This window comes from Tyto alba, unplaced genomic scaffold (assembly GCF_018691265.1).
Source record: "Tyto alba isolate M040663 unplaced genomic scaffold, T.alba_DEE_v4.0 Super-Scaffold_29, whole genome shotgun sequence".
Taxonomy (NCBI): domain Eukaryota; kingdom Metazoa; phylum Chordata; class Aves; order Strigiformes; family Tytonidae; genus Tyto; species Tyto alba.
This window is the reverse complement of record NW_024881303.1, coordinates 9119123-9185755: the sequence shown is the minus strand read 5'-3', so window position 1 is coordinate 9185755 and position 66633 is coordinate 9119123. Positions and strand designations below refer to the sequence as shown.

Here is a 66633-nt window from a genome sequence, read left to right as displayed (position 1 = left end):
GCAAAATCGGGCGGCAGCAGCATGCAGGGGGTGCGGAAGGGCTGACAGCCCATCCGTGGGAGCGGTGCCCCTCACCAGAGGGGTTGGGGACATTTTTGCACACTGAGAAGGCTAAAAAGGGAAAAGAAATTTGTGGCCAGGGTGTAAACCTGAATCAGTGAGCGCTGCAGTTAAAAATAAAGCTATGAAATACCACCATCACGAGCTTTCTAGAAAGAGTGTAATGCTGATACTGAATAGTTTTCTACTATTTTGGAGGCAGAAGGTATAAATCCCATGTAAGCGAAGCCTTCAGAAGTGCAGTGAAAAGGGATCTCAGCAGATGCAATTCAGCATCATTTAATGGGCCCGTGAACTATCAGTGGCCAAGGTGGGAGGTTTCTTCTTGGCTTGTCAAAGCCCTCCCACAGCAATCTGCCCCAGCCTTTTCTTTCCCCCTTTTGCTGTGGTATGCCAAAAAAGACTGCAACTGAGTGGGCTTCCCAGCAGTCCAGCACTAGGAAAACATATTCTGAGCAATAAGATATTGAGAAGAAAAGGGTAATGTGGACGAATATGGCCCAAATTGTGTGCCAGTTAGATATTTACAACCTGAGCTGTGTGAGGACCGAATTCCCCAAGACGCAATCGCAGCATTTACATGATTTGCATGTTTCATTAAGAAAAAAGTAATGACACGACTTCAAAAGCAGCCTAAGAGAGGAAATGTTTCCACTAACTATGCTAAACCAGATGCTGCACCCTCAGAACAAAGGTGCAGCAAAGCTCAAAACCTGGTCTGCAGAATTAGGCTGGTTTTCACCGGAGCTGAGATGCTGCTGGGAAGCTTTGCAGGGCCCTGGGCAGCATGGCAGCCCGTGTGGGGCTTTACCCTCCCGAGAGGCACAGGGTGATGCTGCTAAAGGCTTCCAGCAGCAACGGGGCAAATTTTAGTCCATGTTCCCCCTCCTGCTGCTGGGAGAAACAACGTAAGAAAACGCTGTGTCAAGCCGTGTCCCTCCTGGCGCTGGATTTGCAACGTCCCGGTTGCGGGGCGTAAAGCATCGAGGGGGATGCAGGGGGAGGAACCTCGTGGGCGGCAGAAGCGCGATGTCAACTGCCGAGCCGGTCCCCCACGGGGCTGGTGCCAGTGCTGGGCTGGCAGCCCCACGGAGCTCCGGCCGAAAGCAGCACCGTGCCGCGGGTGGAGGCCGATGCTCAGCGTCACCCCCCCCACCCCCCCTTTCCCCGCAGCCATCCCGGGAGGGACCCGGTCGCCTCTGCCACCCCGCAGCACTGCCGGGCCCAGCAGAGCGGGCGCCGAAGCCTGTCATTAGAGGCCGAGCATCCCCTGCCAGCCCCTGTTTACCCCCGGCCGTGCGGTTACGAGCTGCTTGCTCATCGCTTTAATGAGCAGGGTGCAGGCGCGCGTTCCCGTCGTGCCTGTTGCACACGCCTGCCGGCCCTGCTGCGGCCGAGCCAGCCGGTCCCCCGGCCCCGCCGCGTCGCGCCCCAGGGCTCGCAGGTGCTCTACGAACTTCAGGGGGGGGGGGACGGGGGGGGACACACGAGAGGCTTTTTCCACGCTCCGGCCTCCCCTGCCTTGCTCCGGCTAGGAAACGAAACGCAAATGCAGCTGGGGGCTGTCGGGGCTGCGGGGCTGCGGCGTGCGGCAGCCGCCCGCGCCTCCGTGCCGCGGCAGCCCGGGGGGGTTGCGGCGGGTGGAAAGCGAAGCGGCGGAGGCTGCTGGCAGGAGCGGGGGGGGGTGCGCCGCTCCTCCTCCCCCGTGGGGACGCTCCGAAGCGCCGTAGGAGTCGGAGTACTTTGCGCTTCCCACCCAGCTGCCGCCTCAACCAGCCTCGCACCGCCCGGAGCTGTCACGGCACGGGGCCCTGACGCATCGGCAGCTCGGCCTCGTGTCTTCATTAAAACGGCAAACAGCGAGAGCAAGCGTGACACGAGCGACTGTTGTTAGGGGGCGAGAGGCGACATCCCTCTCAAGGTTGAAATCTGTTCCCTGGGACAACGGCAACGTGATGCTCGGGGTGTGCCCGTGCACCAGGAAGGACCTGGAGCTGGAAAGGCAGCACCTGCAGAAGGGACCCCGCCGGGGCACCCCCCTGGGCAGGGAGGTGCCTCCCCCTCCAGATTAAAGAGGTTTGAAAGGTTGATAACTGCTAGGTCTAGTTTAAGGATGGATAGTGTGACTGCCAGTCAGCTCTAGCTGCAGATGATACTTTCATCTGAGCAATCTGAATTGCAAAATGTGTTTTCCTAACGTCTCCCTCCCTTTTGTATCCAGCATGTTTGTCAGTTTTTATGTAACAAAACCTATTTTAAAATACTGGGATTGGGTATTTTAGCTGAAATCTACTTTCCAGCTAAATGGAGTTTCACCCAACTGCAGAAAAATCCCATTATTTAGCACAGAAGAACTGTGCTTTTCACAATTTTCTGCAAAATGACATAAATGTGAAAGCTGTGCCTCCTAAAAAAATGTTAACCTATATTGTTGCTTAAATAACTGTATAAGAAATAACATCCTCTGAATGTATATATATATATTTTTTAAAAAAATCACATCTAATGTAAAGATTTTATCTGGTTGCAAATGAAAGCACTTCATTATTTCAATGCCACCCAACAAGAGCTAACAAGAACCATTTCTCTGGTAAATAAAACTGCAGATGTAAAATAATATTAAAGCAAATTATTTAAATCAATCTGTCCTTGCGAGCATTTAATTGTTTTGAGTTACTCGTGTTGAAACCCTGTATCTGTAAAACAGGCAATATTAGGGCTTCACTGTACCTCATGCCTGGGTCTATCAGCAGAATCTGGCTTCCATCCATCCACCCACCATCGGCCCCTCCCAAGAACAGAATAGATTCCTGTGTATTTCATGAGTTTACTTAATTTCTTATACGCATTTGTGAAAAAAACGCTTGGATTTTTATTGTTATACATAAGCACACATATGAAAATGTCCATCATTTATGCAAGGACAGCATCTTAAATTCAAATGCTAGATTCCTGGCTGCTGTAGATTTGGTCCTTTGAAGTGTATGGAGCTGCAGTGACCTTCAGTAGCTGGAGATCTGGCCCTAAGCAGCCTGTGCATTTCTAATGTACTTTTAGTGTCCCACAGTAGGAAAGAATATGCAATATTTGTTTGTGCCATCATTGTCCACCAGCAACTTCCAGAGGAACTTTTCAGTGGATACACTGGTTTTCTGCTGGGTTTAGTGTTGACATAACAGAAAAGCATTTTTTATCCCCCTGGAAACCTTCCTGGGCACAAGTTATATTATTTAAACACTCTTTTCTTTGCTGCTAATATAAAAAAGCCGTGTGAAATGTCAATATTCAAAATGACACAGCAAAGCAGCGATAGGGGACTTGTTGAATATAAAGCCGAATTGTCCCCGCTGAGAGGAGCACTGGAACCATCTGGGAGAAAAGCAGCAGCACAGGCCATGGGGTGAGCAGAAGAACCGAATAATTCGTTAAGATGATGCTGCAAATCAACTACTTCCATAATTCAGAGGGGCAGCAAGCAACAAATTCCTGAAGAAGGATCCGGCTGGACCAAAAGCAATCTGAATGGGGTGATAAGAAGCCAAGGTTATGTATTATTCCAGTTTATTTCAGGTGTTGGTGAGGAGTGTGGTCCTCAAGTCAGGCCACCCTTTGGTGCTCTGGCACAGTCAGGCAGTCACGTCCTCACAGGTGGCCGGTACTCCTTCACAATAACAAGTTTATCATGCCTTCCCTGATAGAGTGAATGTTCTATTAATGTTCAACTCTCTAATCATAATGAAGGAGTAGAGAGTCTTAATTAGGTCATTAGCGGCTGTTACGAGTCTCTATTTTGTTCTGTAAACCTGAAAGAATAAATAGTATTAATACTATTAAAAATGTATAAATTTTTTTTTCCGTATTTTCTGTATGTTAGAAATTGCCTTGAGAAACTACATGAAAGAAGTTATGCAATTAAAAAAAATTAAATATTAGTCTGTGGGGCCCATCTGAGCCCTAAGAGGAATGGCGAAGCACTGACCTTGCTGCTCGCCCTCCCGAGGTGCCGGCCCCACCTCGGACCCCGTCAGCACCAAACCATGCACCTGGAAATAGCAGCCCGGAGCCTTGGGAGCAGAAAGCACGAACCAGAGGCTCGCAAAGAAAACCAAACCACCCATGTGGGATCGGCAAGAGTCGTGCCACTCCACGCACAGGCAGGTTTAGACCCTGGTCTGTTTGCAGAGCCTCAAACATTTTCCTCTGGCTGTGTGGGGGCATCCAATTGGGAATTTAATTCTTGGGCAGCAGGACAGCTTTTCACACCCCCTGGAGACTTGTGATCCTTCACAAGTACCTTATAGCAGTCCCTGGGCAGCTGGGACTCTGGTGGAAATGGCTGGCCAGCAACCAAAAGGAAACCTTATAAAAAGAGCTCAGGAGGAGCAAGCCTCCAAAGAATTCAGGTCTGCTACTAACTTTAAGTTTTTGTTCTGCTCATCTCTGCTGTACGGCTCCCTGGAAAAGCTGGACACACACAGCAGAGCACCACTGTGAGTTTATATGTTCATGTGTAAAATCTCTCCATAGCTGCCCACTCAATCACAAGGCGAGAAAACAACGGTTACATTCAACTTTAATGAAATAATTGTCAGTTATCTGTACAGCTACAACAGAGTGAAAAACCAGCTACAGAAAGGATGCAAACACAACCCTGGACGTGGAGCAACAGTCGCAGGGGACAGGCAGGCTGGACCAAAGCATTTCTGCCATTCTCCTCCTCTTTTGAAGATGTGATTCGCCTAAAAGGCCACACAGAAACACAGAAAATCCTCCTGAAACTGCTTAGTGGGCTGACAGAAGATGACAGCCTGGCCTTGTGGGGTCACTTTGTCTTTCTTTACTAAAGCCTGGACATCCTCCTCCGCAGCCGGCACCAGCGCAGCCCCACAAAGATGCTGCGTGGTGCAGCTGTAATCCCATAAACAACCGACCTGCCGTGGTGCCTGCTGTAATCCCATAGGCAACCTCCAGCATCGGTACGGCTCTTCTCGGGGTGCTGCAGCAGCTCCAAAGGTACATACAAAAGTCTTTAAAAAGTCCCTTTCAAAACTATGGCAAAATACCTAGCAGGACCAGTATGAAGTACAAAGCCATTAAAATTGTATACATTGAATTATCAATATCTGATAACTTATTAAATAAGTTCACAGAAAAAGAAGACACTTTTTTTAACATTCTCTGTTTTTTCTTAAGTTTCACTTGCACAGAAACAAGCTGTGGTGGCGTTCACTGTCCTCTTGTAACAACAGAGACGTTTAAACTGTTATCAGAGTTTAAAATGTGGTGGCGCACCAGGTACTAGGAAAGTTTACAGCCCTTGTATTTTAACAGGGATCCAAACCCTACACTGGGAAGGGAAATCCCAGTACACTGCCTATGGTCAGTGAGCAACTGCCAGGCGAGGCTGCTATTTCTGTAGCGGCTGAGAAACACGCAGGAGAATTTTCTCAGAAGAACAGGCTGACTTGCCCGCAGCTGTACGTAAATCCCAGCCACGCAGATGCAATCCCAGATGATTAAAAGGCCCCTTTCTCTTGGAGGGCTGGTAGTTAGAGGCGATGCTCGTACACACACGCTACGCTGGTGCAAACCCCCTTGGAGCAGGGCAGGCTGTAGGTTTTGACGGCGATTGGTCTGTCCGGGAGTTTTACAGCCACGTCCCTGGGTCCCTCCTGTCTCGATTTTTTCCCTGAGGATTTTGATCACCCCGGCATTTCCCTGCATGTTTCAGAGCAAGCTACGTGGCGTGCTGGAGCCAGGCAGAGCCTGGCAGCAGCGAGCCAGGCGTAATGCACATTTCCCCAGGGATGCGCGGGCTCGCTGAAGCCAGGCAGGCTTTGCAGCGAGGGGGGAGCTGAGCGGGACAGGCTGCCGCCAGCCCCCCCGGGTCGCCAGCAGCTCTCACACCAAATCCGAGCAATTCCAGCACCCGCAGCACATCGCAGCTCCCCAGACTATGTCAACACCGAGGCAATAGTTGACTGCTAACACGCATGCAGCTCACTGCTATTTATATCGCATGCCATATATAAAAAAATACGCTTGCATCCGAGGACGGCTTCACCACGACGTCGCGACTGGGACAGAGGAAGGCGAAGGAAGGAGAGGGGCTGCCCGCAGCAGGCACGCTCCTGCCCAGCCCGTGCCACCCATGCCACTGGGAATTTTGCCCGTTGAGCTCAATGGTGTGAGAAGGCCCCCCCTGCTCCTCCTTCCCCTCTCCGCAAATGAAGTGCTGTCGTTTTGTTGGCATTTGTGCAGCCCGGGGTCAGCAAGGCGAGCGGCTGATGCCGTGGCTGGAAGCGCACAGGCTGCCTGTGACAGCAGAAGAGGCTGAACAAAAAAAAAAAAAAAAAAACGGCTCGCTGCAACCGTCCGGCTTCACGCGACAGGACAGCAGGGGTGAACACGGTTCCTGGCACCTGCGCGCAGCAGGTACCTGTTTGCAATACTGAACACCAGCCGGAGCCTGCCTGGCACTGACACCTTCGTGTTAACACTGCAGTCACTTCACCCTCCCTCATCTCCGCCGAACCCCAGGGCAAACCTCCAGCCGCATCCCACGTGCCCCGAATCCAGCCCAGCAGCGGGTCGGCCGCTCGCCGCCTCTTGCGACCTTCCGCTAAACGCGCGGTACGTACAAGATCTGCAGCAGGAACGGGGGGCAAACCTGGCACGGATGACAGCAGGAACGTGGCCTTGACATAAAGATGCCAATAGATGAAAAAACAGTCGCTGCAACACCTTCATTTTTCCGCAGCTGCCGTCAGTGGCACTGTCCGAAGCCCCAGCCCCAGGGGACACGCTGTACGTAGCAGGGCCTGCCCCACGTCCCAGGATCTGTTTCACATAGACACACAACTGAACGGGCATGCAGAATTAACTACACCTCGGCCCCGGGAGCGTTTCGAGCTCTCCGCACAACCCCCCAGGCCAAATGGAGCTTAAAATCACTCCCTGTAATCTTTATTCTGGGGGCATCGCTGCCATCACAGAAAACTGTTGTGTTTATTCTGTTCCAGGGCCATTTCGTTGACCAGCTGCTCTATGGACGACTGAATGGCCGCCTTCACAAGGGAAGACGCGGTTTCTATGAGGAGCAACTCGTACTGCTCCCCAGTTCTGTGCCCCTGGTCGCCCGGACCTTTCTCCTCCGCCTGAGGACCACCACCAGCCTCAGGGCCCTCTTTTTTACCAAAATCGAAGCTCCCGCTTGATTTTTTATTCCCTTTTTGCTTATTTCGGTGCAAAACTGGGGACGGCTCGTAGGCCTGGTCGGAGTCGGTGTTGTCAGAGTCCTCAGCTTCGGTGACAGTGATGACGATGCCGACGCCGGCGCCTGTGTTTGCTTCTAACGTCACCTGATGGCCGGAGCAGCCCTGCACGCTCGCTGCATCCTCTTTAAATGCCGACTGACCGAAACCCGTTACAGTCTCTTCGACTGTGCACTCCTCTGGAAGATTCACGCTCTTTTCTGATTCATCCCCTTCAGGCAGCTCTTTGCAGACATTAGGGATTTCCTGCAGCTCGGTGGTTTCAGGGGCGCTGTCGGGTTGATCCTCAGAAACAGGCGCTTCGGGAGCAACTTCCCCTCCTTCCACGTGGGCAGGGGTTTGGGGCCGGCTCCCTTCCTGCAGTTTTTCCTGGGCTGTTTCGTTCACTGTCTCTGAATCAGTTATCTCCAACTGAGCGGTGCACTCCGTATGTTCCTCCGCGCCAGGTGTGGGCTCTGTCAAGGGCTCACTCTTCCCAACAGAAATGGCACTTTCCTTCGCCGTATCCTGGTCCTCACCCGCAGAGACCGGGCTGAAGGATTCAGACTTGTCTGTTGGGGCTAAATCCTCTGGCTCTTCACTAGCTTTATTCAAAACGCCCATCACTTCGTTTGCTTGAACACTCCCCACCGACTCCTCCACTGCTTCAGAGGGGCTGGGTTTTTTCTTGGCTCTGGAGAACCGTACACAGGGCATCTTCACCCCGGAGCTCGCCCGTTTCTTTGGGAAGCCTTGTGCACAGCCCTCCTCAGCATCCACCTCCAGCTGCACTTGGGAATCAGAGGGCACCTTCTTCCTTGAGGAGGATTTCTGCCTTCCCCGAGGTCTTGCGAGGCTTTTGATGGCTGCCCAGGCTCCTTTGGAAGATCGCGATTGATTAGAAACTTTTGCCTCCCCTTGGTCAGCACTGACACATTGGCTTTTCTCCTCGGAGGCTCCTTCGCATGCATCCTTCACGGTCAGACCCTTCTTACAGGACTTCTTCCGCTTCTTAAAACAGAGCATGGAGGGTTTTTCTGCCTGCTCCTCCAATGGGGAGCACGTCGCCCCCGCACTGTGAGTCTCTACCTCTCTTGGGTTCTCCATTTTAATTTCCTTAGCTGCCTTCACCACATTCACTCCTCTCCCTCGTTTGTGTTACATCATCGATTTTCTTGATTAATGCATCAGACACAAGGACTGCAGAGATGCTCAAAGTGCATTTTTTCCTCAAGTTGTTTTCAAAGTAATGTTAGTTGCTTTTTAATGAGCGGATGTGGCAGTGAAGAGAAGTTCTGCTGAAGCTATCGCATCTGCTTTGTAACTCCCACTTTGTCTGATTACTCACTTTACCACCTCTCCAAGGAATCCCGGGTAGATGTGAAGTTGCACAGGTTTCTCCTTGGCTTTGCTGGCCAGAGTCACTCTCACCTCTGGGACAACCCACTTCAAGTTGCGCTGGGTCTAAGAGCACGGCTATTTAATTGCCAGTCTGACATTACCTTTTTTTTTTTTTTTTTTTTTCCCCGAAAGGATGACAAATCAAGCCAAGAGTTAACAATTTTTATTCACCCCATGGACCTGGAAAGAACTTGCACTTTCTGAGCTATCTGCAATTCCACAGAGCACAGGGAGCTTGATTGAAGCACCAGTAAAACCAGCCGCAGCCAGTGGCTGTTCTCTGCCCCCCAGTGACAAGGTCAGACGCTGTTTTGTCTCAGCTTTGATTTCTGCTTGTTGCCCTCGGAGGTTATGTGAGGTTCGCTGCAAAGCATGGCTGAGGCTTCCATCTTTTATCTGTAACACAACAAAAAAAAATTATATGGCAATATTTTTCTTTTAAAGGATTAAAAAGTTTGGGTTTTTTAAAATTTCATTTTGGAAGGCAGACCAGGGCTGTAAAAGCTGTTCTACCTCTGGATGCACCATCACAGTTTTTTCCACTAATTATCATCAATATCCAAAAGCAAAATAAGCCCACCAAGATGTCAACTCAGTGATGTTCCACCACAGAAAATACCATTTTGCTATTTTATGTGGTAAAATGGGACTTTTTTTTTTAACTGCCCATATTATGGCAAATATATATTACGCATGCACACACATATTTTCTTCTCCTACAGTTAGCTAAATCTTTTTCCCACTGCTCCATATGCACTCATAGTTCCAGCTAGGGAAATTACACCCTGAGACAGCAGATATTTTTATCTTTAATGCACCATATGACAATATGCAAAAACACAGAATACAAAAAGGAGGCTTATGGAATACAAAAGCGAAATCACATGGCGAGAAGGGAGCTTATTTATACTACGTGCGTGCGTTCCATGGCAACCTCAATTAACACTGTACATTTTCATCAAATATACGATATCGTAAGATATATGTCATGCTTTCAAATAAGTAAAAAAATAAATAAAAATGCTGCTTCAAAACATCATCAGAACAGTTTTGGATATAAAGACACCAAACGCCGTTACTGCAAACAGCCCAACTTCTTTGGGACTGCCTCCGTGACTCCAGGCAATTCTTTACACGGCATTTCGTGCTCTGCTTTTAAGTAGTAAGATGATTAAAAGGGGGGTCTGGCGGGGCGCACTCCCCCGTGGCACAGATTTTTTTTTTTTTCTTTTTTAATCAATTACTTCTTCTCTCAATTTAATTTTTTAAAGGGAAGATGAGCTAAGCTGACAGAGGCGTGTGTGAGAGCGAGGAGCCCGCAGCAGTCAGTGCCCCGAGCGCATCCCGCACCCCACATCCCGCACCCCCCACCCCGCACCCCGCACCCCCCACCCCGCACCCCGCAACCCCCGCACCCCGGGAAGTTTCGGGGCGCCGGCGGGTGCCGCCCGTGGGAGCAGGAGGCGCCCGGCACCGCCGCTCCCCCACGAGTCCCGTCCCCCCGCCCCGGGCGACGGGGACCCCCCGAAAGCCGAACCCCCTCCGAGGGGATGGGGAGGGAGGTGAAAGGGGGGGGCGGGGGGAGCTCCTCAGGCAGCGACCGCGGCTGCAGAGGCCGACCCAGGAACCCCACGCGTGTCGCCTCCCCCCCCCGCGGACCCCTCACCTGCGGCCCGGCCCCGCTCCGCGCCGCTCCGCGCGGCTGCGCTGCCACCGCCCCCCGCCCCCCGCCCCCCGCCGCAGCCGCGCCCCCCGCCCCCCGCCCCGGGGCGGCTCTGCCGGCACCTGCGCGCAGCCTCCGCGGAGAGCGGAGCTGGGGGGGCGGCGGGGGGTCCGGGACCTCGGCCCAGCCCTGCGCGGGGGGGGCGGCGTCCCTCCTCCTGCAGGAAAACATCCCTCCCCGTCTGCGGATCAGCACCCCCTTTTCTTTCGGCAAGGCGGCGTCCCTCCCGCCGTGGGGTGGCACCCCCTCTTCTTGCGGGGCAGCGCCTCTCCCTGCTCCTGGGGTTGCACCCCTCCCCTCCCGCAGGGTAGCGGCTCTTCCTTCTGGAAGTGTCCTTGTGGGGCGGGATCCCTCCCTGTGGGGCCGGATCCCTCCTGGGGGGGGGGGATCCCTCCTTGTGGGGCCAGATCCCTCCTTGTGGGGCCGGATCCCTCCTTGTGGGGCGGGATCCCTCCTTGTGGGGCCAGATCCCTCCTTGTGGGGTGGGATCCCTCCTTGTGGGGGGGGAATCCCTCCCTGTGGGGCCAGATCCCTCCTTGTGGGGCCAGATCCCTCCTTGTGGGGTGGGATCCCTCCTTGTGGGGTGGGATCCCTCCTTGTGGGGCCAGATCCCTCCTTGTGGGGCGGGATCCCTCCTTGTGGGGCCAGATCCCTCCTTGTGGGGTGGGATCCCTCCTTGTGGGGCCGGATCCCTCCTTGTGGGGCCGGATCCCTCTTTGTGGGGCCGGATCCCTCCTTGTCGGGGGAGAATCCCTCCCTGTGGGGCAGGACCCCTCTCCCCCTTGCAGAGGGACCGTTGTTCCCCCCCCAGGTCGTGCGCCGCAGCAGCGGGCGCGCAGACCCCCCCTCCCTGGCCGCTCGAGGCGAAGCTGGTCCGAGGGACCGAGCTGCGCTTTTGCGTTTGGACCCCAAAGGGCAGCAGGGCGCACCCCGAGCGAGCAGCCGCGCACCCCAAGGCAGGGGCCCTGGCATTTGCGGACCCGGCCTTGGCCAGGCAGGGGGGGAGGAGGGGGGTCTCGCTCTTGGCAGCTGTGTTTTTCTGTCCCACCTGAAACCGTGGCAGCTTTAAGCACACGCTGCTTGGGGTGCTGGAGGAGCTACACCTTCAGAGGTGGGGGTAAGGACAGCCAGTTGCTGGGTTTAAACTAATCCTCGCCCAACGTGCCAGAGAAAGTGCCTCTTTCATACGAGCCTTTTTTCTCCAAAGCAGCTGAGATCTGACTTAAAAAAAAAAAAATCTCCAGCTGTTATGATTGATGGGAGGGCCTCCGGAAAAGGGACTACCCAGTGCAGCTGATGAACTACATGAAACCATAGTTTGAGATGCCTGAATGTCCCCATTCATCTCCACCCCGGGGAGCTGACTGACGCCCACAAACACTTTTAAGGACGTTAACTACTCCACAGCACATTTGCACGTAAGAAACCAGGGGAAGCAGCAGGCTTTGAACCTGCAAGTGGCATCCAGCATAGGCTAGCCTTAGAAAAAGTACACATGGTGCTCCCCCCCACCCCGCCCTTGCCTTCTTCATGGAAAAAAAAGGTACAAAATGGGTTCGCTGGGCTGAAATGTCAGCCAGTAGGGCAGAAAGGTGGATCAAGTAACAACAGGAATGGCCGTTCTAAAAGCTCCCCTCTGAGACGTGGTTGCTTGCGTCCGATCAGGATAACAATCTTCATTCAGAAGTGGCTTCTCTCCCTGGGCTGCGTGGTGGGTTCTAATAACCATCCGTTTCTGCACCGCCGCCCAGCAAGGCCCCTTGGCGCGAGGGGGTTCGCCCTCGTTGCAGGCGGAGGGCGGAGGGAGGGCAGGAGGCAGCAGGAATGAGGATGGCTGACGTGAGGATGAGGATGGCTGAGGCGTGTGCAGCCTCAGGGGAGGTGTGACATCAAACCCCTTCGGAAACACCTCGCACGGAATTCAATCGTTCCCGCTGCTCCGGAGAAAAATGGTACCACCAAAGGCTAGGGTGCAAGGGAAATAAATGACTGGGTCTGCAGCAGGCAGATGATCTGGCCAGGCGATGGATGGACAAGCTTGAAGGAAGATCCCAGCCCAGCTGTAGGCTCATGTTGTGATAAGTAATAGAAGAATTTTGCTTTCGCTGAAAGTAATTAAACAATTACTTCTTAGGCTAAAGCTATTATTAGTACAATGATCCAAATTTTAAGAAAAGACTTTACTACTGGGAAAAGGGGGGAATTGATCGGAGGAAACACCAACCCAACAGCCCCCCCCCCCCTTGGGATGCTCACCAGATGGTCCATATCACAGGGCAGTAACTCCTTTGCAATGGAATGAGAAAGAACAGAATGGGCCATCTCTGGTATCCCTTGTCCTTGAGATAAGAGGAACTGAAACCACTGAGCCGTAAAAGACGAAGGAGCTGCAAATTGGCCCAGACTTGAAGGACAAGGTGTACATGACCACAGGACTGAAGAAAGATGAAGATAAGATCGTAGAAGGAGCCAGGAGGCGTGCTGAAGGTGTTGAAACCGGCAGCTGGGTGGAGAAAAGGGGGTTTGAAACTTAAACAATTTGGTGAGCCTGGACGGAGCTGCGACTCCTCGGCCACCCCAGCGCTGCATTTGCTCTCTTACCTTAATAAAGATTCATTAATCCATATTTGGATGTGATTTGCCTTAATCTACCTATAACAGTGTTTTCCTTCTGGACCCACACTGAAGTGCTGGTGACGTGCTGCGAACCAGCCAAGCGACACTTTCCCCTTTTTTCTTTTGTCCCTATCGCTAGTCAGGAAAAGCAATCCGTGTTATTTCTTCCATGACGGGATGCAGGACTCTCATTACAGCACAGCTGGAGGAATGGATGGCCGTAACACCAGCTAAGGGCTCTGGGCCCACAGAGAACAAACTCGTACATAATTAGTTTTTTTCTCTAGGCAACAGGAAGAGAAGACAACCTTCCAATATTCAGTTATAAGAAATTAAGCGTCCTTTGTGTCCTATTTGATAGGGCAAGAACTAGCTGGCATATTTAGTTGCAAAGGAGAGAGTTAAGAAAAAACAACCTAGTTGTGTATCAGTCCCGCAAGACCTAGAGCAGGGACACTGGAGAGCTCGCATCCCAGTAGGTTGAAAGTGCAGGCCAGAAAAGCATTCCCCACTAACCTCCAGAGAGGCTGGGGGGCTGTTTTTTGGCCCATAGGAGTGGCTGCCACCAGTCCCGCCGTGCACAGCAAACCCGTCAACAGTTGCGTGCCAAGCCGCTGCCTCGCCTCGCTGCAGGTGGACTAGCAACCTCTTGAGCCAGCTCTCCCCAGCACATGTCTATGATCTCATACTAAACTAAAAGGAGGCTAATCCTAGCATAAATTTGCACTTATCCCATCTTTCATAAGCATCAAACGAAGGTGGAAGGCAGAGCACTTGCAGGAAAGCAGTGTAACGGGGAAGATTAAATGTAGGCACTGACAGCAGACTTGGCAGCATCAGCTCTGGCAACCTGCTCAAGGGAAGGCTTGGCCGGGGTGCCGCGGGCGAAGCGGCGCTTTCAGCAGGCAGGGGCCCTGGGAACAGCCCTCCTGACCCCCCGCAAGTGGCCGCCCCGTGCTCTGGCAGACCGGGCTGCCAGTAGCTCCTCCGCTGAATACCATCAAAAAGAAAATTTTAGGAGGCTGTGAATACATCTCAAATGCTCTTATGATGATTAAAGCTGTTCTGTCTGCGTCTGTGATAACCAGGTAATTTTTATATAATTATTCTCCCCTCTTGAATAACTTGAAGGATGTAGGTCTCTCTCTCTTTCCATATATACATAAACATATATATATATAAAAGCAGTATCTGTGTACTACATATGCACCCTTACGTTGCTGCACACCTACATCCTGATTCTCCCAGTTCTCACCAAAATCAGAATGTTTTTAGATTCAGTTCTGATGCAAGCAGATGGGCCTTGCAAGTCTTGATTCAGATCTTTCGCAGTCAACTGCAAGTATCTCAAATTCACGGAATAATTCAGGTAGTGTATTTCCTATAGATGACACACGTCATCTAGGAAAGGCAACAAGATCAAACGCACACACAGTGGTGCATTGCAGGCAACTTATTACTGCAATAATCACTCCTACTTGTCAATACAAGGATTGCTGCTGTGCACAGTTAATCACAGAAATAAGTTCTACTTCAGTAATCTCAATGCATACATTAAAACCCCAAAAGCACTTAAGAATTTACCAGTTTATTTGTATTAGTTAAAAAATTGGCAGCAATGATATTTTTATGTTAAAAAAATATTTTTGGCCTGCTGACAAAACCTGCTACAAGTGTACTTGATCACTACTCAGGATGTCTCTGTTCACCAAAAAGGTACCTTAGGAAACAAGGCTCATCAATGGTGTAACTGTACTTACTGTTGAGCATAAAATGGTTCAGAAGAGACATTTAGTAGAAGCTATAGACACTGCCCAGAGATCTAGTTCCTACAGATCTGATATCCAGAGGTTTGTTTTCCATTAACAGTAGAATATGGTAGTCACAAGGGAAACCTGATGTGGCTCAGGTGCCTGCAGGAATAATTCACAGCAGAAGCCAGGGTAAGCACTGCTGGAGAGAAATGAGAAGCAAAGGGGATTTCTCCTTGCTCCCTCTTTTAAATGACATTGGTGCAGTTTCAGAGCACAGCGGTTTCTCCCATAGTGTGAGAAGTGGAATATAGAATTCAGTATGGCGAATAGGAATATGCAGTGTACAAGACTTTCAAAGACAATATATGCTACAAAACCACTATGGTTAAGACAATTAAGTCCCAAGACTGTTACAAACAGCTCCAGCTTTAGGATTTTTAATTATTAAAATCATGTCACTGAATCAAAAGAGGTCACTAAATCCAAGCTTCTGTATACTGCTTCAGCTACAATTATGGAGCAGGAGGTTTGTATGGGCAGTATGCTTTATATGCTCAGTGTCAACTAGCTTGGAACACAGCAGTTTAAAAATTATTACAGATTAAAAGTGGTAGATTCTTCAACACTCTTCCGTCCAGTCACTTCTTGCACTATATTCTCAGTCATATCTTGTTTTGACTTTAAAAAAAAAAAAAAGTCAGGGCATAGATCCATTTACATGACTCATCAGGTGTTCTTCTGGGAGCTAAAAAGAAAAATAAATTTAATTACTATTATACAGTACTGCAGGCAACTTTCAGGCTGAATTATAATCAAATGTCATTTGGAAACATATGGCATAATACAAGATTGGCTTAACTCCATTATCGCAAGATGATAAATAAAGTCTAAATATTGAAAGCCTTCAAGAAGGCACCTACCTCTGGTTAATAATTCCTTTCAAAAGAGCCCATTTACTTCTCCTGACACTGGGTCCAAGTCTATATCATAGAAACAGGGTCTTGTAGGAAGTCCCGGCATAGTGCTCATCTGGACAACAAAAGATAAAATGTTAAAATGGAAGCAGCATAATTTTGTGCAGAAGATACAATACTAAATCACTGCTGAAGGCTACGATGGCAACAGCTGATGCAGCCCCCTGCACGTGCACATAGCAGCTGGACAATGGTCACGAACCATTTTGAAGCATATTGTGAGAATCAGGAACTCCTGGCTCGGAGAGATCTGGGGTTTTTGTTATTTATGATGAGGATTGCGTTTGGCTTCTGCCTCTGCCAGTGACTGAGCCCAAGATTTGGCAAAGTACTTAGATATCCAGCTGACCAGTTAACTGTTAGAGGAGCTGTTCGTGGACTCTGCTGTGGTGAGACAATAATTACTTGTGGTAGTTTCCTGTTTATTAAAATGAAGATACGTGTTTTAATACAACTTTGCCCACTGTAAAGTCTCAGTTGATTCTTTAAGAGTCTAGAACTAGAAGTGTTAAATAATTAGGAGTAATTATAGTTGAGAAGAAAGTTTAAATAGTTTGTTGTTTTTTTTTTTTTGTTTGTTTGTTTGTTGTGCTTTTTTTTAAAGTGGGATAAAGCTTAAATAGAGATAGAGGGGTCAGTTGTTCACCTGATGAGAACATTTCTGAGGCATTCATGTCAGAAGGGCTGTGCAGCAGCAGAACTGAAGCTAGCAAAACGGCTGCCAGCACTACGCCTGCCTCAGGCCAGTCCTCTCCAGTTGTCCCAGTGCCCAGTACCCAGTCTCAGAGCTCAGAACACAAGGCTGGTGGGGACTACACTTGGCCTGATTCACTAATGCAGCTGACAGGATTTCCCTTTCCCTGACTCCGTGTTTAGCCCAGCAGCACACGTAGGCTAAACGTGGATGTTCTACAAAGGTGGGCAACTTTTGACCATGCTTGGTAGTTTGTGCCAGTGGTCATTAAATCCTTCAATAAAAACTTCCAGGTCTCATTTTCTATCTGCATCATCCAGCCTCAGCTTTCACAATCAGTACTGTTATGCCTGTCTCCATTAGACTAAAGATCTCTCTGTCAACCTGGTACGTTCTCCCTGAGCAAGTATTTTGCACACTAATCAAATTACCTCCCAATCTTCCTTCTGATAATAAGCTAAGCAGCAAGGAGGCAAAACTCTATTGGTTAGATGTTTTATGCAGTTCTCAGAACTGTTCAGGGAGCTTTTGGAGTCCCACCCCATTTTCCTAAGCCATTCATAAGCGCCAACACCAGTCCCGTATGTACCATACCACTGCAGGTCTTGCATGACTTATGCAGAGGCAAAAATCCCTTCAAGTCTACTCTCTGTAATGAATTCTAGGACTGCACTAGCTTTTTGTCAGAGCTGCTGCTTTCCCACACACTGAGAGAGGGGTTACAGAGAAGACCCCCATTCCTTGTCTTTTGTGTTCAGTTGTATGAATATTTTGATATCAACCAAGGTATTGCAACATTCACAGTGCCTGGAGGGGTTTTTCTGTTTTCACCATAGTCACTGCCAGTCTCCAGTCATGCAAAGCAAGAAACTTCCTATTTATTTACGTGTAATTGAAAAACCATAGAGCTTTGCAGATCTCCACCTACAGATTCAGAGGGCCACAGCAGGAACTGAGACTCTGACATTCAATAGAGCAGGAGGTGCAATATCGCTGAAGATGGGCCTGACTTCACAATTTCTTGGGCAATTTTGAAAGGAAAGGTCAATTTTCCTCCTTTCCTATTCATAGAGCAGCCCACAGTGGCTATTCAGATATCTGCTACTTAAAGGCAGTCTGTTAAACCCTGAATTTCTATGCAATACTGGGTAATTTCCATCCAGGCTACTAATTTTCCGAACAAGTGCCTACAATGCTTAATGCACTCAGTTGTTTTCAGAGCTGAAGAAATTAACCTTTCCTTCATTATCCTCCTTGCCTTCAATACCACATGTGCTGAAAAAGAACGCAGGGCAATTCACACTATTTACTTACATGAAAAAAATAGACTACATGAATATCATCAATGCCCTTGCAAGATTTCAAATAAAATCAATACCAAGTAAGCATGTATTATTTCTTGCACTTGTGGAACTTCTAAAGAAAAAGCCATTCAGGAACTAAAAAAACTGAGCTGAATAAATAATTTGTTTTCAATTCATCAGCAGCACTAGAAAAGAAACCCAACTAATCTGAGTTCAATAATTTATTTCACTTTCATTATCTTCCATGCTCGAAGTTAAATCTAGATAATATTTGAAATTATACTTCCTTTAAAACCTCAAAGTATTTCATTAAAGTACAACAGCTTCAACTTTGAGCCTGAAAGGGAAAAACCCAAATCTCAGAAGCTGAGAAAAAAATAAAATGTGCCATACCTTTACGATTAACTTCAGATAACAAGAATACACACGCACCAGTGATTAATTTCACCTCAAATTTCTCATAAAAGCTTCTGCATAGAACTATATATTTGCTGCATTTTCAGCTCACAGTTCAATGGCTGCTGCCAAAAATTTATTCCGAGGCTAACACACCTCCTGCTGAATGGGTTTAAAATAGTGATCTGATTCAAAATGCCCTGGGTTGCTTCTCAAAAGGACATCCCTTCCCTGGTTTTGTGGACACCACAGAAGAGTGATCTTCATGTCCCTAACCAGAAGACTTACTATTAATTCTGGCAGAATTAACACCATGATTTACTACATGTCCAAGATAACATTAGAAATCTGGGAAGGGAGCAGAAAGGAAAGAGTCCAACTTCACAAAAACTGAAGACAAAGAGAGCCAAAATGTTAGTTTTAATGTCTGAAAACATATTTCTCTTGTGTAGCTCATTAATGCTGTGTACTCTTTCCTTCTCCAGTGATTAAAAAAAAAAAATGTTTGGATTAAATCTTTGCTTGCAAAAAATGTCATTAATAATAGGAATAAGCATGCTATCTTTCATTTTATCTCAAAACACACTTTATCCTTTAAAAAGATGGATGAGCCAGACTTTAATCAGGATGTGGTTATTTTATGTATGTTGGGTAATCTGGAAACCTTTACCTACCTTTTTTTTCAGAAGAAGAATTAAAAGAAAAAGATACCCAATATTTGGCTCTAGCTAGCATTTGAAGGAAGAAGGGATCCCACTCTTAAATCAGCAAATTTCATCATCTGAGCCACACACTACAAAGTGTTTGAAAGCTTAAAACAAACATGTTGCCATGAAGACTTCGGAAAAAGATACAGTCCCCAAAAATAAAAAAAAGACAGAGCTGTTTACTCCAACTGCTCCATCCCCTAAAATAATCTTAACAAGTTACTTAACATTTGCCCAGAAGAGATTCCACAGATAAGATTTCCAGTGGATCCTTTCGTCCTAACATTCCTTCTTCGGATGCAAAACTGAATGTTAGTTCATTTTGCAGGTAGCTCCCTCTTTCTGCCAGGCAATTCATATCAAAGCAATTCTGGGATCCTGTTTCCATTGTAGCTACTCTCTTTCCTCACAGCTGACATTATGTCAATCACATCAAAGAACAGGAACTAAAAACTCAAGGGCATAGTGAAATGAATTGCTGGAACTGATGCAGGCTGAACAGCAAACAGATGGTCAGCAAAACCACGAGAAGCAAATGGAAGAGGAGACTGATAAATGATTAATAGTACAGGTCAGCTTCACTTTGGAGGCTTGTCATCAAAAGCTGCTTTGTAAGCTTTGGAGCAGTTGTCTTCTACCCTGATCTGCAGGTGTACACAAGTGTCACCTGCAATACTGCAGAGCCTTCATCAGGATAGGAAAGTCTCAACAGCAATTAGGTGGGCCAAGGATTTCTCCCAGCCCCTCTACCAGACTGCAGTTCCCAGAATTCATTAGCTACAGAGCCCACCCTTTCCTCAAAATCCAGGCAAAGATAGATATGGGACCTGAAGAGTACACTGGGGGCTTGTTAAGTATTCCAATAGTCAGACAGTCTATTTTAGCTTCCCTCTTCCCTCTCCCAAAAAAACCTATTAAGGGCAACTAATGCACTGAACTGTTAAAACATCAACTTTAAATGACAAGGACTCTCCTAATTTAAGATACCTCTTGTAATTGCTTACTGGAATGGACATGAAGTTTTTTTCTTTCCTTGCCCCACAGTTGAGGGCTTCACTCAAGCACGTACCGTTCCTACTAGTGGATACAGGAATCCAGCACCAACACTGGCCCGAATGTCTCGGATGGGCAGAATAAAACCCGTAGGTGCTCCTTTTTGTTCAGGGTCATGAGACAATGATAAGTGAGTTTTAGCCATGCAGATTGGCAGGTTTCCAAATCCCTGGGAAAGGCAAGGAAAAGAGAGAGAAAGAGGAGAGAAATAAGTGAAAAAATAGTAACTTTTCCTGTACATTAATGTAATTGCTCTATTCTGCCATTCTCTTCAGACATTTTATTAGGATATTTTACTTCTCACCAACTGCTTTATCCACAGCCTGTCAGATCCGCTGACCATTGTGCATTCCCATTCCTTCTCCCTCATACTCCTCCTCTGCCCTCTGCTAAGTATCAAAGAACAAACCACCATGGCCCCCAGCACATCCAATGGAAGAAAAAATTATGGAAGTATGGAAGTGTAAGATATACAACCTTGATAGCTAATTCACTTTCTACTCTCTTCCCAAAACTTTAATTTAAACTGCTCAGAACTAAAGTTCTTGTTCAGCTGAGGTCAGTTAATTAGAAATGTTTGATCAATGTAATTGCAGGTCATGAGGAAGTGGCGATTATGTTTACAAGTCTATCAAAATACCGTAAAGGAATATACAAGAAACACAAAAGCAAGAAACTACATATGCCAGTAATAAATGGACTGCAAAAGCAAAATTATTCGAGCACATTGTAAACAAAGAACAGCTAGTTCTCACATTGCTCTTCTATTCAAAACCCTTTATGGACATTCATTAATGCAGAAGCAGGTAAATTCACAAGAACATCACGCTAGAGAAGAGTAAAAGCAACAGAACAACCAGAAAGCATCTAATTCAACAACCAGATGCCAGGCTCAAAACATATAAAAGCAGATGTTTTTTCCACAAGGAGTATTGTGTCACCTGTGGAACTCTTTCCCCAACATAATTGTGACTGCCAAAAATCCCTATGGGTTCAAAAACTGATTAGACAATGCAGCGGAACAAGATTTAAAAAAAAGAAAATTATCAGAGACTATTTAGCACCAGTGTGATCGCTTGTGGTTCCCTAATTCCCAATCTGCTGAAAGATCAGAGAGTACAGTAAAGAAAGATCACTGAATCCTCCTGCCCTTCTCTCCCCATACACTGTCACAGATGTGCTCCTGGCCAGAGGAGTTCTGTCTGCTCCAGGGCCAGTTTCTTCCTCCCCATAACACCTCCTCTGCCATAGCAGCATTGAATGAATCCTGGACAAGGACATGATTTGAGTGATGATTGCCTTCATACACAGTTTGAACACCACTGTTCAGTATAAACGTTTTAAATGAAAAGCACCACTGGTATCAGGTGATGCGGAAAACTCACTTGCTTAGTGTACAAGGTGACTTTTTCCTGCGCTTCTGGAAGCAGCTCAATGTCACTTGCCCCATAGATCTGCTGTGCAATAAGCCTTATCTTGTCTATAACAGGGAGCTAGGAAAAAAAAAAAGATAGGCAATTCAGTGTGGACAAACTACAAAGAGCAGTAACATCACAGCACCTTCACAATCCTTCATATGTGTTGTTCAATGCCCATCTGCAGATAGAAGAGCTATTCCCATTTGCTGTAGAACAAAGCTGTACATTAATTCCAGGGTTTTTAAAAAACACATTTATCTTGTTGCAGTTATTTCTCTTGGTAAGAGGGCAAAACTAGTTTACTACAGCCAGAAACAAAAAGACAGACAACAGTATGTCTTATAAGCTGTGCTTACATGTTAATTGTCCCCACTGCAAGAGGCATCTTTATTCTCTCTCAAGTCTAAGTCAAAGAGCAGACAAAAATAATTTGAGGGAATACAAGTTAATGGTTAAATAAAAGCAGAAATAAAACAGGTTAAAAAAGAAAAATTGAAAGCATTTGTTAAGGAGCTAAAATAGATATAATGACATAGCTCTGTACCTCATTAGGTTCCTGAATAGGTGCTTGCTATTAAAGGAGGACTCAGGCCATAACCTGGGAACTAACAGTGACTTAATTACCTCCAAGTCATCTGTCAAATTTGCTTAATGGACTAGGTCATTATACATACACACACCCAGTCTCTTCCACCCCCATCTGTAGTGTGACCCCATAAGCCTTACTTGCAGAGAAAAAAAAAGTTCACAATGGACAAATTCTGTTCCATAGCCTGTTGTATAGATTCCCATCCTGAGTAAGAAGTGTACCCAGAAGCTCTGCATTAAGGTAACAGGTTTGGTCTGCCTTGTTCCAGTCCACACTCTGACAGGAATGCACATCTCAAGTTCAAGAACTAAACTTCCCCCTACCCTGGAAGGTGGCTGCCATGTTTATCATCTCTATCAGAGTCACAGCAGCATCTTTCAGTGTCAGAAGTAAACAATATTTCACTGGGTAGTCAAAACATCAAGAACTGACTCAGTCTTTGAGATTGATGAAATAAATGTTAGGTTCTAAAACCAAATTTCTTCTCAGTATTTCAGAGCAGCCTTTCAGACAGCCTTCAGCAGCTTAAACTAGTGAAACCAACTGATCTCCACCTTATAAGCAAGGTACTTCTGTAATACTGCAAGTTCTTACCTCCACATTATAGAGGAACCTGAAGTTACTAGGTGCCTGTGATGCTCTCCGAACAGCTTGGGCCAGTGCAACCGCTCCTTTACCTCCCTCTGCCCAGTGAGTACACTCCACAGCATCAAATGCTCCCGCTTCCTTTGCCAGTTGTACTACAAGGGCCAGTTCAGCTTTTGTATCTGTTCTGTAAGGAGAAAAATTTGCGCATTGGTACTAAAATGCACACATAGTAAATTAACTATTTGTTCTAACCATTTGCTCTCTTGACAAGATCCAAAAGCTGTCTGAAGAAATCAGAAAATCCAGACATCAAGAAGCTGCTGAGGGGCTATCCACCACAGCCTTCTCCACCTTGGTGGAGGAAGCTACTCCGCAGGAAAACCAGCAACAGTAGCTCTAGAACTATACGCAGAAACCCATGACTACCGACAGAGCAGCATTCCAGACTTTGTTTTACCTGTCCTGTATCAGCAATGCAACTCCTGTTTTCAGAAGCAAACTCAAGAAGGCATTAGTATTGCTGACTTAGAAGTGCTGTATCATGTGTACACAAGCTAAAATCTGTAATTTTTCTAAATCAGTCAATATGAATTCACTTCAGATAAAGAATCCTTAGCTGGCTACTCTGCTTCAAGTGGCATTAGCTTTAACACACCAGTTCAAATCGAATAAAAAGGCCACACAGAGATTCTATTTCCTGTGCAGCACAATGTGTAGAGCCCAACATGCTTTTTAGCAGCACATAATTATTCCATACAGCAGAAACACTGAACACAGTGCGGCTGACAGCACAGGCACCTCACCATCTATTACAAGCATAGATTCCACATTTTGAACCACTCGGTGGATAGGGAATTGGCTGGATGGTCACACTCAGAGAGTTGTGGTCAATGGCTCGATGTCCAAGTGGAGATCAGTGAGGAGTGGCGTTCCTCAGGGGTCAGCACTCCTTAACATCTTTGTTGGAGACATGGGCGGTGGGACTGAGTGCACCCTCACAAGTTTGCCAATGACCCCGAGCTGTGTGGTGGGTGACACGCAGGAGGGCAGGGATCCCATCCAGAGGGACCTGGACAGGCTGGAGAGGGGGGCCTGGGCAAACCTCATGGAGTTCAGCAAGGCCAAGGGCAAGGTCCTGCCCGTGGGTCGGGGCAATCCCAAGCACAAATACAGGCTGGGTGAGGAGTGGACTGAGAGCAGCCCTGAGGAGAAGGACTTGGGGGTGTTGGTGGATGGAAAACTGAATATGAGCCAGTAATGTGAGCTCGCAGCCCAGAAAACCAACCGTGTCCTGGGCTGCATCAAGAGAAGTGTGACCAGTAGGTTGAAGGAAGTGATTATCCCCCTCTACTCCGCTCTCATGAGACCCCACCTGTAGTTCAGCTCTGGGGCTACAAGTCCAGAGGCCACGAAGCTGATCAGAGGGCTGGAGCACCTCCTTTATGAGCACAGGCTGGGAGAGTTGGGGGTGTTCAGCCTGGAGAAGAGAAGGCTCCAGGGAGACCTTATAGCAGCCTTCCAGTACTTAAAGGGGGCTACAGGAAAGATGGGGAGGGACTTTTTATCAGGGAATATAGTGATAGGATGGGGGTTAACGGTTTTAAATTGAAAGAGGGCAGATTTAGATTAGATATAAGGAAGAAACTCTTTACTGTGGGGGTGGTGAGGCGTTGGCCCAGGGTGCCCAGAGCAGCTGTGGCTGCCCCCTCCCTGGATCGGTTCAAGGCCAGGTTGGAGCAACCTGGTCTAGTGGAAGGTGTCCCTGCCCATGGCAGGGAGGTTGGAACTAGATGAGCTTTAAGGTCCCTTCCACCCAAACCATCCTATGGTTCTGTTTGTCATAGGCACTTTTTGTCCACAGTAATTTGGCTAGCCAGGGTGTAAGTAATGGCAGATAGTCACTGATCAGATAAACCTAACTAAGGATAAGAACATTTAAACTATGCAATGCACTTGAAATGACTAAGCAGAGCTCCCCCACTTATTCATCATCTTGCAACAATGTAAAATGCTGCAAAAAACACATCAACATTACTGAAAACAAGAGTTTGTGTTTAGCATAGCATACAAAGTGCCACAATTTTATTTCCACGCTTCACTTCGATGGCCCAGCTCACTTACTTGAAAGCATTGACAGCCACTATTACTGGGACACCAAACATCCGTGCATTTTGGATTTGCTTATTTAGGTTACTACAGCCCTTTGCCAACAGTTGAAGATTCTGTAAAGACAGCAAGCAGGAAGCACGTTTTATCAGGGGCAGCAAAACTTTTGTTCCAAGTCCACTGTGCCCACAGCTAATGATAAAAATGTCAAAATGGGAATGAAACCACAAAGGCAAATCCCCAGTGCTGCTTTCTGAACAGTCCAGACCAGTGCATGGTCTTGGGTGGAAGACAGGAAAAGGAATGAATACTACTGATGATCACTGCTTTCAGCTGCCAAGCCAAGCTTAGAGAAACACTTTTTACCTTTTTTTTTTCTTAGTAGTTAATACCTGTGCTCATTAACTCCCCCAAAGTAAAGCCTCATTTTCCTCTCTGACACATTCCATGTATTAAATATCATTAGCAGTGAATTTCGTGACACTTGTTTGAAGTCTGTGGCAACAGCTTTCAGTTTACACATATTTACATTTTGCAGCATCAGAAACTATTCATAGAAACCCAGACATTTCATCCCTTCTTATGCAAAGAATAATCCATACAGAAGCTCTACAAGTGAAAAAGTTGCAGTAATGTAAAGACCAATTATCTAAGCGTACACAACCATTCAAGGCACAAGGATATAAGCTGAGACTTTACTTCACTTTTCTCTCTGCTTGCAAAGGAGGGAGGAGGGGGGAAAAAAAAAAAACAAACCAGAAACTGCTGCTGCTAAGAAGAGAGTAATTAGACAGGCACTATGAATATTTTCAGAGACAATATTTCAGCCAAGCAATTACTCCATACTGAGAGGGTCAGGGGACACAGAGTAGACATTACTATGAAAAACTAAGCACACAGACAATTGCATGAGCTCAGGAGAAATTAGAAGGTTCTGAATACTGGCTAGGTCAAGTACAGTAAATGCTTGAAAGAGCAGAGCCAAAGTAATATCATTAAAAAAAATAAAGAAAAGAAAAAGAACATTACAGCTTGTACAAGGAAGCATTTCCTTGGCAGCTAAAGAAATGACACACTAGCTATCCAGGCTAGTGCATGACAATATCGTGTCATGACCACAGTTAGTTGGTCAATTGTCACAACAGCTAAGGAAGGTTACCTCTTCCATGTACTCCTTCGGTAAAGGTACCCCAGCTGTGACCTGGGAAAAAAAAAAAAAAAACACAAACAAAAAAGATGAAACCCCATAAAATTTTTATCCATGACAGCGATTCGTGCTTGATTCTTAATAAAGGGCATCAAGATACATTCTACTCCAGGCTTATCCTTTTTTCTAAGACAAAAAAATAAAAGGAAGAACAAAAGACTGAAAGATGCACTCATAATACAACAAATGACTGACTGTGGTAATATCACAAGTGCCCCAGCATACAAGCACTTCATTAGGACAATAAAACAAGCAGGTATGCCCCTGTAAACATACTACAATGAAGCACCTTACAAGCAACAGGGACGTACAGATTCCTTTTACAACTGCAAATCTCAAGATAATTACAAGCAGATTAAACCATACAAGGCTTTAAGTGGCTGGATCAGAACAAAGCTAACAGCCCCTCAAGCCTAAAGAAAACCTTGCCTAGTACTTACTGCAGGCCCTCCTCCGTGCATTTTCAGAGCTCGGACAGTAGCAACCAACACCACCACATGAGGCCGGAGACCAGAATAGCGGCATTTAATATTAAAGAATTTCTCCATGCCTATGTCTGCACCAAATCCTGCTTCTGTAACTAGAGTAGGAATTAAAAGAAAGGAAGCTTGTGAGACATTGCTGGATGAAGAAATCATGCTCTGATTATATAAACCTGGAGCTTCTTCCAAAACAAAAAACCCAAAGACAGTCATGATAAAAAAAGGCAGATCCCTCCCTACAAAACAAACAAACAAAAAACCACACCCCAACATACTTACCAACAAAACCCTCTTTACCCACAAGCTTCAGTGCTATTTTGTCTGCCAACACTGAAGAATTCCCATGTGCAATGTTGGCAAAAGGTCCAGCATGAACAAACACTGGTGTTCCCTAGAAAAGGCAGGGTGTGGGAGAGAAAGAGAAAATCAGAGGGTACAGTTTAGCAGATCTTCAGCATTTCAGGATCTAAGTACTATGGTACCTGAAGGTAAAGAAAAATGCTTTTAGAAAACAAATCTTACAGCCTTCCGATCAAGTATTTGTTATCAGTAATAAGGACTACAAGGCAAACAGGACTAATAATCTGCACAAGTGAAGATAATAATCCTTTTAGGAAAAGGATGGCTAAACCCCAGCAACTCTTCACCATTCTTCTACATCCACACCATTTAGATTCCCAAAACACTTCCTGGCATTAAAAGCAACAGAACAGAGACAAAACAAAGTTTCGTGTATTTCCTCGGGGTCATCCCACATGCCAATGGCAGACCTAGAAAAAAGGGAGCCTCCTCCCCTAGCCCTGAACCTTAGGTAGGAAACCACAGTAAACCTCCAACTCTAAGCCGAGTAAGCCCATGCTGATTGTGATGAATGAACTAAAGCGGTTGCTTCCTGGCTCTGAGAGTGCACATATAGCAAATCATCTGTGCTCACCTCTAGGGTCTGCATGAGGTTTGGTTTAACAGCATCTTTCATCAAGACAGCCAGAGCACCAGTCACGCCCTGAAACAAAAAAAGGGCAATCAGTTTCCAGGTGTACCGAGACCTTGAGACAGTTCCTATGCAGTGTTAAAGTTCTGCTTTTGTCCTGGTGAGATTTCAGGACCAGAACCATCAATTGTTCTAGATATCACAGAATCACAGAATGGTTTGGGTTGGAAGGGACCTTAAAGATCATCTAGTTCCAACCCCCTGCCAGAGGCAGGGACACCTTCCACTAGACCAGGTTGCTCAAAGCCCCGTCCAAGCTGGCCTTGAAACTAGCTCTATAACTAACTCTAGTCAGGGCAAGGCAGAATAATGATCTTTACATTCTTGTAAGAGGATCTGTGATTTCTGCTGGGGACAGCCTCTTGGTTGTGACCTTGCTTGGCCATCACTTTGTCATGAAGGCATAAAGAACAATTGCTGTTTCAATGCTATAGATAGGTTAGTTAACAACAGCAGCAAGACTGTTACTCCTAGGTACATGTGGTTTACTGCAGCTCAGTCAGTGGCACAGAGCAATGTTCTCAGGTTTCGCAGGTAGATTTGTCTTGGACTTTTTTCCTTCCTGGTTTCAGCAACTAGGCTCTACATACTGGACTTAAAATATCATAACAAGGTGCTACATCCTGCTCAAGTCTCTTGTGCAGAAATAACTTTTAAAGTGAACCTCTGTGCTCATGAGAAAGACTAGGCTTACATCATGAAAGGCAAACACTGGAGCCCACATTTACTCTGAGGTGCAGCAATATACACTGCTGCATTTCTGCTTCCTGCAAAGTGAAAGCTTATGATTTCATCCATATCTGCTTTGGGAAGAGAAAATGACGGTTTGGTCATCCTTGTGACTGACACAGTCCAGTGGAAACCAAACCAGCTGTTACCCAGCACTTGCAAAAGTAACCAGAATTGTTATCATGGGTACTGAGCCAAATGTTCACAGCAGTTATGAAAACCTTGAACCATTATTTCTTTTTCTTCCAATTTCAATTGGATTGCAGCACTCAATTATATGAAAGGTTCTTTTTAAAAAAAAAGACATTCACTGCTTTGTTTCATTAGTTTTACTCTTGCTACATGAAAGCTTATTTAACATTTAATGGATAAGCTTTAAACTTCAGTCATCTCCAGAATAATGAAAACTACAGAGCAAGATTTCCATGGTGACATTTCAGGCCTGTGTTGCTCAGCAGCACTCAATATATCCCATCTCTAAAAACCTGTAGTCGTTTTTTGATTCCACATTACTCCCAGCTTCTTTGCACTTCCTGGTAGCACACTCAAGACATTGGTCATATCACAGCAGAAGGACCCAGACATCTTACTGTGCCAGTCTGGTCTCTGCAATCACCACAGTTCTGCCTGCACGAGGAGCGTGTAGCACAGTCCCAGCAATGCAAGCCAATGGCTGCCATCAGTGCAAACATGTAACATGCAAGAGAACCTGTTGGACAGGTCTGATACCATACTCCATTCCGCAGTTGCAATGGACAAAAGGAAACAGAATTAGATTACAAAAAAAAAAAAAGGTAAAAAAAATATTGAGATGAAAGAGTTTTATCACCCGGACTCTATATAAAACTCTAAGTATCCCCTTACCCAAGTACCATCCACCTCCGCTACTGACGGGCAGCAGAAAAGACTCCTGTTTTCCAGAACAGGGTTTAACTTAGGTACTTAAGGTTAAACTGGCAGCATGCTAGCAGTAGGAACTAAAAATCTCACAGCTGCTTACAGAACTTGGCTATATGTTGTCATAAGGGCATTTACAGATAAATGGCTCCCAACCTAGCCCTTTTCCTGCAAGGCCAGAGTCAGGCCACATTGCTAATCTACTGTTTCTTAGGCTTATCCTAGAAGGAAGTAAATAAACAAACAAACCCCCCCCACCCAAACACAGAAGAAAACAAAAAACCCACAGCAAGATAGCAAGAACTGGGTAAGCCTTAGTGCCGTATCCCACCTTGCTGGAAACACAAGTCAGGATATCCACACTGTGGATTCTGCAATCCCACTGGAAATGTTCATTCAGAAAACACAGGACAAGCCTCATTACCACCACATCATGCAAATTTGTAATACTCTTGTCTTTTGCAAAGCAGGCTGTGAAATATCTACTATACAGGATGGCAGTAAGCACCAATATCATGTCTCTATTGACTAGTGAAACCATCTGAGCCTGTTCTCTGTCTTGAGGCCAAGTGGCAGGGCACAGTTCACATACTGGGCTCAATTCCCCTTCCCTTCTCCAGACAGGGTTGCCGTCTTCAAAACATGTGTTGGAAGAAGTGGTTGGGGCACAGGCTATTTCCCTGAAGCCACGCTGAAGAACCATCTGGGAGAGTGGTAGTTGACATGCTCCACAAACATGCCAAGAACTGTACTAATAATTATGGTATGGACAGCTGCTGCAGCTTGCAACTGCTGCTTAGGACTGCTTTACATACTGGTAATAGACATCACCAGTGCTACTACATTCACCATTTCATGCCGTGGAAATAAAGGATTTGTCTCCCTCAAAGGCTGCCTTATGGAGGCCTTGCATTTTTCGCTGAGGGTTTAGCTTTTATAGCATTCACAGTTTCCCAGAATAAGATATTTCATCATCTGTAATTAAATTTGCACAAAGCTTTGTTCCTGCTCCATGTTTTCCTCACTCCAGGAAGCCTGAGAAACAGGATGGCCAGCAGGATACATTTTGAGTTCTTCCAATTCATAAATATGCTTTTTATCTAGAAGCCACCATGTATTTCCCCATTAATTCCTATGATGCCAGCTTCAACGTCACACAGGATCCTTTGTCCCTACCCAGGTCATGCACACCCACTCTCTGGGTAAGGTGCTAGCCACACTGAACCAAAACACCTTTATCAATTCCAAGGGCTAAGATTTCATCTTTCATCTTCTATATGCTGGGGTCTTTTCTGTACAGAACTGACTCTATGCTTTTCAATCCAAGAACTTTCAGAAGTAATACAAAAAAGCATTTAAGAACTGAATAACTCTCTTACAAGGTCATCTGCTGTAACTGGTTCTCCTCTCTTGCTGGAGGCTACTACCATTCTGCCCAGTCGCTTTTTCATATCATCCAACCCATCAGAGAGTGCTAGAACTGCCATGATTTCACTGCTCACTGTGATGTCAAACTGAGCCTGCAAGAGATGAACAAAGTACGTGAACTCGTCAAGATTCACTGGCAGCAATCCTTACCTCTGTTAAATTCTTGAAACAAGGCCTATCACCCCCATCATAACAAGAAAAACCCAAACCAAAAAACCCCCCAGATATACAAGCACAGAAGAAATCCAAAGCATTACTCTGAGAACATACTTCATTTAAATATGGTCATTTTAAACTGGATTTTTTTCTGCAAAATTAAGTAAAAAATACTTATTCCATTGCTATTACATGACTCCCTCCTGACACATACATTAGTGATTCATGTAAGAACACTTAACACTAACAAATTATATTTTTGAAGACTGAGCTTGCTAACTCATCTGACTATCGCTAAACAGTACAGTAAATGACAAAAAAAAAAAAAAAAAAAAGAGATTCTATAGGAAATTAAGGGTAGAATTCATCTGACATAACACAGACACCTCCATTGAAGCTAAGCACCCTAGGGACATTTAAAGTCAATAGAGAAGCTTTTCTGAGCACAATTCATTTGAACTATTAGTTTGACAGTTACTTAACGGATGAGAGGAGTCACAGCCCAGATTAACTATTATACTCTATTGATTATATAATGAATCTAGACAACAAGCTCAGATACTGTGTCTACGCTTGGCCAGATACATCCCACCCAACGCATCTGCTGTGGTGAAGAGTAGCCATTGCCACACATCATATTTACAGAGGGCACTTGTGTATCACTGTTGTTATCCCACAGTCACCCCAGTTTGGAAAGCCAACATTCAGGAGACAACAGGGAAGGAGGGAACAGACAATAAAACTAAACACTGCACTGGTAGCAAATTTAACCTCTTGGTTGAAACTACTTTCTGCTTTCTTTTAACAAGGCACTGGTAAAAGATGGAAATATCTGGAGTTACAGAAGCTTGCTTTAGGATAATGTGTTTCAAAGTACTTTTTAAGACATGCAAGAAAAGGGAACTATTACCGTTCGTGAGAAGCCTTTTTCTGTTGGAGACTGTCCAATAGTGATTTTCCTAAGAAACCTGTCATTTGTATCCAGTACTGTGAGGAATGCAGAGAGATGAGAAGTCATGTTGCAAGTCATAAGTCACATCTGTGCCCTATTACACTCAGCTAGATCACCTATGAAAAGAGGATGGCAGTTTGAGATACCATCCTCCCCTAAGGAATGGCAAGTGCTGCTCAACGCGACTGTCCCGTGCAGACCCTGCACTGCATCTAGAGGGAGTTTACCTCCTTTTGTGTATATTAACCACAAGTCCAAAGCCTCTCTGAAAAGCAGAGCTGCTAGTATTATTCCAGTTGCTTTTTCATCATCACTAGTCAATATGAAATCAGGAAATTATTACAAGCAAAAAGAAATAAAATTATAAGTTAAGTGAAAAAATGGTCAGATTATACCTTTTAGTGAAAATCATTTCACACAGCTCCATTAACTCAAATTACCTTGGAAACACAAACTATCAAATACTGGCTGAAATTTGCTGTTTCTTACTATCTGCTTGAAAAATTCAAAGTATTTCATAAAATATTTCCCATGAGGCAGACCACTTTAGCCCCATTACAGGTTATGAAGCAAATTTTAGAGAATACGTTTCATGTATTTTAATAGAGAAGAAAAAGCAATACTCTTGGGGTATAGATCAGAAAAAATTATCTGTATTTGAAATTTCTTTTGCTAGTGAAATATTAAATCTGCCAGACCAAAGATTGATCTTACCTCCAGGTATCTTTAAAAACCTTTAAAAAAATCTGGCCTTCATTTGCTGTCAGTCCCCAACAGAGCAAGTGGGTAGATTAAAAATTAAGCTTAATTCCAGAGCAGAACCCTCTCCCTGCTCACAGTGCTTTCTCAGTCAGGTAAAAGGGCTGTTGGCTACAGTTGCCAAACTCAACTCTCCCGATGACTGACGAATCCAGAAACACAAACTTGTAGCAATTAGTGAAGTCTTAACCTTTGTGAATTCAAAGCATATTCAGGCCCCTGCATCAGACCCTTTAGAAATGGGATCCCAGCTGCAGGCATCTATCCCACCAAACACTCAGGAGAGGCCAGTTCTGCCCTCCTTCCCCTTTTCTCAGGAAACACAGTTCCTGCTGCACTTGCAAATCTCTCTTTTGACACTGGTTTTGTTTCTTAATAATTCTTTCATTTAATGGCTCATGTACCTCTTTGCCATGTTATGGTGCCTGGGTCAATGTCCAATCTCACAAATACGTTTATTTCTTCCTTTGTCAGAGCCGTAGGATCAGTTTTGTTAATGCCCAATTTCTATGGGAAGAAAGCAGAGATAAAAAAAAAAGGTTTAATGAAAAGATTCACAGAAATGAACCTTTCACTAGAGCACTGAGCCCTCGGCAACAGCATCTGCATATTCAAAAATAAGGAGGGGCTGCCTTTTTGGTGCCCCTTCTCCTAGACCCCACAACAACATAAGCTGATCCCTATCAGTGAGTATCTGGAAGCAGAGCTTGCTGCTGGCCAGCTCGTAAAGGGCAAGGCAGACAATAGAGCTCATTAGGGCAGGCTGTCACCGAGCTTTGTGCAAGGCATCTACAGGAAGAGTAAGAGAGCGAGCTCTGCAGTTGCTTGCATGCCTTGTTCTAATCATTAGTCTCACATGCTTACATCCCTTTCTCATTAGTTTGCCCAGGGTCACTGCACACAGCCATACGTATTTAAGAAACTGCTTTCAGCATGCTGGTTAAGCAGCACAAAGGAGGAATTAAACAATTCAGTCACAAGGCTGTCAGCATCCCAGAAAGCTGATCTTGAACATACTGAGAGGATGGGCAGTTTGCCAAGTTGCTTAATTGAGAGAAGAATTATCTCAAGAAGCCTGATACAAGCGCAAGTCTAGGAATGAGGAAAACGATTGAGTTGATTTATGAACGAGCAAGCTTTTTTTTAATTAACTACACAGCTAAGTCGTATTTTTCTCCTGAAGAACAGCAGGGAAGAAGAAAGCCTGTTCTCTTCCTCTTGAAGCACATCATTTAGAAAAAGAAATAAACAACAACAAAAAAAGATACCATCTTTCTGGAGTATTAGCATGCTATCCACATCTTGACATTTAATAACCAGAAGAGTAGTTAGGGCAAAGCTCCCTCAGCAGTCTGCCGGGGACACCATGCAATTACATAGCTTCTTTGCTCAGCAGTGGAAGCAAACCACACATTCTCTAATGGTTGAGACATTATAGCCAATTAATAAATCAGAGTTTTAGCTTCCTATGTAATCTGATTATTGCTCCTGACTTCCAAATGGGCAACTTATTCAGCCTGAATACTGTACAAACAGGTCTGTACTTTTAATGAGCTTAGCAGGCCCCAGGCTATCCTCCTAGCCAGAAGATCCAAACCCAGTGCAAAACTATTCCTCTGTTAATCCTAATTTTTCCAGAAGTCAGACACACATAAAAATTCACATTAATTAATTTCTGAGGATCAGAGGAGCTGTCGTCTGCTCAGAGACTGCCACTCAATGACTGAGCTACTCATCTAACTGGGAATTATTTTTTTGGGAGAGGGGGAGGGGGCAATGCAGGAGACAGGCTTTTTTTCCATTTTTCCCTGTTTTCTCAATCTGGATAAGACAAAAAATTCTCTATGTTCTCTTTCTGCTGAATTTTATAAATTGTCTTTTTTTTGTGCTGGATTATCTATATAGCTGTCATGTGGGAACTATTAATCTTTAGCTGTAACTATGTGTAAGGTGCAGAGACTGATTCTGGCCCTTTCTTAAACTGCACTAAGGACACTGAATTGACACTATTAATAAAGGGCACTAATCTTTTTGCCTCTTCCCACTGTGTTACTCATACAGATATGATAGTTACAACAATGATTCTTCCCCTTGGGGATGTGTCTCACTGTTTTCTGTGCTGTAAGAAGGGCTACCACACTTCTGCACACTTTATGTAAAACATATATTCCAACAGAATGACCTACAGGACAACATGAGGGTTTCTGTTGCCAAGCTCCACTTACGTAAAGGATGAGTAAATGGAACAGAACCAGAAACCAGTGTGAAACCAGTGAACTTACATGTAGTCTTCTGATCTGAATGTCTGAGAATTTCCTAACACCACTGACAGAAGGCACCAAACGGTTGTAGAGAGCCTAACAGAATGAAAGAGGTAGTTAATTAGCACTGCTGGCACACCCAAAACATCTTGGTCAAAGTGGGCTGTGCTCAAATACATCATAAGAAAGGATCATACCTGGTCAGTCTGAGTTAGCTCATGGAATATACGTGCGTCGACAGCAGCAGCAACCAGGTTGTTGGCTGCGGTGATAGCATGGATGTCACCAGTAAGGTGAAGGTTAAACTAGAGAAGATACATATCAGTTACTTCATCCTGCTGCAATTTTCATTTATTTCAATTCATTGTAGACAGATGGAAAGAGAAGTATTAATAACAATGTTAAAGTGGGTGAGGGTGGAGGGGGAGAGATTGCTCAGTGCAGTATGTGGAAGAGAGGAAAGAATTTCTCTAAAACAGAAAAATGCCTCCCCCACATTTATGTCATTTTACAAACTTCCAGAACGAAGCTTCCAAATGCAAAGGTGGTTCGTGTTTCTTTTTTTTTTTTTTTTTTTTCCCATGGGAACAGTTCTCACAGGCTCCCTGACACCTGAGAAGCCCGTGCTATGGCACATCTGCATTGCTCCTCCTTCACCTTCCTTCTGACCCACTCTCATTATTTGCACAACAGGTTTCACACATACATTAGCTGAAGCTGCTGCTGCTCCCACAAAGATATCTGAGCTAAATTGAAACTAGCAACCTCGTGTAGTGTGCTAGCAGTAGAGCTGTGGTTGCACAGAGCTCTGCATAAGCTAACCACTCAAACTCACAGTATCGTAGGCAGAACTTGTAGACCACGTACTACACAGTGACACTGCTAGTAGTTTTCTTGGTTCTATCTCATTAAAAGATAGTTTGAGTGGGTTTGTCTACATGAGTTATCTGGCTGCATGTAGCTATACTGACAAATGGCTTGGGATATATAGCTTAAGTGACAAACTGGCATTATGGCAGGGGAGTAAAAGGTGTGGTTAAAACAGTAATTTTTCCCTGTAGCAGAGTAGCAAAGGAAGATGATGAAAAGGGGACATTAAAAAAGGTGGTATGCCAGAAGACCTTACAATACCATTTTGTTGAAGCCTTGGTACTGTGGTCTTAAAAACCTGATAGCTAAAAGTAGAATTCAGCTAGTCATACACTGATTATAAATCCTAATTAGTAAACACTAATTGTTGTCTCATTCTACATACATGCAACAAGAAGCAATTTTTACTACCTTGGTTCTGCGGTATGAACTCAAAAGTTTTTCACTTGCTAATTTTTTCCTAGGATGAAAGCTGCATGCAGAAATATCAAATGATGTATCAAGGTCATTACTGTAACTCCATTATTGTGACTCCAGATACTTCAATTTTATGAGACATGCATCAATTAAAACACCCCCACAAAACTATGTGTATTTATACCACGTGGGTCATACTTAGAGAAAGTCCTTTCAGCCAGTTTGGTTCCAAGAGTGGGGCTGTTTCCCACTGCTACACAGTGAAGTATTTTGGCTTGTCTTATTAACATTCCCAAAGAGGAAGAGATTATTCTTCCTGTCACATCTATCATTCACATGTGTTCTTGGCACCTGACTAAATCAATATTCTGCTTCCTTAACATTTTTACCTTTTATGGACTTGCTGCATCAACGAGAACAAACAGCCCTTTTGATCATTTCTGCTTTTCTTCCTAAAATTGTCCTGTGTCAGTCTATAGTGCACAAGACAAAGGTAGAATTCTACAGGCAATTACTCTGAGAGAAGCACGAGAGCACGTGCTACACGTGCCTTTCAATTCCCTGCCCCCAGACACAGGATTTTACTTGTTGCCAAGTCACGTCAGAAATATGCTGCAGTGCCAGTCCCCCACAGGCTGAGGTCTTGGCACTACCGATTCTCAACTTCCCTTTTCCCATTTCATGTTAGTAATCTAAAACACAAATACACCAAAATAGCTCACAGAAAGAGTTAGTGACCACTGCTGCTGACAGAACTACTTAATATGCTTCCAAAATGCATTAAGTCACTATCATCTTCATTTCAGTGCTGGGAAAAAGAGGCACAGGATGTACCTTGCTCAAGGGTATACAGCAATTCAAGCAGAGAAAGGGTGGGAACAGAGGAACTGGGAATTCCCAGTTCCACAAATTTCCCTGTCCATACAGGCACCCTTCCGAAACAAGCAAGGATTTTTTTTTTTTTTTAAAAAAAAAACAAACAAACAAAAAACCAAAAACAAACCAAAGAGCTTTGCTGAAATTAAGAATCCAGTTCTTGGGAGTGCTACACTAAGCCATAAACAAAAAAGATTTTGTAAGTTATCTGATTGCAATATCTCTTCAAGGTCTGTGAGCTATATATGCAATGAGGCTTTGTATAAAGAATTACCTCTTCCATGGGGATAACTTGACAATAGCCACCACCTGCAGCTCCACCTACAGAGAGACAATAGTCAAATCATGCACATAAAGGTGTTTCTAGCCCAGAGTGGTATTACACGTGTTTGCTTAATGGCTTTAAGAAGGCAGCTACTGTCAAGCAGCTTAGTTTAAACTCCAGCACAGCACCTGAAGACAACACTGAAGAACTTACCCATGATTTTTCTTTCTTAAAAGAAACGTAATTGTAACTGGGAATTATGTAAAACTACAGTGCAGCAGAATAGTCTCTGAATGCCATCTTTCCCCATTTAGTCCAACTGCAAGCAACAGAACAGCTCATACCTTTTATACCAAAGGTTGGCCCCTGAGAAGGCTGCCGAACACAGGCAAAGACATTCTGGTGAAGGTGTGCACCTAAGGCTTGAACAAGACCAACAGTAGTGGTACTCTTCCCCTCTCCCAGGGGAGTAGGAGTTATCCTACAGTGAAAAAGCAGAATAGACACAATTAAAACCTTGTAGTGGGTGAGACTCAAAACACTTGCAGTGGTCAAAGTCACTCAGTGATTGCCAATTAATGCCAATTCAAATTCTCCATTGGCTAATTCAGCTAATCATCAATTCAAAACTGGAATGAGATTGGCAAATTATCACATAACTGCTGAAGATTTTCCTCTGAAACAACTTGCTAGTTATTTTTGAAGGCAGGCTACTAGACTAGGAAAACTTTGACTACAATCCAGTCTGCCCTTTATAACCCTGACCTTGCAGACCAAAACAATTAATCTTCTGGAGAAAAATGTGAAACTACATTTCCACTATTTGCCAGAGGTAAATCTATTTCCCAAACGACTAGATTTTCACAGTGTGATTTACTAAAACCCAGAGACCAAAAGACAATATAATGACAAGCCATGCTAATAAAATTTCTTTTCACTTTGATGCCATGTAAGTGATGCCTCAGTTAAGGAAGTACCTACCCAGTAACAACAATGTATTTGCCATCTGGCTGGTTCTTCAGCCGTTTCAGAGCTGACAGATGAACCTTGGCTTTAGTTTGGCCATAGAGCTCCACCTCATCAGGGAGAAGGCCAACTTCTTTTGCAACTTGATCAATGGGCTTGGGCATGTAAGACTGTGATATTTCAATATCACTGAAAGAAAGAGAGCAAGGTCAATTTATAAGTCCAAGACTTCTCACAAATTCCCTGCTTCTGGATGGCATAAACTACAAACACCTCATCTATATTTTCAATGGAAGCTTTAACCCCTCCTAAATGAATCAATCCCGCCTATATTGGCTACATTAGAATAGACACATCCTCAGAATTGCCTTTTTTTTTTTTTTTTTAATTAAAAAAACAAACACAAACCAAACAACAAAAAACCCTCACCGACCATCCCCCCACTCCTCCCACCCCAAGAATGCCTTTTTGTGGACAATGTGTTATGCTCCTTTATGGTATTTTGTACATTTTCAAATGCTCCTTGGGGATGTGACATGGACAACTCCTACCTCAAGATTTTTTTGCCATTTCAGTTAGACTGAAAATTTTCCAAAATATAAGTGTCTCGTTATTTGCTGAATCAGCAACTATCTAGCTGGCCTAAAGAGTGTGGAAATCCATGTTTATGCCTCCGTATTATCAGGAGGACCTGAGCCTACACTTCGAGACTTGTCACAGCACCACTGCAGGTTAGCTTTGCTCCCTTAGGACAGTCTCACAGCACTTTCTCTCTACTCCTCTCCAAACTTCAGTTCCAGCTACAGTCTACATCTATGTATGCCCCGTATTACACAAAGCTTTGGAACAGACATGAATACTATACTGCAGGAATACTGCCAGTGGCTTCATTTGAAAGCATTACCTTGGAACAGGCATCTTTAAGGTAAGCCGGTTATATTGGATGTTCCATTTTCCAGGCTGGAACTTCTCCAGAAAACGCTGCGCACTCTCCACCGTGCTCTAAAATGAGCATGAGAGAACTTTATAGCAACCACCACTGTATGAACCATGCTGGTTAACAAAGAGACTCAGAAAGGTTTTCCCCTCCCATTTGTCTCACTTTGGGATTAACACAAAGGGCTTTGATGATAGAATTTGCTAACAATCCAAAATGAGATTCTGCTTGTTATTTTCTTAAAAAGAAAAAAAACCCCACCGTATCTATCTATCTACCTACCTACCTATCTGTTTTCCAGTGTGCTGGATTTTTTCGGGTGTTCTGTGCCAGCAGCGTTTCTTAAGCAAATCAGGAAACAGAGGGAGCTGGCTTATACCGTGACTCTCCTCCTTTTTATCCAATTACCCTATGGGTAGTTTTAGAATTACAGCCAGAGCATTGTAAGACAAGCTTGTTTCTCACTGTTTTGAGAGACCACACTCAAGAAAATCAACCAACCAAAAAAAAGCCCCACCAAAAAAAAAAAACAACCAAAAAACCCTCTGTCCTAACATTTCCTTAAAGTTCATCTTCTGCCTCAGTTAACTGAATCCAAAGTGTTGGGACAAGTGTTGGAAATCTTAACTAGACCTCTGTAAGAGCAAGAAGGAAGCACCAGCTGCTTTGGTAGTGTGCTGATGGTCAGCAGCAACATACCCCAAAGGCAAATACAGAGCAGATGACCAGCAATCTCAGTCTGCCCACGTACCTGCATTAACATGGCCACAGTCATAGGCCCAACGCCACCAGGAACTGGGGTGATGTATGAAGCTCTTTCCTTTGCTGTACTGTATGCCACATCTCCTACAACTCTTTTTCCACTGGCCTTTGTGCTGTCTGGGGATTTAAGGAAAAAGTAAGTTACACACCGCATTTCACCAAAACAACAGGGGAAGCAGCACTGACTGAAGCTGCAGTCTTTTCCTCTGTTGGAATAAACAAAACAGAATCTGAGTACCCAGGAAGCTGTAAAGAAAGATAAAAAGTTAAGATGACATCACAAGATGAAGCTGTTATCATCATACTTCAGTCAGACTGTCAACAGCTCATGCAACATATCTTCCCACTAAGCACCATTTATCCTCAGACAGACAGATCTCCCTTTCCTTGAGGATGCAAGTATTTTCTCGGTGGCACGTGGCCCACAGGGCAGTCTGAAGATGACTCCAAAACAAATGCAGGGGGACCTAAGCACAGACCAAGCCTTACATCTGTGCAATAATAAAACACAAATGGGACATACAACAGAGATGTCACCTGAACCATCTTCTTGCAGCTCCTGCTGTATTGCTCTTAAGAATTAGTATGGCTTCCAATTTGAAGGAGATATAAACCAATGGTTTAGAAGAAGTGACAGAAGAAACATGGCCGGCTTGTTCCAAAAACCCAGATTTATATTTTTTCTGTTCCATTTTGGAGGATATCTAGGCCCTACTATTGAATAAAATCACCTGCCTTTATAGAAACTGAAGACAGAAAGTACTGAGCTTTTCAGTTACTCATTGCCATTCTAATGACGGACTGGTAAAAATTGCAGCTCACAGAGATCAGTCTTGTCAAAACAAACCTCACAGGTGGTTTCAGAGAGCTCCAATAGAATAAACTCCTTTCCCTCTGACAAAAAAAATTTGCTATGTCCTGCTGCACTACATGACTTGACAGTTCAGAAGCAGGTAAAGTACTTTTTTTTTCAGTGGTGATCTTTAAGAGCACTCATAAAAGAGAGAAAAGGACTAAATGCATTAGTAAACTAGCACAGCCATCTAAGGAACTCGGTGATTATAGACAGAGCGTATCAAAAAAAGAAAATTTAAGTTTTTCCTGAAGTGGCAGATCCTCATTTCAGATATGAGGACTCTAGGGAACCTTTAAGCAGTGTGAAAAATCTGAAGATAGATTTTAATGTTGTTACATTGGAATATTATATTGCATACAGTAAGTGTGTGTTTGAACAGAACATAATCAGTAACTTTAACATATATTTGGTGAGGGGGAGGACTGGAAGAGAAACCAAGCTCCTAAACAGCTGATTATGTTAAAACCAAAGAGGGAACAAAAGCAGCGACTGCCAACAGTAATTTTTAGCTGCATTGTTATTGACAATTAGCAGCTTGGATGTTTTGCTGTGTTTGTGTTTTAAGCAACACTCCTCCTCCCTAAAGTTCAAAGCTTGAACAACATCACAGATGTTAAACAGTGTTTCTACAGCCACTGTCTGCTTTGCTGCCTGAACTGCAGACCAATCTGGCCTTCCAGCATACAGACCAATTTAATTAAAGTTGCAAAAGGCAAGTAACAATCGTATTTTCTTCCAAGGATGCCAAGCAGGCTTACCAGCCACCCTGGTCAGGAAGACTCCTGGCCCAAGAATGAAGAAAACAAGCAATGAACTCCAAACACAAACAGCCTAATCTGCTGCACAGTGATGAGCACAAGCCAAATAAATCCCCAGTCCCTGCCTCTGCATCTGCACCTCACGTCAAGCACTGCTGAGCACATATTAGGAGCTATTCGATTACCTTTAAAATATTATTTTGAAGGAAAGCTCGCATACAACACTTTTGGTCTCTCCCCATAATTTCACCTTCACAATATTCATCATCCCACTCTTAAAAAAAAAAACCAAACAAACTAGTTACAGAGAGAATCAGTGACACTATAACTGTTCCCAGTGCCTGTGTCTTCTTTGGTGCATTAGGCTCTCTAGCCAGCTGGAACACATGAGAGAGTGCATCCAAGGACTCTGAGATCAAAGAAGTGAAGGATATGCCTACACACGTGCAATGAACAGGTATGATGATCTCCATCTACCTCCACAGACAGCTGCATGAGAGAGAGCCTGAGTGCACCTTCTGGACCGGAGCTAATCCACAGGCCTGCTTTCTTCTGACAAGGACTGGGAATATCCACATGACTTCCAAGCAAACTTCTGTTAACATACATGCAACTGTAACACATTTCTGGTGGATATATGACTGCAAACACACAAGACCATACATGTCCCTCATCTATAAAACATGAGATCACCTGCTTGCAGTCTGCTTCTTTTTCTGGACACCACTGGGAAAGGTGTTTCATGAGGGATCCAACACAATCTGATCTTATAGGCCTGTGATGCCAGCTTGATTCCCAGTACATGAAGATATAAACAGAGCATCAAGTCAAGGCTTTCTGTATCTTTCTGGCTTCTCTGGTATTTGAAGAGCACAGCACCGAGATCCACAGAGGCTGATCCTCCTTTGCTGCTCTCATATCCCACTGTTCAAGGCTCCCTGTTGGCTAGGGCTGCAAAATCCCATAGCAGAGGAAGACTTTGAACAGGGTTGCTTCCTCCATCAGGACTCAGACAGAGATGCTCAGGAGATTATGCCATCTCTGAAAATATTCTCTGGCTACACTGCTCTCCCCTCCTGTAGCAGAACAATTTCTACAAGCCTGGAATAAGGTATTCAGAATATTTGCTGGACTACCCCTCCAACTGCAACAATGGGGAGAGAAGACAAATACAATCCAGTTTGGAAAGGGAGTAAGACACACTTATTGCTCTTAATAGAGGCTTCAGGAGATCCTCTCTTCCTCTCTCTCTGCCTGGAGTCCTGGATGAAATTCTGTTCAGCTGTAGTGCACACGAACACAAAGCCAGATGTGCCTGAACTGCCTATTCTTGTCTCTAAACTGGAAGCCTTGGGAGTATACAGGGCATCTTCCATTCAAAAGCACAACAGCTACATTTGCGTGGTGCTACATGGCTGGAACTTTTTTTAACTCCATCTTGGCAAGCCCACATGCAGTTAATGTCCTGATATGTCAAATCATATTGGGATTTGCCTGTACAGGGCACCCCAACTTGCAAAGTATAGGCATATCCAGAGATTGCCATGTCCTCCAGCTGCAACTCACATCTTCTCCTATGAGGCACCCAGCTGGGTGCACTTACAGCTGTTGTAAGATGTATGGCAACTGTGCTATTTCTCCCCCCACCATCTTCAAAGAACCATCACAGCTAGCAGCAATATTCTATCTGTACGGTAATGTAGCTGGAGAAGCTGGCAAACTAGTTGCCATTCTTTCTGTAGCACTGCAATTCCTACAATTCTGGCACTGATTTCCAAAAAGATTAATCTGAAAACGTTTTTGTAACCGATCAGAAGGGGAGAAAGAGTCAGGAAAACTCATCAGCTTCAGAAAACCACAGGAAAAAAAAAAAAAGTCCATGGCACCCATCATTTTGAAATCTGACAATTTCCATGGTACTCTGTCAAGCCCCGATTACCGAGTCTCACACCGCCACTAAGTGTATTGCCATGCAACACTCTCTAGGCTGGCTGTACAAGCAGCTCAGACCTCCGTGCACTGCCCAAGTCAGACTAATTGTGAAGAAACAGGGACGTGTCCTCAAGATGCAGTTCACATGAAGCCTGGAAAAACGGTCACACCATCCCATGTCAGAAACACAATGTTAGTTTTAGTTGCAACGTTAGCAAAGCAGCAGTGACCCTGTGGGATTTGGCAATTTGCCTAAATTTGAGTAGTTTCGCACAAACACATCAAGCAACAAACACCAACAGCAGGTGACTTTTTAATTTTAATTAGACACAGGACTAATATTTTTAAATGCAACTCAATGTCATCTTTGAGGAACAAGACTGCTAAACAGAAGTTTCTTTACATTCCATTAAATAATGGCAACAAAATGACTGATTAATTATGAAAACTACCTTTTAAAAGCCTTGTGGGTGTAGCAGAGATAGCTGGATAGTGACTAATTTTCCATATCATTTAATATCTGTAATTTGGATTTAAAATGAGATGAAAACAGAAATTGCCAGACTGTCTGTTCCTCCTTTATAAGGAAGGAGTAGCTGAGTGAAACCCTACCCTAAAATCCATTATGTTAAAGCACTTTATTCTATGCCAAAGCCACTGTCACTGTCACCAATACTCCTGCAGAAGCTGCTTTGTTTCAAGACAACAGCCATTCAAGACTAAGAAGTTTATGTGGGATTCAACAAATCCACAGCTACTTTAAGGGACTGCCTGCCATTTATGTATTTCAAACAGAACAGCTTAACCAGGTCTAAATGCAAAGTAATGACACCAAAGCTGCGCACTCACAAGTGACAACAGCAGCAAGACTCCAATATCTAGTTGTGGCAAATTACATGGATATTCTGTTGTAATATTTCTCGGGCCTCCTCTTTGCTCTACCAATCATCAGCCTCATTGAAGGCAGACACAAAACTGCCTCTAATCTGCTTCAGGACAGTACTTCAGATCAGCCTTTTTTTATTCTGGCATCTTCAGAGGTTGGCATCATTACCTAAGACAGACTTAAAAGAGAAGGAAGTCCGCATTGACTAGAAACACCAAGGAAACAGTATCCATGTACTTACTTAGCAACTGCATTTATATACAAATAAACACATCCCCACTCTTTATACATTACCCACGCACCTGGCACGTGGTTAATTCCACAGTCTATGACAATTGCACCAGGTTTGATCCATTCACCTTTTATCATTTCAGCTTTACCAGCTGCAACCACCAGGATATCAGCTTTACCAACCTATTTAAAAAAAAAAAAAGTCAAATAAACAACTCTATCCCATTGGCAGTGGAGAAACGCAGAGCTGCTTCAGCAGCAACTTAGGTCAGCTTCAAATGCAGCAAAACTGTCTGCTCACCCATTGCCATCAGAGGGATGGAAGGGTATCGTCAGCAGTTAAAGGTAGCTAGCAGTTCCTCGGCAAGGACAAATTTCTGCAGCCAGAAATTATGGCCTATTTTCACTCTCCTACCCTGAACTATTGCTAGTCGACACTTCACAACCTCCTTTGAACTCCTCCATGATTCCCAAGTGGATCACACACACTACTTTTAGATATAATTTAAGCCTTCTGCATATTCTTATCTCCTCCCTTCAAATATCCCTGAATATTCAGCTGCTCTTTTCAATGCTAGAAATATACCCAGCACCCATCAGACAGCAGCCAAGAACAACCCCTGCACAGAACTCTAAGCAGCACTTCACTAGTGGCAGCACTGTCTTGTGGCTTTTACAGGACTGTGTAACGTGCAACTCCAGGAAAAGCTGATCGTAATTCAGCACTAATACTCGTTCAGACAGTACGTGGTGAATCTGACAGATCTGGTCACAAAGCTGGTACTAGAGATTGACTAAAGCTTGTCATCAGTTCTTGCACTGCTTCATTCACGTTTGTTTAGGAAGCTGCTATCCCTTGGAATTTTTTCTTTTAATCTTCAAGGGAGATAAACTTAAAAATTAAGATTTCATTACGAATTAGCACTTCAATTGTTAATCAACCTAATGGCAGTCTTACTGAACAGCAACTCAATGGCATGAAGCATTGCAGCGTTTCTGATCTTCTTTGTGAGTTATATTCAAATACACCTACCCCCTTTTCAGCTTTAATACTTGCCATACAGAGCCTGGCAGTGTTGATTGCTCTATGAAATCCAAGTAGGTGGCAGCACAGTAACACACTATTTCTGTCACTCTCACTGCTTAAGAGGAAAATGGTACCAACTCCCAGTCATAGAAAATAGACTGGAAAAAACACCCTGGAGAAAACATTTGGTCTAGCATTTCCTTGCCATTAAAGCAAAAGACCACCTGGCCTTTTCGGAAAAAAAACACAAACTTACGCTGTCTTGCAGGCCACTACATGGAGATTAGGAAGGGATGATTAAATTTTCAGCCTTTACCCAAAGAAAACAAACCCAATAATTTTATTGTCTTAATTAAAACCCTCTAATTAAGGGCAAAAATAATCATGATGTTATTCCAGCAGAAGCATACATAACCATGCAATGAATAGGACTGGGAAACCGTTTCAGATGAAAAACAACCCAGACCCACTGATTTAGGGTAGCAATACACCAGGTAGCAGCAGGCAGCGCTGGCTTGCAGCGGGTAACTACATCTTCATGCACCTATCCTGTCCTTACCTCCTCAGCCAGTGTGGAGGTCTTTGAATGACAAGTGGTTACCGTTGCGTGATTCCAGAGCAGCAGGTCATGCATGGGAGCACCAACGATCTTACTGCGACCGACCACTACTGCTCTTTTCCCTGCAACCTGGATGCCTGCACCGCAGAAAGTTGGGAGAAAGTAAAAATAGGTCATTGTGCATTCTAGTACAAACTAACTCCAAGAGGTCTGGAGTGTTTTGGTGAGTTTAAGTCTGGCTCTGGTACTTCAGGATACTATTCTTCTGGATTGTGTATGATAGGGAATTGGAGCTGGGAGGGAGAAAGAAAAGACCACTTTAAAACTAGTCCTTTTCCTATCTGAAAAGTCAGAGATGAAATGTGGCATCTCGACACAAGTTTCAATGCAAAGCACAGCCTTGCAAGGTGCATAATTTCTCCTCTTACTGAAGACTACTGCGCTCATGACTAATGGATGGAAACCTCCGTACCTGTCTGCCTGATAAGTTCCATGCATCCTTTTGGTGTACAGGGAATAAAGCAGTCTCCAAGGTCCCCTCTAGAGAGTTTCCCAGCATTGATGCTACTTAAGCTGTATTTTGAAAGAATAAAGGCCAAGTAAGACTCCCAGCCTCATGATCACTGTTCAAAAGAAAAAAAAAAAAAAAAAAAAAGAAGTTTCTTTCTGGAGTAGCTGTCATGCTCTCCAGGGGTGAAGTCAGTTTACCCATCTACATCCTTCTCAGGTGCAACAGCATTGGTTATTTTTTCTGTATTGATGGGTTTATCAGAGTCAAGTGGCAGCTGCACTATAAAGCCATGAACAGCAGGGTCTCCATTCAAAGATGCAATGCACTTGAGGACCTACAACAAGTAAAGACCAAAAACTTAATGGCTGATAAACTGAAATACAACTGATGCAAAGGAAAAAGCACAATTCTATCTAGATTAACAGACACACATGGTATGTTTAATTTTTCCACCCAAGAATGTAAATGACTCCTATTTTTTATTTTTAGAAAAATACCTGTTAAAGTCTCTAAATTTTATATTGTGGTGTTTTAATTTTCTTTTAAAAATAAAAAAAATTGCAGCGGTTCCAATTCTTTTATCATGAGTTAATAGCTATGGGCAAGTAGTCTTTTTTTATAAAATGAGAGGGAAAATACAAGTTTCTCTCTTGAGCTCAAAAACCAAAATTATGTATTTTTTCATTACTGACTGTATTACTTACATCAGCTTCTGTTGCTGTGTTTGGCAGTTTTATGTGATTGGCACCAATCCCAATCTGCAAATGAGAATATCAACAAATTATCTGATTTCCGAACTGACATCAGAGATTGATCTGGGTATTCTCTCAGTCCAGCCCAGTCACTGCTACATTCTGTCACATTTCCCAGGTCTATCTCCCGTTCCTGTGACTACAGTCCTATTATTTGGAAACACCATCAATGAAAGAGAAAATTAGTGCTTTGCCTACTTAGATTGGTCCATACTTCAACTGTCCACCTTTTGACATCATCACCTTGGCTTGACAGCACACTGCCTGAAACGCCATCAGCGAAGATGCCATGTATCCCCTAGGGAAACGGACTCATCCATGTTCCCAGCCCTGCTGCAGCATGTCACATGCCACTCGGTGACAGACGCGAGGCTACTGCAGGTACAAGACATTCAGGAAAGATAAGTGCATGGCCACAGGTCAGGAAAGACCGAGCATCAGCACTTCAGAAACATGTAATCTAGGAGATGATCACACAAAAAGCGGCACCAACCCACATTGTTACCAGAGTAGCCCGCTTGGCTAACTGTCAGGTTACACACCTATACTAATTCCTTATAATGAGGAATTCAGGCCAACATTGGTTTCTTCAATATGGGCAAAGCTTAGACAAAACTATCTGATTTGCATCTGTTTTTTCATATTCAGATTTGACCTACTGTAGGAGGCTATAAAGAAATATCAAAGAGTTTGGGCATTACCTCAGCAGCAGCCTTCAGCTTCATATTAATGTAGAGGTTCGAATCATCCCGATTTCCAACCTAAGGTTGAAAAGACAGTTGAGTCACACTGCAGAGTAGAGATCAAGTCAAAGGCTGAGATGGGCTTAACCCTTAGCTTCCTTGGCTTCCTTTGAGCTACACCAAGGAGACAGAGGTACTGGTGAATAACTCTTAAACACACTGATAGAGGCTGTAAGTAGCTGGAGCTAACAGGAAAAGTGTTCTTTCAAGTAAGAGGCAGCTAAAGACAAGTTGTCTGATCTGCACAAACACTACACCTGTTGAAAAACCTTAGAAACACAGTGCTCTCCAAAGCAAAAAATACTGTCATCTCATCCGAGAAAGTTAAATCTCTAGCTAATTAACATGATCAGTAGGTGCTGATAACATCCAATTATCTGATTAAGGCTTTCAGAAAAGTTGGGCCTCTGATACCCAGGCATCTTAATTTTATGCATATATGTGCACGTTGATGGAGAGATTTCTTCCACTGCTGTTTTGTACCTTAAGAATATTCCTGCCAAAGAAAACCCAACAAAACAAGAACAAAGTGATGCATAAAGAGAAAGCATCAAGTGGAACACATGCCTGTAGTTTCTGGCAGTATTGGCTGACTGCAGTACAACTGCATTTCAGAAGACTAATTGCAACTTCCAGTATATTTTGTTAAAGGTAATACTCCTTGTAACCATAAGAAAATGAGGAACAAATAAGGAAAAGCTGATAAATAAGCTCTTGAAACCTCATTCCCTGGTAATGGAGAGCTATTCCTGGTTCTCACAGAGATTACAAGCTGCAGGGGTGAGTGCACTACCTAGTCAACCAGTGTACATTAGTTCTTCTTCCCTAATATTAGACACAGGGGCTGTCTCCTCTTTAAAGTCTGCTGGGTTTAGGAAAAGGTATGCCTCATACAGGGCAGAAAAGAAGAAAGAGAGCAGGCATCAGATGTCAGCAGACAGACCACATATATTGTGCAAAAGAGGACATTCCTCACTACAAGACAAAAAATAAAGATTAACTGACGTATTCTTTGAGCTCAGAGGACACCAGATACCTCTCAAGAAAAGAGCACATATTGTGTGGGGTGCTACATATGAGAAACAGCTAATTGTCCTTATTTATCTGAAAAATAGACAGCTGAGAATATCAGTATTAAGAGATGAACTCCAAGCCGAGACTGTTTGCTGGCTTACAAAAGTGTCAGAAAGCCAGAGCAAACAGGTTATGAAGGACTGAGAAAACCCAGGTTTGAAAAGAACACAAGCCAACCAAGAAAAAACTCCAGTAACACTACAAACCAGCAGTTTTTTAAGACAGTTTACAAGGTCATCAGTTTGGTAGCTTCCATCAAAGCATCCCTTACTAAATTTTAAATAAAAGGCCTTCCTCCATCCTTCTAAACACCTGAAAACAAGTCTTCTGTAAAGATGATCTTCTTAAAGCTAATGGAAAAGAAAAACAGAAAAAAACCAACCCCACAAACAAATTTGTTCCTAGCATTGAAGAGGAGCATGATCTTTGTGTACTATAGTGGTCTTAGCACAGGAATCCAGAGAGGCAGCAAGAGCTCTTCAGGAGTCCAAAATATGGAATATGAACAGAAGCCACTTCTCTAAGCAGCCACTTTTAGTCCTGTCCATCAATCCTTTATGGCCATCCAGTTCCTTCCTGTCATATGACACTTGCTACTGCTAGTCACCTGATCTAAGCATAATGAGTTTCCATTTTTTATAGCTGCAAGGGAAAAAAAAGAACCACCTTAATTCTGCCAAACACAGGACAAATTCCTGTACTTAGGAGTGCTTTTTTCCTTCGCAAGTGTTTCTGTGTAGACTCTAGCACTCACACTTCTGACAGACATCAAAATCAGCAATGGGATTTCGTTCCATCCCCTGTACTCAAAGTCTTCTTGGTCAAGGGTGTTTTCTGTTGTTTTTCCCTATCCCCCTTGTCTCCCCACATTCTGACATAACAGCAGACTAAATCCCTTAATAAACACTCCATTTCAAAGATTTCTGGTACAAACACGTCCCTGAAATCTGATAGGCTTTGGGGTTCACACAAATGCTGAGACTTGAAATAGAGTCTATAAGCACTGCTTCCTTGTAATAGGCAAGAAGCCTACTTTCACCATTTCACAAACGTAAAGACCAAGAACTACAAGGGTCTGAAGGAAGGATAAAAAAAACCCAAAACAACCCAAAACGCCAAAAATGTTTCTGGGCCCCAGTACTTGGGGAAAAAAAGTCACAGAACCATGTTACCATCCCACAGGGAACTCTGCTGGTATGTTTCTTACAAAATATTACCATTTGCAAGGCAGCTTTGATGAAGCTCATCAGCTGTGCACTTCCCATTGCAAAGCAACAGATTTTCTGTAGTTGTCATTAAAGAAAACAATACCTGCAAAATTGCGAGTCCTGGTCTGAAGCCCGGAAATTTCTCTTTCATCTCAACAACTTGCTGCTTTAGTCTCTCTCTCACTTGTCTGAGAAGGGAAAAAAACAACCAAGGTAGAAGTTAGCCAAGGGGCTGAATTCTCATAGCAACAAGTCAGGAGTTGAAAAGATGACAGATAGGCAGATTGGCAAACATGTATTATACCACAAGTACAGAAGCCACAGCAATCTCCAAAGAAGATTAATGTCCATAAATCACTAAGACATTTTGGAAGTGTCATTCAAACTTTTTTTTTTTTTCTTTTAAAGTCTACATTATGCTTCTTCACTCTCCTCTTCATGGTCTCATAGGCTACAAGGGTAAAAAAACCACAAAATTTGGCATGGAAATTCCTGGGATTTCAAAATCCCTACTCAAAAGCAACTCCTCTTTCCACATACGCTGTACCAAATCTACCTGTCTTCCACAAGCACCAGTCAACACTGTCACATGTGCTGTCCTGGTAAAGGTTAATGAATCTACAATGGTAGAACCCTGGAAAACAGATAAACAAACGAGAGGTACCGAAAGATACATCTCTTCTACAGCTGGACAATACTATGTGTTTCTATTTTCTGCCTGCTTGGCCTAACACAGGCTGGGTAGGCTGCAGTCCTACACTAACGCTCCTGCCTCCAGTTTGCTTTCTGTGCTTGCCAACACACATTCAAGAAAATGCCCCCAGTCCAAGAGCTTCTAAACAGGCAAAGATTTTATCATGGGGGCAGGAAGGGGAATGGGAGGTGGACAGAGGTGAAGCAGTGAGAAAAATTAGCTAAACCCTGGTACGCAGCTCAGGTCAACTCTTTAGAGAAGGCAAGTTTAAGGATACAATTACTACAACAAAACTTTGAAATGGAAGCTTGAGAGGATTCACTGATTAGTTAATCTAGCTCAGATGTCAACTCACACCCAGTTTACTACCTAATGTTTTAAGAGATAACAAGTACCCATTGCTGATAAATTAGCCGCAGACAGCTCAAAAGTCACTGTCACCAACCTCCCTGGTCTTGCACTCTCTAGTTTCTCAGTTGTTGTCTGGCCCCATGTGCATGATCCTTCACCAAGGGAAGGTGGTGGGGAAGAGGTCCTGGTGTCAGGCCCAGCATGCTCTTTCAAATTTGAAATTCTGCCAAAAGCCTGGGTGCAGCCCCAGAACCACAGCTCTGTCTCCTCACCAGAAGCAGTCAGGATTCAGAGAACTGACCAGTTGGGCCCATCTGACGGGCTCACAGTGCTGGAAGGAGGCTGTGGCACTTCACTGCAAATGTAGGAGCTACTCTGAGGCCGAGGCCAAGGCCAGGTAAGCAAACCTCACAGGGCACTAGAGGCTTGACAGGTCTGTCCTCCTCCATGAGATCTCCAGCCTGTGTCCCACCCACTGTTCTCAAAGAGATAAGAAGGTGCTATCATCACCATACTTAGCAAATCTGCCTTGCTCCAAACAGCCTACTGTTTCAAACACAGATGGTTTCCCTGTGCTCATCTACCCTCAAATCAGTATCACAAGGTCTGCTACTACCTAAGTGGAACCAGACTTCCCAGACTGGAGAAGGTGCTGTTGGTGCCAGTTCATTAAAAATGCAAACAGCAAGTGTACGGGGACAAAGTAGCTGATGCCAGCTGGGAGGCTGTGATTCCTGCCATATAGGGAAATTCCAGGATGACAGATAGCCAGTGAAGCCAATTCTACTCTGCAACTATGAGCTCCGAATCAGAAATGCCAGAGGCAAGGAGAAAGGAAAATGGGAGCAGCACAGGGCTCTGCTGTAACCCAGCAGCACTGATCCCAGAGGAAGGCTGCAGCTGGCCCAGCCAGAAGCAGCCCTGAGGCTGTTCCAAGTACCATCTTGGGGGAATCGCACAGGCTCCTGCTCTGTCCCAAATCATGTGTCTCTCCTTCTGCATCCCCAATCACATGGTCAGAGCTCTGCTGCACTGAGGAGTTCAGAGTATTTGTAGGTGTTTGAGTCTGTTAACAAGCTTCAGTAAAAGAGCTTGTTTTCAATTTTATTTGAAAAATAGCAGTTCCTAGGCTTCCTTTATCTATCACCTCTGTAAAAGACTTGACAGAAAGACTGGCTTTTTATGACACTGTTTTCTGAACTCATCACCCTTGTCCTAGCAGTTCTTCATGCTGAAGTGACAGAAGTTCATCTGCTGGGTGGCAAAATAACCAACTGCTTCTCCTTACACTCCAGCTGTAAGCCCCTAGAGAAAGCACCAAATCTACTGCTGCAGACACAACGGGGCCTGAGCTCACCAGCAGCCCATAGGAGCAACACAACGATCTCAAGGAGCATCAGAAAGCCACTGAGTGTAGCGGGTGCTGCAGGGTGCCTCTTTGAGCTATTTCTAACAGCCTCCAGTGTTCCAGTAAGGAAAGCACAGCACTGGTTTGTGGCCTGTGAACAAAAAGAAATGCAAACAAACGTATCATAATTTATGATGCAGTAAAGCCCTCCTAAGGGTCAACTGGGAAGGGTCTCAGGTCTGGGTTTTACTTTTAATACAGTCTTCTCAGTGGAGGAGAAATAAGCCCACCCATGGGTCTAGTTTTCCTGTGTCCTCTGTGAGGCAGGTCTATGGCGTGCTTTCACCCCCAGCAGCCATGACTCTTCACATATATGTCTTGCTGACATTTTCTGTAATTAGGCACTAGCTCATTTCCCCTTCAGCTACAGAAGAAGGGTAACATGCACAAACACACAAAGTGGTGCTGCCAGTGCTGATTTGCTTTAGGAGCCCTGAACCAAGAAATCACTTGTTAGACAGCCACCTAGTGTTAAGTACCACTGCTCCCCAGTTACCACAAAAGCCACAGGTACCAACATCTGAGAGAAAATTAAGGAAAAATATAATCCTTGTTTTATCTCTGCAGACTTACAAAATAATCTTTGAAGCTAGCAGCTATTAGTGATACAGTTTACAAAATTCTATTATGGACTTCAGGTCTTGACAAAGATAAAAGTTTATATTGATAAATTAACAACATTTTTATTAGCTGTATGGAAACACTTTTAAGTCTTCAAACATAAATTTGCAATTTTATGTGGCTGTTGCTCCAAAAGCCTTCCCTCTGACACTAAGACCCTCCTGTGCCCACATGCTCTTCCACAAACAAACTCCCACTGCAAACAAGGGTCCAGGGTCCACACAGGTTAAGGACAGCACATGGCTTTAAGCACACAGTGCAAAAAACAGCTCCAATGATTAAAAACAACCTGATAGCCCTTCTTTCTCTTGACTGCAACAGTGAGCAGAATTTGAACTTATGAAGTGAATTTTCCAGAACAGCAAAGGACAAACCACTTTCCTACGACTCTGCTGTTGATGGCGAGAGACACACAGCTCCCATGCCAGTGCCTCCTCAGGCAGACCCCACCACTACACCTATGGGATTATGTACATTATGTACATGCAATGGTTCAAGTGGCTGTGCTGGGAGAATACACATCTCCATCCTGAAGATGACCCTAGGCTGCCTTTCTGTCCCTTCGCTGGCTAACAGGGCCCTGAGTCTACATGAATACTGCCAAACGTATGACCTGGCAAACACTTCCTTCAGAGGTAACAATGCTCTAGAAGAGGCTTGTCCCTAAAGAGCAGGGTTTGGCACCACTGCCTGGATCACAGATTTCCTAAAAGTTTCAGAAACGTGCATCAGAAGTGCTCTTGCTGCAGCCCTCCAGGAATGGCTGTTTAAGGCTCATGGTCCTCCCCAGGTCCTGCACTTATCCTGGTCAGGGCTGTCGTCCCTGTAGCCATTCCTCCTTTGAGCCTGATGCATGGCCACTGCTCACTTTCTGTTGCCCCCACAAGAAGAAAAGAAACAAAACTGGAGAAGGGGAAGCTTGTCTCTCCACACTGCAAACCTCCATGGCACCACATCCTAGCTAGCAGGACAACTGCTTTATCTTCAAATACTGTGAAGAGGCAGCAAGGAAGCGTCCCACAGAACACTCTACTGGCACCCCAAAGAAGAGACAGAAAGGAGTCTCTCCTGGTGGGAGTCACAGGTTGGCTATCCCAATGGAGCAGCACTGGAATCTGTTCACAAGTCTCCTGCCATACCACTGCATGATCCTGGCACATTGTCATCATCTCACAGGGGAACTACTGGCTTCTTTGTACCACTTTCATACTCCCAGAGTTTTTAACCACTCTTTTGGTTTGGTCAGCTCAAATACTTGTCTGAGCAGTCTTCAGACCAGATAAATACATGATGATGCTTTTGCTTTTTTATAGGCTTTTTCATCCTGTCCAATGATGGCCACAAAATGGCTGAGCTGAAGATGCAATCATCCATATGGGATGGGATAGGTAGCATTTGAGGAACTTCTCAAACATGGCTGCTGCAACAGAACAACAGAGTTTATATTTCACATAAAGCTGAGTCTTAAAAACATAACACAGAAGAGTTTGCCCCAAACTTGAGTTACAATACCATGAACTGGCACAACCAGCTTCCCATGCTGCAACATCAATCACACTGACCAGGCGTCTATCCCAAAACAGCTACCCCATACAACACCCAACTATCAGGTGATTTAATCAGAGGACATAATGACAGAAATAGATAAAGACTCAAATCACGTTTATGGAGCTGCAAGCATTTGAGACAATACTCTAGGCCGTATCTACAAACTCCACTCTTCACAAAGAGTAACATTAAGATTTCCTTAATTCTACAAAGGGGACATGGCAGTCCCCTACATGTTTTTTCCCTTAGGACTTCCCCCTTCCATGTAACCTGGTAGTGATGTGCATAGATGACAGCACTGTGCCCTGCTGCCCACCAGACAATGTTTTCTCCTAGCTTGTAACCTCTTTGGAGCAGAGTCCCATTCTTTTAATTCTGTGTCTGTAGAGCATCTAACACAAGGGGTTCTTGCTCGTATTTGGGTCTGCTCAGTGGCATTGAGCGGTACTGGACCACAGAGTTCACTTTCTAAGTCTGAATAAGCTTTATCTTCTCATCAAGTTTTCCTTATTTATAGAGACAAGGAATCGTGCTATCAAAGTATTTATTCTCTTTACATGTTTCACAAAAATAAGAATGCCACTATCTACCTGATTTTTGTTTAAATAACTGACACATCTGAGTTAAGTATTTTTTTCAGCTTCATTTGGAGAAGCTGAAAGTATCTTTTCAACTTCCTGCTTAGTGGCAGGAGAAGAGTTTACAATACATAAGAGTTTTGATTTAGAATACACACAGAAACTTAGAATTATGTAGCTGTAACACTACTTGATTGATTCACCTCATCTGTTAATATTTGACTGACTTACAAACACTTTTCTCGGTTAAAGGATAAAGTAACAAAAAACACCTCCTAAAAGATAGTAACTGAAAAGACTTTGCAGTTGAGTCAAGTCAGAAACACTCCCTTTCTGCAACAGGCAATTCAGTTGAAAATTCCTAGAAAAACCACACGCCTATCACAGCTTCTGCTGCCAGACACTTGGCCTGGGGGTAGACACGGACAAGGAGAATCCTCTGGATCAGTCAGCACTTCTCTAGAGGGTCTGGAAGAAAGGGACAGGTATCTGTAGGGCAGATAGCCCATTTCTTTATGCCTCCTTCAAGTACTCCACCTAGGAAAACCCAAACTATGTAAGGCCCATTCTTGTATAGCACATGGTAGTTTTGCTATACTGGACATAAATACAGCAGAAATACATGAACTGAAGGAGGACAGCTATACAGCTGCAATTATTTTTCCATTTCATGTTGTCTTCACATCACGATTTGATGCCTTTGGAAGACAGGCTTCAGCCAAACACCTTAGAAATGTGCTGGAAACTAAGCAATCCTTTCTCCTCTGTGTGTCTATTGAAATCTTATGCCTCTTCTTGGTTATTTGCACAACATCACAAAGGTCCTCATCTCTGAAAACAGCTGCTGATGTAACACAGAAAACAAACAGAAATAAAAAAATGCCACCACTGTATCTATAAATTAAAAGAAACATAATATATAGCGCAAAGGAAGCTAAAAGTTTTTAAGCTGAATGCTCAGAATACCTCCAAAGCATATTCACTGTACTCATGCTAACATCTTTACAGATTTCTAGTCACTCTTAAAATTTCAATAAACGTATTGCTTGAAAGGATCTACTACACCTTAGGGGTTCTTTCTATGCCTGAAAAAAGAAACCTGCAGTAGGCAGATGACTAAGTACCACAAGCACCACATACACGGCATGAAGAGTGTGCTGGCTTCAAGACTAACAAAAGCATAAGGTCTAAGGAAGCACACAAGACTGAGAGGCTGCAATACCCAAGTGGTACTGGTCCAAAAATTACAGGGTAAAAAAATGTGCAAGCAGCCTTTCATCATGGATATTGAGATTCAAGACACATCAGGCCTACTTTTCAGAAGTGGTCCACTCTCAGTTGGATGCAGATGTCAGATGCAGCCATATCTAACATCAGGTCTAACAGCTTTTCAGAGATTACTTTAGACCATTTAAATTTACACTTTCTGTCCAAATTCCCTGGTTACGGGGAGGAGGTACTGAATGAACCTACCTAACCAAACCCCATTTGCACAGAGTATCACAACATTTTCCTAGGGTTCATGAAATTTGTTTCACTTTTGTACCAGATGTGTATGTATAATAGCAGTAGGAGAAATAAGCAAACTAAAAGATACAACACAGGGTCACCTATAGTCAGGGCTTGCCAGCTGAGTAAAAGCTGAAAAGCAGAAGGAACCCTTCTGCTTTAGTATCAGACAAATCTTTCAAATAGCTGGACACCTGTGAACATTCATCGTGACGTTATCCGATACATGGATTAATTTTGCCTTAAAAAGGAGTGACCAATGCCTGTACAGTACGAACACAAGAGACCATACCTAAGGCACAGGTTCCCAACTCTTGCTCATAAAGCATCTCGAGAGCACCCCATAAACACACAAAAGCTCTAAGCGAGCTAGCCATTTCACATCTGCCTGGGCAGCGATCTCAGCGCAAACACGCTGAGACCACAGGCCGTTCTGCAGGACCGGTGCTGGACGCTGCCACCGAGAACCAGGCAGATGCACCCAGCTGGGTCCCTGGGTGGGGGGCAATGCAGTCCTGACAGCACTTTAGGTTCTCCTGAAGATCTTTAGTACCGCCTTCATCTAGTAACTCCCACCGCTTCCAGCCGGGGAGAAGCGGGTTCTGAATGCGGCACAGTGACAAAGCTGCAGGGTGCCTGCTGCGCCCCGGCAGAGCCGAAGCAAGGGGCCACCACAGCCCCGCTCCCCCGCCCGGCAGGGCAGGGTCCCCGGGGTACCCCCCGGCCCGCCCGCCGCACCGGTTTCCTCCCCGATCGCGGCCACCCCGAAGAGGAACAAACCCCCGCGGCTCCCCACAGCCTGTCCCCGCGTGAGGGAACCCCCCGCGCTCACAGCGCAGCGCCGGGCGCATGGCGGGAAGGGCGGCCGGCCCCGCGGGTACGTACGCGGAGACTATCTTGCCGCTGAGGATCTCGGCGGGGGCCATGGCGAGGGCTGCGAGGCAGCGGCCGAGCGCGTCGCGACTCCCCGGGCTTCTGCGGCCCCGGCCGCCCCCGCCGCTGCCTTACCCCGCGACCCCACGTGCCCCCAAAACTTTCGGCCGTCGCCCGCCCCACCGCGCAAGCGCTGCCCCCGCCCCGGAGAGGGGAGGAGAGGGGCGGCCATGCGCTCCCCTCACAGTGGCCGCCGTTGCCTGTCTCCTCCCCTGACTTTCCCGCCGCTGCGAGGCGTCCAGAGCCCGCCCAGCGCGGAGGGGAGCGGGGCGGCGAAATGGCCGCCCAGGTGGTGGTGCTGGGCTCTGCGCAGCGAGGGCCTTGGCCGCGTCCTTAAGAGAATCACAAATCCGTGTGAGAATAACCTCAGTGTTTCACGCCCTGGGGTGGTGCTGTGGTACTTCTCAGAGGTTATGCTGAGAATAATGCTTACTCTTCAGGATTTCAACGCGTTCGCCCAACAGTGGTTAGCCAGGGTAGAAAGAGCAATGAAGAAGAGGGCAGGGTTGCGGCCTAAAGTTTATAGGAGATGCCAGGAGTGAGAAACTGGTTCCTAACGGTCACTTCCAAGGGATGTATGTGGAGTAGGTAATCCAGTTAGGACTGATGAAGGTGTAGTTGCTGTCAGGCTGCTGCTCGGATCTGTGCAGTCCTCCATGTGCACTGTTATTTACTTGACCATGCCATTTCCAAACTGCAGATCAGCACTGACATTTTAGGACCTTACAGAGAGTCAGCTTTCAGTGTTTTTTTTTCACGCATACGGCTAATAAATGATTAGGACGTAGCCAGTGTTGGAGATAGGAAAAGTAGTTTAATATTGCTGAGGCAGACTTGCTGGGAACGGACAACACTGACCCAAAGGAGTTAAGGGACTCGTTAGTTTTTCATGCTAATATCTAGCACATGGTTGGAGAGCAGGTCAACAACTCAATAAACCAATGATAAAAAGGTCAGGGACAGAGAACTGGCAAAGTGGAATAGATGATGGGGTGGACCCACAGAGTTAAGCTGCTGTTGGGGAGTAGTGGCACATTCCTGTGCCTGCAGTAAAGCTGTACTCCTGCTGTTCTGGGACCTAGCCACATCTGCCAAGTGAGGTGGCAGTACAGCAAAGAAACAGGGTAACGCCACTGCAAATTAACCAGCTATGGAGGATAGGGCGTGGATGCTACAACAGCAGTGTTCCTGCTGAGAATTTGAGACATAAAAGGCCCGTGTAAAGTGCTTTCACATAGATTTTTGCTTTACATAGAGTGCAGAGGTCTGAAAAAAGAAAGTGTCTGTTCCAAAGAGTTTGCTAAGAAAGCATTCACTCCTGCTACTCCGTAATGTAATCAGTTCACAAACGGATTTGGGGAACTCAGGCTTTGAGAATGGAGAAGTGTAGGCCTCACAGCTTCTGCCTAGGGCACAAAACTGTGAGGACAGAAATACGTGGGTCTTTCTATTTCAGAAGCTCAGAAGCCTTAGGTTTGCTTCTCCGGTGTCCTAGGAGGATAGTCTAAATGATACATAGTTCAAAACTTCTCTGAGAATAAGTTTTATTTGTGTTTCCTTTCATAGCCTAACAAGAGAAGTCTTTTCTGCTTTCTTTCCTATTCAGAGGAGAGCTTCTTACCTGGAGCAGTTAAACCACCTTAAGTTGACAACATGTAATGGTAGGATTAAAGGTCAGAAATTTATCTTTAAAAATGACTTGGAAAAGAGGGAAAACTTCACATTTTGGGGCTTTTATATGCTAAATAAAAAGGCTAGAAAGAACTTCTTTTTATCTTCTTTCATTATGTATTCCTCGTATTTCCTGGAATGTTCCAACAGGCAGTTGCAGTATTATACAATCAAAACTGAGATTATTCAATTAACTGAGAGAAGGGATTTTTCTAGGCTGCTTAAAATTCTGTGACTTGTTTGTTTCTTCTGTTGCCTTTATCTGAGGCCTGAATGAACTACTGGGGGGACAAAAAACCAAACTGTGTTTTAAAAAAAATGCAAAAGGCAGACTCCTTCAGTTGAGGACAGGATAAACTCTCAGAAACAGCTTTTACCAAAAAAAGATTTGACACTTGGGATGATAGTGTAGGAATACCAGTCAGAAAAAGAAAAGAAGAAAGCCACCTTCTTTAAAAATATTCAGATGACCTTATTTGCCAAGTGAGCAGAAGAAGCTGGTGCTATCAGGAGCTGTAGATTCCTACCCAGAGTTGCTAACTTGCATGATTTGCATGTGTGAGCATTAACATCACTTGCTGCTTTTCATAATGCCCCAACTTCTGAAAAAAAAATCTCATGATGACAGATAAAACTTTGAAAATGTCCTGAATTTATTGTAGAGTCTAAAAAATAGGAAAGGAAATAAAAGTAATTCCAAACAACTTATTCTATGATTTCATTATTTTTGATCCAGATTCACATTTTTGGGAACGGACAGACTCATGAATTTTAATTGCTTATGCCAGAAAATCAGACTAGCTAACCTCCTTTTACCATAGCAGGAAGTTCCTTTGTATTTCTAACTTGTCTCATGTGGCAGTCAAGTACTGAAGCTGAAATTGTTGCTCAGAAGTTGTGTGTGTCATGCCTTTGTGTAAGAGCGTGTTCTTTAACACTTATATCGTCACCCTGAGGTTGAAATACTGGAAATGTGGTTAGAAAGGAACAGAAAAGGGATTGTGTGATGAGAAATGTCTGAACAGACCCTTCTGCTCAGTTCATATGAGAGCCAAATCCAGCCCTGAAATGCAGTGAAAAAGTTAAAGCTTCTATTCATGTATAGGAAATCTCAGAGAAACACGGTGGCAAAGGAGACAAACATGGTGAAAATGTTTACAAAGTTGACAGCAATGATCAATGTTTTATGCTTTCAGTACAATTCTTTTGACCATATTAATGGAAAAGAAAGAGAGAAAAATTAATGCCTTGAGAACAGACAGCTTTGAACATAGCCTGTTTTTGTACCAAAACAGGCTTTTTTCTAGTGACTGTTAGGATGAACAAGGATAAAAACAGTTACTTCAGGATAGGCTGAAAAACCTCAGAGTAAGAAAGACCTCTCTGCTCTTGAGTGTTGCCCCAGAACAGTTGTTCTGCCTCAGTCACCTCCCTGTCAGGCATCCCTGGGTTTGATTTGGCAACTCCCACAATTTGATTGTTTACTTTTGCATCCACCCCCTCTTACCCAACATGTCAGAAGTCATAGAGGTTGCTCTTTAAAAAAAGCCATGAAGGCTGCAAAATGCATGCCAGAAAGACTTTCAGTGTTACTGGTGAGCTAACATCCATGCCTGTGATGGTACAGGGCCACAGAAGCTGCGATTTGGTATGAGAAACTGACCCCAAATCATCAAACAGAAGAACATGAGGTTTTGCTTCACCTGATAAGTGGGACAGTTAGGATAGGGCATTGTCTCCAGTGGAGGAGGAACAGAAAAGGTAGATTAGCTTCATAAACCTTGATTGGAAAAGAGATTTTGAAAAAGCCTGTTTGCAGGAGCACACCAGAAAAACAGTATTAGACTTTGATTCTTCAAACTCTTACAGGGAACCTTTTTTGCTTAGAGATACCCTGCTGAACAAAGCCGGATTGGTTAACTGAATGATGTTACTCTAGAATGTACCTTATCTACCATGATGGAGGACACAACTTTTTAATGGGATAACAATGATACATTAAATACATGCTATTGGTCAGCTCTCCCTCTGATCAGATGACTGAACTTTGATGTAAGGCTCGAGATTGGCCTCAATGTACATGCTTTGAAATAGCCCTTATAGCTAAGCTGTGTTAACGTAGTATTAGGTAGCATGAGCTAGCGTTTGTTTCATCATAAAGTGTTTCCTGAGTGTAGTTACCCCCTAATCTGTTTAACTCATGTGCCCCATCCATTTTAGAAATGTCACAGAAATAACAAGTTGGTGATGCATCCAGCTGTTGGACAATCACTGCAAAAGTAGCTGTCATAGGTTAAGATGGTATTTGCTCTATGGCTTCTCCTCAGGGTTCCTGGTCTGATGCCTGAACTAGCAGAACAGAGACTTGGAGTGCTCCTCATCCACTTCAGTGCAAAGGCGGACAGATTAATCAAATAAATTCCAAGAGCAGTTTTAAGTACTATGAACTGATTTTCTATAAAGCAAGTGAAAGGTACTTTCATCGTAGGTGTTTCTGTCAGGGAGATAAAGCTGCTTGTGTCCAACAGAGTGGCAGTTACAAACAGGCCTCTGAAGTGCTTTTCTGATCCCTGCTTCAAGCTTGCCACTCACCTACCTACCATGCAGGGGTTTTGTATTGACCATAGTTTATCTGTCACTCTAAAGACATCAACTACCAGCTCAGACAATCTCTGAACTTCCATGTGTGTTGCTATGCCAGTGACACAAATTTGTACATACTTGAATGCATTTCCCATTGGCTGCTCTTCTTGTTGCTCTTTTAGCTAACTTCCTTTAGATACGTCACCTTACCTTTGCACAGAAGTCTTCTAACACTTCTCATTGACCTCTTAAGGATCCTGCAGAAGAAAGATGTCTTGTTAACTGTTTGAAGAATTTTGTGTCCTAGTTGATTCCACTGAGAACAGCGTGGGAGTGCTTGATAAATACCATAGAATCATAGGATGGTTTGGGTTGGAAGGGACTGTAAGTATCATCTAGTTCCAACCCCCCTGCCATGGGCAGGGACACCTTCCACTAGACCGGGTTGCTCAAAGCCCCGTCCAACCTGGCCTTGAACCCTTCCAGGGAGGGGGCAGCCACAGCTTCTCTGGGTACCCTGTGCCAGCACCTCACCACCCCCACAGTAAAGAGAACTTCTTCCTTACATCTAATTTAAATCTGCCCTCTTCCAGTTTAAAGCCATTACCCCTGGTCCTATTACTACATGCCCTGATAAAGGGTCCCTCCCCATTTTTCCTGTAGTGGAAGTACGGGAAGGACTGGAAGGCCACTATAAGGTCTCCTTGGAGCCTTCACTTCTCTAGGCTGAACAACCCCAACTCTCACAGCCTGTCCTCATAAGGGAGTCATCTTCGTGGCCTCCTCTGGACCTGCTCAAGCAGGTCCATGTCCTCCTAATGCTGGGGGCTTCAGAGCTGGATGCAGTACTGCAGGTAGAATATCACAAGAGTGGAGTAGAGAGGGAGAATCCACTCCCTTGTCCTGCTGGTCACACTTCTCCTGATGCAGCCCAAGATACAGCTGGTTTTCTGGGCTGAGTGCACATTCCTGGCTCATGCTGAGCTTCTTGTCAGCTAACACCACCAAGTCCTTCTCCTCAGGGCTGCTCTCAATCCACTCCTCACCCAGCCTGTATTTGTGCTTGGGATTGCCCCAACCCAGGGGCAGGACCTTGCACTTGGCCTTGTTGAACTTCATGAAGTTTGCATGGGCCGACCTCTCCAGCCTGTCCAGGTCCCTCTGGATGGGATCCCTGCCCTCCTGCGTGTCACCCACCACACAGCTCGGGGTCATTGGCAAACTTGTGAGGGTGCACTCAGTCCCACTATCCATGTCACCAACAAAGATGTTAAACAGCGCCGGTCCCAGTACTGACCCCTGAGGAACACCACTCGTCACCGCTCTCCACCTGGACTTGAAGCTATTGACCACAACTCTTTGAGTGTGACCATCCAGCCAGTCCCTTATCCACTGAGTGGTCTGTCTGTCAAATCCACATCTCTCCAATTTAGAGACAAGGATGCCGTGTGGGACAGTGTCAAAAGCTTTGCACAAGTCCAGGTAGATGATGTCAATTGCTCATCCCTTATCCACCAATGCTGTAAACCTGTCTTAGAAGTCTGCCAAATTTGCCAGGCATAATTTGCCCTTAGTGAAGCCATGTTGACTGTCTCCAATACCTCCTATTTTCCATGTGCCCTGACATGGTTTCCAGGAGGATCTGCTCCATGATCTTGCTGGACACAAAGGTGAGGCTGACTGGCCGGTAGTTCAGTCAGTCTGAACTAAATACGGGCCCTGTGTTTTTGTGACTCTTTGAAGTTAAGAGAATATTCAGAGCAAAGAAACCATTTTCTTAGTCCTCTCACATAATAACCATTTCTAATACTTCTATAGGATATTGTGGCATTCCCTGCAATAAACAACAGCCTGATTCACTATCCCAGCCTGCTTGTGAGTAGTGTATTACCACATTTTCTAAATAAGATAACTGAGAAAGAAGGATTAATTGATTGCCTAAAGCAAAATACAAACATAAGCAATGGAACTGTGATTAACTAGCTTGTCATTTCCACTTCCTCCTAATTTTCTTCGGCTAACAATTTTTAGTTAATAGCTTGTGGCTACATATGATTTTCCCCCTTTTTTCCCAACTGCTAAATTTCACTAGAAGAGTATGAAAAATACATTTCCAATATTTTCTACAGAAGTACTCCTTATACCAATTCCACCTTTCTAACTGCATAGGGGGTTGCACACACTGACACAGGTGGAAGTAGGCAGGGAGAAAGGTGACTTCAGGACTGCAGGTAGGAGCATGTCCAGAAGACAGTCTCCATTGCAGTTAAATCCACACAGCCTCTCAGATAATTCCCCCAGCCCAAGCAAGGACATCCCTGGCAGAGCAAGATTGCACAGCTAGTTTGATGCCATCTCTGCAAGGACCTTTACAGGGTGCTCTTTCAACCAGGCAAATCCTGCTCTTACAGTGCCCTGCAGAGAAAGGAGGATGGTGAACAGGTCCTTTGAAGTCTGTGATAGGGGAAGCCCAAGACTGGCATGAAAGCAGCTTTCCCACAGACCGTAATTCCAGCAAGTGGGGTATTTGGAGAGAAAAACAGGTAATTGGAGTTTTGCACTTCAGACTTGAGTGATACAGACTTTATGAGTGTCTTAATATCTAGTTTGAAACACTGAGTGGTGTTTGATGATGTATGCACACAGTTCATAATATGAAGCAGGCTTAAGAAGTTTTACCTTCAATATGCTTTTACTTACAGCATTCCTGATTCCAATACGTGTCCTTCTTTCTGTGTAATTGCCTCTAGATCATAGACTGTCTATACCAGATCAGACTAAAGGTTGTCCCAGCTCGGGGTCATGGCTCTGATGGTGGCCAGCTGCAGATGTGTAAGGAAGACTATAGGAACAGGGCAAACCAATGATACTCCTGGTCTCCAACCATTTACACCTGAAAGAATTTCTAGACAAACAGGATAATGGAAGCAGGGGAGAAAAAGGGTGAAGTTAGGGACAGACAGAATGGTTTGAAGCCCCATGCCTCCTGGTCTCAGAGGTTCACAAGAGACAGGTAATTTCTTTATGATATATATCTAGAATGTTTCAATTTTCTCAACACACATGATTTTTGTGTGCTTCCCCTTTGGCATAACACCCCTTGGCCATGTGAGTCTGTTGCTTAGCTTTAATGGAAACAGTATTGATAATGTATCTTCACATGTTGTAGTGTATTATTTTTTTCCCATATTTGATATGTGTATATTTTTTACTGTCTGAAATATGGATATATTTGTCCACAGTGCTTCATTTTCTCCCTGTAGGGTTCATTTATAATTAGTCTTTTATTTCTTAGCATTAAAAATAAAAATCCATATTTATCCCCCATTGCACATGTTTAATGACTGCTGTTTGTAATTAGAAAGAAACAGTAAATTGAAGGAGGAAGATGCCTAACTTAACTACTCTGGAAAAGCAGACCTTTGTGCGATGTGCTGTTCATATGAACACATGCCCACATATATATGAAAAAAAAACGATTTTCCTTTCTTTGAAGGTCCCCTAATCTAAGTATTTGGAGCTGAGTTTCAATTTCTAATGAGCACAGCTTGATTATTCAAGTATCTCATTTTTTTTTCACTCTGAACAGCATGAACATAAGTGAGCTCACTGTAAACTTGTTCTACACTCATTTAAATATGTGCCTATATACGTGTGCATTTATTTCCCAGTTTATATGCCTTCTATTACAAACTTCTGTATCCCCAAAGTTTGTCAGCTCTAGTCAGAGCAATCACATTTCTGCCCTTTTGCCTAAAAGCTGTGTGATTTGTCTGGTACTTAAAACAAGAACTGCTCCATTTATAAATGAGGCAGAACCTGGCAGAGGCATCAGATTCAGAGACACATTGCTACTGTTTGCCCTGAAGCTGTGGAGTGTGTCTGTTCCTGCATGGTCAGCTGCATCAGGGAAGGAAAACAGTAAATTAACCTCACAAGTCTGCAGAACTCTAGTATCTGTCCTGCACATCTCTGGAGAAAGATTTCTCAAAAGAACAGTAAGGCTTGCTCATACATACTACAGTGAACTCTCTGAGCTTTCCTACTCATAAACCAGCTTGAGATCTGATTAGAAAGTCTATGCCATTAAATGGTCCATCCTTTGCTGCTCTCAGAGAGCTTTAAATAATCCAGCAGGGCAGAGTAATGTTTTGTCCTATGGTCTGTCAGCTGTAGCTGGCAAAAAGTACATTAAGGGCCCTCTGGTCCCCTCCAGACATCATTTTGAAGGAAAGCATTTTGACATCTCTAGCCCATGCACCGCGGTGCAGTTGCTGGGGTTACACGTGGAGTAGTTTTGCTTAGGAGCGCTGCTGCTTTGCAGAGCGAGCTGTGAGCTTATAAACTGTGCCTAGGGAAGAGGCAGTGACTGACGCCTGCCCGAGCCTGTGGACTTAGTGTGGAACAGGAATATGGTGAGCTCAGTAGCAGGAATTCTGCTTGGCCTGTGATTGTTCTTTACGGCCTAGAAACCTGGAGAAGAAAATGAATAATCCTTCCAAGAGGAGGTGTGCCAAGCTGTGATGTTGTTGGTGTCTCTTGTGCCCGCCATAGCAGTGTAGGACCGGCAGGCAGATTCTGAAGGAGACTGAGTCCCTGTACTAGTCAT

The 66633-nt window shown here is 44.5% G+C and overlaps 2 protein-coding genes across 3 annotated transcripts; both read right to left on the bottom strand.

The window, feature by feature from the left end:
* Positions 1–4616: 4616 nt before the first annotated feature.
* On the bottom strand, positions 4617–10738 carry AKAP5 (A-kinase anchoring protein 5). Of its 2 annotated transcripts, none has more exons than XM_042799222.1 (2): positions 10500–10738; positions 4617–9110 (listed from the first exon to the last, which is right to left on the bottom strand). In XM_042799222.1, exon 2 carries the CDS (start codon positions 8418–8420, stop codon positions 7050–7052), a length of 1371 nt encoding a protein of 456 aa, XP_042655156.1. In that variant the 5' UTR covers positions 8421–9110; positions 10500–10738; the 3' UTR covers positions 4617–7049. The 2 variants fall into 2 exon arrangements, with proteins under 2 accessions (XP_042655156.1, XP_042655158.1); XM_042799224.1 differs by lacking the exon at positions 10500–10738 and adding an exon at positions 10381–10421.
* Positions 10739–14625: 3887 nt separating this feature from the next.
* MTHFD1 (methylenetetrahydrofolate dehydrogenase, cyclohydrolase and formyltetrahydrofolate synthetase 1) lies at positions 14626–57878 on the bottom strand. Its single transcript, XM_042799258.1, has 28 exons — positions 57723–57878; positions 50232–50316; positions 47805–47864; positions 47056–47109; positions 46549–46685; positions 46313–46413; positions 45841–45977; positions 44326–44437; positions 39581–39708; positions 38797–38894; positions 37908–38081; positions 37271–37407; positions 36936–36982; positions 34696–34803; positions 34520–34594; positions 32642–32744; positions 31437–31513; positions 30322–30462; positions 27260–27328; positions 26605–26716; positions 26284–26423; positions 25796–25837; positions 24652–24752; positions 22537–22714; positions 21321–21428; positions 19952–20104; positions 15728–15836; positions 14626–15552 (listed from the first exon to the last, which is right to left on the bottom strand). The coding sequence occupies exons 1-27, from the start codon at positions 57761–57763 to the stop codon at positions 15747–15749; spliced, it is 2808 nt and encodes a 935-aa protein (XP_042655192.1). The 5' UTR covers positions 57764–57878; the 3' UTR covers positions 14626–15552; positions 15728–15746.
* Between the last annotated feature and the right edge of the window lie 8755 nt (positions 57879–66633).

Coding starts and splice junctions, on each gene's coding strand:
- AKAP5 (XM_042799222.1), bottom strand. CDS start 8,420: ATGGAGAACCCAAGAGAGGTAGAGACTCACAGTGCGGGGGCGACGTGC.
- MTHFD1 (XM_042799258.1), bottom strand. CDS start 57,763: ATGGCCCCCGCCGAGATCCTCAGCGGCAAGATAGTCTCCGC. Junction 36,983..37,270: donor GCCAACCTTTGGTATAAAAG/GTATGAGCTGTT, acceptor GTCTCTCTGTAG/GTGGAGCTGCAGGTGGTGGC. Junction 26,424..26,604: donor GGGTAAAGAGGGTTTTGTTG/GTAAGTATGTTG, acceptor TTCCTACTCTAG/TTACAGAAGCAGGATTTGGT.